General features: G+C 43.0%; 5 protein-coding genes across 5 annotated transcripts; 1 reads left to right on the forward strand and 4 right to left on the reverse strand.

Moving 5' to 3' along the window:
• Nucleotides 1-19,494: 19,494 nt before the first annotated feature.
• LOC136755032 (growth arrest and DNA damage-inducible protein GADD45 gamma) lies at nucleotides 19,495-21,088 on the reverse strand. Its single transcript, XM_066711387.1, has 4 exons — nucleotides 20,947-21,088; nucleotides 20,624-20,725; nucleotides 20,300-20,510; nucleotides 19,495-20,182 (listed from the first exon to the last, which is right to left on the reverse strand). Exons 1-4 carry the CDS (start codon nucleotides 20,997-20,999, stop codon nucleotides 20,069-20,071), a joined length of 480 nt encoding a protein of 159 aa, XP_066567484.1. The 5' UTR covers nucleotides 21,000-21,088; the 3' UTR covers nucleotides 19,495-20,068.
• A 2,898-nt stretch (nucleotides 21,089-23,986) lies between these two features.
• On the reverse strand, nucleotides 23,987-25,213 carry LOC136755033 (growth arrest and DNA damage-inducible protein GADD45 gamma). Its single transcript, XM_066711388.1, has 3 exons — nucleotides 25,035-25,213; nucleotides 24,714-24,921; nucleotides 23,987-24,599 (listed from the first exon to the last, which is right to left on the reverse strand). The coding sequence occupies exons 1-3, from the start codon at nucleotides 25,133-25,135 to the stop codon at nucleotides 24,486-24,488; spliced, it is 423 nt and encodes a 140-aa protein (XP_066567485.1). The 5' UTR covers nucleotides 25,136-25,213; the 3' UTR covers nucleotides 23,987-24,485.
• A 3,551-nt stretch (nucleotides 25,214-28,764) lies between these two features.
• On the forward strand, nucleotides 28,765-30,132 carry LOC136755036 (growth arrest and DNA damage-inducible protein GADD45 gamma). Its single transcript, XM_066711391.1, has 3 exons — nucleotides 28,765-29,080; nucleotides 29,175-29,382; nucleotides 29,640-30,132. The coding sequence occupies exons 1-3, from the start codon at nucleotides 28,932-28,934 to the stop codon at nucleotides 29,751-29,753; spliced, it is 471 nt and encodes a 156-aa protein (XP_066567488.1). The 5' UTR covers nucleotides 28,765-28,931; the 3' UTR covers nucleotides 29,754-30,132.
• A 662-nt stretch (nucleotides 30,133-30,794) lies between these two features.
• Nucleotides 30,795-38,457, reverse strand: creb3l3l (cAMP responsive element binding protein 3-like 3 like). Its single transcript, XM_066711390.1, has 10 exons — nucleotides 38,249-38,457; nucleotides 36,723-36,863; nucleotides 35,656-35,983; nucleotides 35,388-35,485; nucleotides 34,837-34,929; nucleotides 34,454-34,560; nucleotides 34,223-34,291; nucleotides 33,078-33,162; nucleotides 32,628-32,721; nucleotides 30,795-32,350 (listed from the first exon to the last, which is right to left on the reverse strand). The coding sequence occupies exons 2-10, from the start codon at nucleotides 36,861-36,863 to the stop codon at nucleotides 31,944-31,946; spliced, it is 1,422 nt and encodes a 473-aa protein (XP_066567487.1). The 5' UTR covers nucleotides 38,249-38,457; the 3' UTR covers nucleotides 30,795-31,943.
• A 2,124-nt stretch (nucleotides 38,458-40,581) lies between these two features.
• nim1ka (NIM1 serine/threonine protein kinase a) lies at nucleotides 40,582-52,544 on the reverse strand. The gene is made up of 5 exons (XM_066711392.1): nucleotides 52,102-52,544; nucleotides 45,683-46,211; nucleotides 44,319-44,670; nucleotides 42,814-43,082; nucleotides 40,582-41,485 (listed from the first exon to the last, which is right to left on the reverse strand). Exons 3-5 carry the CDS (start codon nucleotides 44,608-44,610, stop codon nucleotides 40,742-40,744), a joined length of 1,305 nt encoding a protein of 434 aa, XP_066567489.1. The 5' UTR covers nucleotides 44,611-44,670; nucleotides 45,683-46,211; nucleotides 52,102-52,544; the 3' UTR covers nucleotides 40,582-40,741.
• Nucleotides 52,545-60,948: the final 8,404 nt, after the last annotated feature.

Below are 60,948 nucleotides of genomic sequence, written 5' to 3' on the forward strand. Positions count from 1 at the left end.
AAGTAGAATCATTATAAATGCATGATCTAGAAACCTACAGAGATGCGAACACATTGAGAGGCAAGACATACACACTTCGAGGAGATATCATCAGGAGCATGCAGCATGGACACATTAGGTTTGGTTTTTGTTTAACCAATTTAAAATGCTATTTATATACGACAATCTATAAATCAACATTATAAAATAATCGTTACGCAACATTCCATTTTAACAGAACCTGATAATTCACGTTTAACATTAAGCGAGCTGTTTAAAATCAATTGTTTGTTTATGGTTAATTATGTAATCCATGATTGTTTGCATTCATAACACCAGGCTTGAGACAGATAACAATCTGCATGTCTCCTCGAGCGGTAGAGCTCTATTACTTGTGTTGTGTGTGATTTTTATCATGTTGTTAAAACACAAAAAACTGCTGGATCAGGATGGACTCCTTCAAACCTGCCTCTAACTGCTCTGCACAACATTTCCATTCACCAAAGAGCAGCCATTGCATAAGAATGTAATTGAGAATCAGCATGTAACCAAGCCAGATATTCTTATCTCATTAACATTAATACATCAAATATTATATCGATATATTAGATATTAGAGGGAGAGAGACTGAAACAATCAATTAATTGCACTTTTAACACTTTTCAGGTCAACAAGGGGCTATAATATTCTCTTATATGAATGCAGTCAAGCTAGTTCTTTTAGTTTTATTACTTTAAAAAAGATTTTTTAATTTCAACATATATAATAAATAGGATTTTTACTTTGTTAAGTATTTATTATTTTAAATTACATATAGTATTAACAACACCCTTTCAAATACATTGTGGAAGAGCCTAGAAGCATCTTATTGAGCTCTGGCCAATCATACATCAGGTGCTGAAATATGCGAAAGATTCTTCTCCTACACCGCTGTCAGCAACACTGGCCCCGATTTGCTCTGTGACCTACTGACCCTGTGGACATTAGACCGAACTGCACTTCCTGCTTTCTGGACAGCATTGATTTCTCCGATTAGAAAAGGCATCCAGTGTTTTCGGTTGTGTAACCCTGCCTAAAAATGTTTTGTTTCAGCGATTATGCAAGGCTCAGCAGATTAATATACTTTTCTTTGTGCCGATTCCTTGATTGCGTAACCTCAGCTTGCACCACTCTGCGTAGAAAATATAACCACATGTGAAGTACCGTGTGCCCCCCTTGAACAGGCCCTCGTAAATAAATTGGTGGATTTTAAGAACGATTGTTTGATAGTCGTTAAAGCATGTGTGCCTCCTCTAATCACCCTGTGTAACAAGCTTGCAGGTGATTTATATGCATTGACACTGTGATCTGTTTGTAGTCATACATTGTAATCCATGCGCTTTTTTAAAGAACCATGTCTAAATCTGCTACTTATATTCAATTAATTTCTTTAAAGCGGCGATCAGCTTGAACACTACCTCAACGCATTTTTTTTTTATGTCATTTGAATCTGTAAAGCAGCTTTAATTAGATGGCCTTGCTAATTAATTGTAAAAAATGGGAGAACAGAGCGGAGCCGTCAGTCTGCCTCAGGGTCTGCAGGGCTGCTGTTTGTTCTGCAGCTTTAGACGTGCGGTGAGGGCCGCCCGACAGCCAGCACGGCGGCAGGAGCCAAGGCAGCTGGCCGGGGTTCACCTGCTCACAGCGGCCTGGCAGGGGAGGCTGTGAGACACAAAGGACTCCACTGCAGAGTGAGGCTGATAGGATCAGTCTGTCTCTCTCTCTCCCCCCACTCAGTGACTGGACACGCCAGCTCTGACAACACACGGCCTGCCTCTCCATTGTGTTTGCCACAGTTACAAAACGACCACCAGCGGAGGAGGAGTCGGCCGGACAGCCACAGATTCAGCTGTGCACAGAGTAACCAAGGCTTTACGAGTCTCAAAGTTACTGAGCACTAAAGTTGCTTCTGATAGGTCAGAGCCAGGCAGCTCTTCAAACACAGAGGGGAGATCAAGAGCCAAAAACATTGATTGTTTGCAAATTTATCACCTCTGGGTCTCCAGCCTGCCTAATGAAAGGATTATCTGTTGCATAAGGATTGCAGCCTCCATGTGGTACAGGTCTAATAACAGCTTTGTTCGAGTGCCTCAGTATTTATTTTTGAGAAGTACTATATTCAGACACATTTTGAAGTTGCAATAATAGTCCTCAGTTCTGCCCGTCCCTTCACTTGCTGAAAGCACAAATACCTGCAGCGCTGACTTACTGGCAGTGGAGCGAGTCACTGATTTCAAAGCTCTGTTCACCTGTAGCAAGGATTACCCCCAAAATTAAACTGCCTTCTTAGTCACTAATGACAACATTTTTGCAGCTGCAGGCAAGTTAATTTACCCATTTTATTGTTATGAAATTGAATGCAAATGTATTATAATCTCTAGCAAGACACGTACAAATATGAGCAGAGTCAAAATATTGAATCCCATTTCTGTGGGTCTGCATCAATGCAGAGTATTTCAAATATTGTCAACAACACCTACCTTTCAGATCCATCCAATTAGGGACTATAAGCTCAAAGCCAATTAAAACAACTTTTATTGGGTTCTGGTCTGTAAAGAATGGATTTGCATACTTGTAGTTTGTTAAATCACAAAGTAACTGTTAGAAATTTAAACAAACGAAACAGCCAGGTCCATATGGGCCGCGCTTTAAGCCTTTTGTGCCGTGATGGATGCACACACATAAATTGTTGTGTCTGTGAGGTCAAAATCTATGCAAGGCCAGGCACTCTCCATCCTCCTTTCAATTGCAAAGCAGTCATTTGGGCAAAGTGTGCCCTCTACACCCCATTAAACCCCCCCACTCCCCTCGCCCCCTGCACACTTTTTTTTTTTTTTTAACTCTTGTGTTTGTGAAAGGGACCGGCTCAAATTTCCTTTGCAGGAGCAGCTGTTGCTGGGCCGAGCCAGGCTTTTCAGAGCGGCGCTGGGCCCCTTTTTGATGGGGCTCTCCTGCCTCCTTTGTCTCACCCCCCCACACCCCTTTGACGGGGCTTCAGGAGTGAGCTGCTCCTTTTGTCTGCACTGCGGGCGAGTTCCACCCTGATTTAGGCATTGTTCAAGCCTCAAGCCGTTAGCACGTGCCCGCATCCCCCTAATCTTTTCATTTCACCCCAGGATGAGGCAGCTGTTAGCGGCACAGTCATAGCACAGCTGTCGGCCACAGCGCCCAGCCCAGGAGACCCCCGCATTCAAGTCAAACAATGAAGCGGGGGGGAAAGGAGGTGTGGATTGAGGAGCCACAGAATTGTTTTAATGCAGACTATATTTCTGCAACAGTTGGCAGCACGTGCTACAATTTGTTGCTCTGACTGGAAATGAACATCTTGGTTTTGGTTGCGGCATAATTCTTGTAGTCAGGGGGCAGTGCGTCTATTTTCCTGGGTAATAATGACATTATACCCCTACTGAATTATAGGGTATTAGTTGAGCATGCAGAACACGGATTATTGCATCTAGCAAAGCATCCTGTATGGGTTATGCTATTCCTTTAGACATTTCAGATCACAATAAAACTCCTGAAGGTCGCCTGCCAGAATGTTAGCCAAATGTAAAGCAGGGGAATGTTATGATTAACTACATCTAAGATTATATTTTGTCTCCCAGCATATCCCAGATAAAGGAATGCAACATCAATGCAAATTTAGCATAACCTTTTCAGAAATGTAACATCTCTTCAGAAATTATGCAAAACAAGTGTAGCAAATAAAAGGTCACAGCTATGAAAATAAACACCATTATTATTATAATTTCTTAACAGACACCCTTATCCAGGGCAACTTAAAATTGTTACAATTAATCACTTTTTTTTTTTTTTTACTTACAATTGCCCATTTATACAGCTGGGTTCTTACAGGAGCATTCCAGGTGCAGTACCTCACTCAGGGGTACAAGAGCAGTGTCCCCCACCTGGGACTGAACCCACAACCCCCACCCCAGAGCCCTGACCACTACTCCACACTGTTTTCCTTAAGACACACCTGCTTAAGCAAGAAGTGACATGCCACAACGAGCACAATAATGTAATCAAAAAACGAATTTATGTTGTGGGCTCTGAGCCAGACAGCGATCGGCACTGAATCACTGTGTTATTGTTTGGAATTGATACGTCCTCTGGAGAGCAGGAGTCCCTTTGATTGCATTAGTCTCACCTGACTAGTAATTTCCAGAATTCTGGAGAAATACTATACTGAGCAGGGCCATATGGCGAACGGTACACCTGACTTGTGCCTCGCACCTGCTGTTCCACAAAGTTTATCTTCTCTAGTATTACAGGCCAGGGGGCAAAAGCATTTTAACCCATTTCCATACGGAGTGCAGCCACGTGCCTGGACTGTGGGCCAGGCAGGGGGCCAGGCAGCTGCATTTGCATATGAATTGGTCGAGAGGGGAAGCAGAAATGTGGGGAGTAATGGGTTTACATGACAGAACAGTGCAGGGAGACCTCCTGACCTCTCCAGGGTGACAGCAGGCCAGCCTTTAATGAGCAATAAGCCAAAACTGAGCAGAGACTGCAGGCTTTCAGTCTCCAAAACATCAACTGGATGCTTTAGACGACAACATGAACATCGGCCTGAGTCTAGTCAAGTGGAAGGATCGTAACAATAAAGAACAACTAACATAAGTTTAGCAGGAAGAAAAATAATATCAGGTCCCTTCCTACCTAGATAACTCTATGGCATCCTTAGGGAAATACATTTAGAAGTATTGCTGATTTATATATGCATTTTCCTGTTGCTTACTGATTTACCTGCTGAGGGGACTTTTTTTTTTTTTTTTTTTTTGCAAAATACCTTTGAAATCTTATTAAAAGGTGAATTGTATCCCATAAACAAAATGCATGTCTGCCCTCTCAGATAAGGTATTGTGGGCTGAATGGAGTTCTCAATAGCTGCCTCAGGCAACAGCATAGCCTCCGTCTAACCTAGACCCATCTGCCAGTTTCTGGGCCATTTTTGCTGCATGAATGGTGCCGGGGACTTGAAAAGACAGCTCAAGAAGAGGCCATGTGGCAGGCAGGCAGGCAGGCAGGCAGGCAGGCAGGCAGCCCCACGCGGGTGTGGGGAGGGGTCCAGGGGGTGCACAGATAATGAAATATTGTGACACTGCACTTAAAACCCCAGCTAATCAAAGCAGCTGCTGGCTGGAGAGAACTATACATCCTCTTATATCAATCAGTGCATTCCAGTCAGCCTACTCCTCCAGCACTAATTCGAGGGTGCCTCTCTAATTTTATGCGGAGATTAAGGCCCTCCCAGTTTGGACTATTGTGGTCCTACGGGCAACAGGCAGACCCTTTGTACAGCCATTAGCATGCAACAATGGCAAGCTGAAAGGGTGATCTGAAGCGAATGGAAGAATGAAAGTTGGCTTGTGCCAGGACCACAGCCTACAGACTGCACCCCCACCGTCCACCGCACCCCTCCTGGCTCATTGTGCGAAGACGGCAGATGGGGTGGTGTGGCCGAGTTGCCGGGTAGAATTGTGCATAGCGCAGGTTAGCTGCTGTTGGTGCAGTCTGTCTGAAGTTGTCGTTGAGGTACAAAGGAGACCCACAGGCAGCTGCATTGTATGGCCATTCTAATTTCATGACCTTCTCTGTTAGAAAAGAAAAAGACGACCACAACGAACAGAAACTATAAGCCGTGGCTTAACGTAAAGTGCCGGCGGCCTGCTTACACACACGCCACAATCTCATTCTGTCCACTTAATTGCCCATCCTGCGCCTGTAGCAGTGACTTCTATAGTGGCATCAGACACACTTTTGGTTTTAGAGCCTCCTACTGAATTTGCCCTTCATGTTTGGTTTCTTGGAATACAATGAGACGACTCCATCCCGAAAGTTCACCAAATACATAACAAGTTACCACGAAACAGGAACCGAGGGAGTAAATAAAAACAATATCCTTCTTCATAGAGAATTTTTTAGATTTTTAATTTCGCTTTAACTTCCTTTTTCGTACATACACTGAATTTGTGGTGCCATCTCGTTTGACGAATAAATAACTATTTCCGAAGCCTGTAGGATATAAACAGGCAACGATTGCCCAGCGAGGAGTGCAGTCTGGAAACTTCACTCGAAGGGGTTTCAGTTACTACACCAGCTGCAAGAAGGAAATATTTCATCTGAGGTACAAATGTCATATGACGCGAACACAACTAAATGAACGTGCACAATCTGGATAAACTGTAAATCTCAAAATAACAACACAAACAAAAATGCATATTTTTCCTTTTTTCATCAGTGTCAATATGCTGTTTGTCTAGGGGGTGATATGGACTAATTTCATGTACACTGTGATAAGATCTATGCTTGCACACCCTCCTTTGACTTCCCTTTTGCGGATTGGCTGCACAAGAGGACATTCTGCGGCAACAGCAACCCGCTGTGCCAATGTGCAGAGATCTTGCGGATTAGAAGACATCCCCCACTATATCACCAAACTCCGTCCTCCTGACTCAGAAACAATCACGTACAGTCTTAGTAGCACTATTATGTTCAGATTGAGGTACTTCTGATCACTGAATTTACTAACTGCCATTATATCTGCCAAAGTAAATGATACAGGCACACATGTGTAAGTAGGTACAGTGGTAAATGACACAATGTGTTTACTATGTGAATGATGCTAGGTGTATTATTAGGCCTATACAGAGTATTTTCTTTCAGTGGCTTTAGGAGAAAGTGTATTTTTAACTATTCCCTGTTATGCATTGGAGAGAGAGATCACTGTGTTACTGTACCGAAGAGCACTGCATGTAAATGTTATCAGCAATTACATCATATGTAGTTCAAGGCCTTTCAAGGCTGTTACTGTTGAATGACTTGGTGTTATGGTGTGCCTTGTTTTTGTCAGGGACTCGTTCAGGAGATTTAGAAAAGCAACAACGACGGCAAGGGTATCGCACGCTATGTACTCGGCCTCTGTATGTCGTAGAGCATGCGTTTGTTGCTCGTCATCATGTTCTTGCTGTAAACCGAGTCCACGTGTGAATGGTAAGACTGCTACCCACAGCCTTGATGGCGCTGTACAGGGTCAGCACTTGAAATATTTCAGATGGAACAAGTGGGAAATGTGCAAATTGATGGGACTTTTTAATGTTAGTTTAAAAAAAGGTTACCACCGCTTCTACTACAACAACTAAGGATAATCAAAACAATAATATCCCTAACTCTAGGATCAAATTAAATAGATTTACTGGAACATTCTAAATACCAATCACAGTTGCTACTGCGGCCACAGCCACTGCTGATGCCAGTCACAGCCCCGTCTCCTCCCTGATTGGACCCTCTCCTCCGGCAACAACAAGCTGTGCTACCATTCCCATCAATGGAGCTTAATCCACAACAAAAAGCTTATTTTGTTTTTCATCGAAAGCAGTCAGAAAAACATACACCGGTTTGTGCTGTACAGATGAAAACATATATATTACAGTATTCAAAACAGGGGGGACTCAAAGAAACAAAAGCTTAATTTTCTGTTGCTGAGGGCAGTGTTGGTGTTGTTGGTCATGTCTTCTGGTTACCGGATTGTGCTCAGGCCAGGTCAACTGTGTGCAAGCAGTATTTTCAGGAGGCAGGAGAAAACTCTTTAAACACGTTTAAAATGAAAACGTACCCTCAATTCATATCAAATTCTTTTGTTGGTAAAACTATGCTTTTTATTTCAGATATTGCTGCATGGCCACTTAACGACCCTTTGGAATCTGTGTTATCATGACACTGATTGCAGATTTATGATATTTGTACACTTTCCGGCTACAAGGTTATTGATGCACTCTTCATTTTTTCCAATGTAGCAGCCACACTCTCCCCCAATATTTTACAAAACAAGATCATTACAATAAAACATTCATCCAGTGCAGTTTCTTTGTTATGATACCATAAAGCTACTGTGCAAATGACCGCTTAATATCTTTGTAAAGAGGGCCTGTGAGGTGGATTCTTTGGGCTCCTTTAAAAAAAGGAAATCTGAGGTCAGTTAGCTAGAAAAACAAAACTACCAATAGGTTGAATGGCCTCCCTGCATATTATGCACTGATACACCTAATTAACAAACAACCCCCGAGTCTGGTATTGCTTATTGTGCCTGCAGAGAACAGTTTGGAGCAGAAACAGCCTTCTTCAGTTCAGTTATTTATATCTTAGTCCTTTTTGTCCTGTTAAACTGTCCACAACGTGCCCTTTGTCCCACATTCTGACGGTTTCAAAAGCACATGCTCTACTCTGCAAAGGAACATACAGTGTTTATATCATTAAAATGTCCTCATAAACAAGTCACATTAAAAGATGATTTGCAAGGCTAGAGAGCCTTTCTCCTCAGGCCCAGTCATACTGACACATCTTGTTTTCTGACCACACCATTAAACAAAGGCATGTGTCTGGCTCTGGAGCAAAGAGCAAGCAAATCAAATGCCTTTCACATATTAATAGTTCTTGAAATAATGATGTTGCAACTTTTACAATTTACAGAAAAAATAATATATACATGAACACATCAGCTGATGTTTTTTGTTTTGTTTTTCCAAAGTGCACTGCATGGAAGATTTTCTAAATTAATGTAATAAGAACATAAGAAAGTTTACAAACGAGAGGAGGATATTCAACCCATCATGCTCGTTTGGTGTCCATTAATAACTTGTTTTTGTCAGGGACTCATTCAGGAGATTCAGAAAAGCAACAGCAATGACAAAGGTATCGCACGCTATGTACTCGGCCTCTGTAGCGCTATCTGGCTCTATTTTCTGGTGTTATTCTGCACGGTGTTAAAAAAGGCAGATAGTTGCTTTGTCTTGGTTTCATTAATGCATCAGGGTGATTCCATGCCAGTGTGGACATTAATACCAAAATTGCAAAATCGTCTAATTGCCCTGTCCAGTGGGTTATTTTGGCGCTCTATTAAAGCTGTCTTTTCCATATGTAGCAGACTTTTACATGACTTGAAAATTACAGAATAAATCTAGGTGACTATTTCCACCATATGATTGGATCAGTTTTGGAAAGAATACTCTTAACAGTTCACACAATTTGATTAGATCAGCAAAGAAAATAGTTATTACCAGCAGCCGAACATTTATATTTTTCACACATTCGTAGTTTTTTTTTTTTTTTTTTTTCAATACTAGTAAAAATGCATTCACTTTAGCTTTCAGGTGTAGCAATGGTAGACCACACGGAGTCTTCGAACCACAAACCAAGCAAGACGGAAACTCGTCACCTTTGTCTGTATAACAGAAGAAACAAGCTTTGTGTAAAAGCAAACTAGTCACTGCTTAACCCACATCAGTCACAGCCCTACATGTATGTGTGTGTACATTTGTTTCTAGTAAATAAGATCAGCACACAGTCTAGACTCGAGCAGAGATACAGTACTTTATAATGGCCTTATTCCCTGTGCATGTGATTTGAGCAGAAATTGGAGTATAAGTGTAAGGGGATTATAGTGTATTATTCGTAATATATAGTCTTTATATTTGTTAAGGATCAATTCTGAGTTGGTAAACAGCCATCAAAAGCTTTAATTACACATCTTCTGCATAAGCAGCACCGCATTCAGACATCTGTTGAAATCATAAACATGTTTTTGTCCCAGTTTTACAGAGACTTGTTTTCAGTAGGACAGACTGCCACCTTATCTGTCCTCATGTCCCCCCCAAGTACTGCAAACAAGAAGTGATTCTTCTCCCCTCTGGCCACAATGCACACTGTACTTAATCACATGTCCAAGGAAAACTAAGCCCTGTTTGTGATAGTGTGAGCAGGGGCTGTTATGAATAGCACAGAACTCTTCAGGATCCTTCTGACTCATAATAGCCTGTAGTTTCAAAACACAAAAATAATATGTACCAAAAAACAAGGCGATGTTACGGACGTTCAGATAGCGTTCCCACATGTCACTCCTTCCTGCCTCAATCCAGTTTCACATTAACTTGCTAGGTGGGGTTCTGGGAAGGGGAGCTGTTTTGAACCTCGGACTGTTTACCCTGAGACTGCAATGCTCAGTGACAAGAACAATATTTTGAAAAAGAGAAAGCAAAACATTGTTGCTTTTTGCTTCAGTCCCCCACTCCACTTGGGGGGTGTCCCAGATGCCAAGCTGGAGGCTGTTCAATAAAATGTTGCACCAGACACAAAACCTACGCCGTTTAACAGCAGTCAACTTAATTGTGCACACTCAGTTTCATGTGCCAAAATATCAGTTTGAGGGTGTGTGTCTTTTGCCAAAATATAATCATCAGAAATAATCAAGTGTTTCAGTTAATTGTACTGTATCATACGGTTTGATGGCTCTGGATATTGTCTCTTTTTCGTATGCCAGTTCTTATTTAGACAACTTCCAAAGCAAAACATACAAAAACAAGCAGCTCTTCCAAGAAACAGGGGGAAATCTAAGAATATAAGAGCACACATTTCAAAACACGTTTCCACAGCAGACCTGCGCGTCTCCCTCCAGAGCAATGTCCGTGCACTGTGTTTACATGTCAACAGAGGCGCTATGCAGCTCCTGCTCACAGCTGAGAAACAGCAGATGTTTTATTCATCACGGTGCCTAAACACACAGGGGCAAGTGTTTACTAACACTATGATGGCCCGCTAAAGATACGAGGCTGCTGATCCCACTGAAACACTGCCTGGCATGAAGCTGCACCCCGGGGCGGAGGGCCGGCTCTCTCCCCGCTGGAGCTGCTCACATTAGCGCACAGTTGTCTTTGGGGGTGCGGCTGCTATATCACCTCCGCGGGCATCTCGATTTTGCCATTTTGTATTTAAGATGTTAAGCACCAGTACTAAAGCATTTCAGATACTGCATGTAAATAGTACACATTATCATGTTGGAATTGCGTTATTATTCATATTTATCTGATTAATTACCGTTGCAAAATCGGGTGCATGCAGTTAGGCCCGATGTTTTGTTTGCTTGTTTTTTCTGCACTTTCTGCAGGAGCAGCTACGATTCTCGCGTGATGTCGAGAGAAATCAATGCGAGAGTACTTACTTCATCGTGCAAATATTCAAGATGTTATTTAAGGTGTCGCCCCAAGATGAAGGACCTGTCCTGGAGCTGTATATCAATAGAGCGGTTTCAATTGCGTCACTTCCCCCACCGTACCGGAAGGGCGGCCATATTGGAGACGCCCACTTGAACTTACAGACACTAACGCAAATAACGTTTTTGGCAAATAACTGCGATAAACAATCTTAGTGGGTTACAAAAAGTCAACTTAATCAAGAGAAAGCATGCTGGTCTGGAGCCTATTGAAAGATACGACGAGAAGTTTAATTAGGCTAATAGATGGAAATGATGCAGTCGCATTCACAAAAAATATACATTTTTGCTGTTCTCGGATTTAGATAGATCAATTCAAGTATTTGCCCTACACGAAAGATTAATTGCAACGTTTTGCAATAACGTTCACTCACTGTCAAATTCGAAACCAATTGTCACACTTTGTTAATATCGCGATACTTGCTTTGAGTGGCAGAAACCAGAGACGATTTTGCCCTTTACTTTATAAGTCGCAGGTGTCTTTATTTTTTAATATACATTCATAACTTTCCAGTGGAAGTTTTTATTTCTCCCACCACCAAAACATTAGCCACCCATTTGTACAGAAGCAGTGTCTGGTTTTATATTGAAAGTGACAAAGCGTATGAAAGCGTTACAAGTGCAGGCCAAGTCCGTTTGTTACTTCAGTGGTTCACAGGAGTAAGACAGGAAATCAGGCAACTGCAAGGGAAACTCCATTGGTCTGATAAAATCACCAGTAATGCACAGTAAAGATGGTGTCAGAGAAGGTATAGCAAATCCTGTCAGTTCAGCGTTGCCTTGCAATTCCTGAACAGTAAACCACACTAGCACGTCCTTTAGTCGGCTCCCCTGACAATAGAAGCAGCATGGTGTATTATATGACATACCCAGATAAATATGATATAAATGTAAGTTATTATAAGGGCCTTGCACATCAACAGTGACATTCCAGCTCTGACGCCAAGCGAGAGGCGCATGATCCTCTGGGGTACACTGTGCCCTTCTCTAACTGGCTCCTTCTCCAAATAGAAAAAAAATGTCTTTGCCCCATCACAGCCCAGGAATTAACACCATCTAAATCTTGACTCACTGAGCTATCAAAACAAGAGCCAAGAGTTCAGCCCGGCAGCTGCTGCAAGACTTTGAAAGAAGATGCAATCCCTCTGTTTTTTCTTTTGCTTCCACATGTAAGTAAGGAAGTCATTATGGGTTATGCCCTGTTGGTTTCTTCAACCAACTGCTGGAATTATAGGTCACATGTCCTTTTGGCGTGGAATGATGTGGAGGAACCCGTGGCAGTCAGGTGCTTGTCTGTCTGCCTTCGCCACACTTGCTTTGATTACCTAGTTACCCGACAATGATAAAACAGCTTCCAACTAGCTCGGAGGTGCGTTTTTTCAATGGCCACTGTAAACCGTGCTCCACTGAAAGTGAACTTCCGTGACCTACGATAAAAGGAAATGCTTCAAGCATTTCAGCATTTGTTCCCTACAGGAATTAGGAACTATTCCAAGCATGTGTGAGGCATGTCTTTCAGTACTTCTTATCGGGATTCTCTTCACATTCCCTTCTCAATGCAAGTGAGGCTCTAAAACCAAAGTGCCAATAATCCAAAGCATGCACAGGGAAGGGAAGTTATGAGTCTGCTCTATTTTTGCTTAGTGGGACACTTACTGTACTGTAGTAATGTTTCCGAAATACTCCACGGTTATGTGATTAAGGTATCTTTAAACACCATACCACATCTATAACATCATCTTCTTATGCAGCATTCCTACCGTTATCGTCTGCCCGGGCTGCAAATTACAGGTATTCGTTAAGACTGAAATGAAAAGCAGTTCTAGGTTAAACCATAGCCCACAGTCTTACCACTGGCATTGCCTAGGGTGCACTCATGCCACAAGGGTTTGAAGTTACAAGGGACTTTCTCTGTCAACTTCATTTTCATTTCCCCATAGATTATCTGATCTCAAAACCAGTTTGTTACATTGTTGGAATTATGGAGATGTTTTCTTATTCTAATTTGGAAACACAAATTCCAAGCTTCAAGCAGGGGGTACAATAACGTACTCTAGTACATCTCAGTACTGCTGAACATCTCAAAACCCTTCACAATAATACCATAACTCCACAGTAATGCCTGCCCTATGGTAGAACAGTCAATATTCAACAGAACAGCACACTATTATGTAACAAATGTGAATTTGCAGCAGAGATTTGCAGTGTTTAACCCTGAGAACATACCAAAAGGAATATGTTTTTATGATGAAAGCGAAAGATGATGAGTCTTGTCATCAGCAAACTCATAATGAACAATCCCGCGCACATCCACCTGCATGTTCTTGCTAAAAATAACTCTGGAGGTTCCTGTAAAAACAACATGTTCCTAATGCTATGGATGTAAACAAGGAGGACAAAACAGGCCCCTGTTTATTTCTCTCTCCGTGAGCACAGACAGTAATACTGTGTCATTTTCTGCTTGCCTGCAAATGTGAGCAGCTAATCTGATTATTTGTGCCTTGTTCATTTTTTATTTGATGAGGTGTTTTAATAAGTTGTGCAGATAGTACATTTTCCAGAAATGCACACAAAGCTTCTTACCTGTTAGAGCACTTATGCACATTTAACAGTATTATCATCTAAAAGAACACGTACTTTGACTGAATTAATAACTGCAAATTGATTTATCAACATGGCTTTCTGGTAAATGATCTTTAACAGCTGTTGAGGTTGTTTATTGGCACCATACTTATTACTCAATCTGACAATAATCATATTGATCATATACAGTGAGGGAAAAAAGTATTTGATCCCCTGCTGATTCTGTACGTTTGCCCACTGACAAAGAAATGATCAGTCTATAATTTTAATGGTACGTGTATTTTAACAGTGAGAGACAGAATAACAACAAAAAAATCCAGAAAAAAACGCATTTCAAAAAAGGTATAAATTGATTTGCATGTTAATGAGGGAAATAAGTATTTGACCCCTTCGACTTAGTACTTGGTGGCAAAACCCTTGTTGGCGATCACAGAGGTCAGACGTTTCTTGTAGTTGGCCACCAGGTTTGCACACATCTCAGGAGGGATTTTGTCCCACTCCTCTTTGCAGATCCTCTCCAAGTCATTAAGGTTTCGAGGCTGACGTTTGGCAACTCGAACCTTCAGCTCCCTCCACAGATTTTCTATGGGATTAAGGTCTGGAGACTGGCTAGGCCACTCCAGGACCTTAATGTGCTTCTTCTTGAGCCACTCCTTTGTTGCCTTGGCTGTGTGTTTTGGGTCATTGTCATGCTGGAATACCCATCCACGACCCATTTTCAATGCCCTGGCTGAGGGAAGGAGGTTCTCACCCAAGATTTGACGGTACATGGCCCCGTCCATCGTCCCTTTGATGCGGTGCAGTTGTCCTGTCCCCTTAGCAGAAAAACACCCCCAAAGCATAATGTTTCCACCTCCATGTTTGACGGTGGGGATGGTGTTCTTGGGGTCATTCCTCCTCCTCCAAACACGGCGAGTTGAGTTGATGCCAAAGAGCTTGATTTTGGTCTCATCTGACCACAACACTTTCACCTAGTTCTCCTCTGAATCATTCAGATGTTCATTGGCAAACTTCAGACGGGCCTGTACATGTGCTTTCTTGAGCAGGGGGACCTTGCGGGCGCTGCAGGATTTCAGTCCTTCACGGCATAGTGTGTTACCAATAGTTTTCTTGGTGACTATGGTCCCAGCTGCCTTGAGATCATTAACAAGATCCTCCCGTGTAGTTCTGGGCTGATTCCTCACTGTTCTCATGATCATTGAAACTCCACGAGGTGAGATCTTGCATGGAGCCCCAGACCGAGGGAGACTGACAGTTATTTTGTGTTTCTTCCATTTGCGAATAATCGCACCAACTGTTGTCACCTTCTCACCAAGCTGCTTGGTGATGGTCTTGTAGCCCATTCCAGCCTTGTGTAGGTCTACAATCTTGTCCCTGACATCCTTGGACAGCTCTTTGGTCTTGGCCATGGTGGAGAGTTTGGAATGTGATTGATTGATTGCTTCTGTGGACAGGTGTCTTTTATACAGGTAACGAGCTGAGATTAGGAGAGTCCCTTTAAGAGAGTGCTCCTAATCTCAGCTCGTTACCTGTATAAAAGACACCTGGGAGCCAGAAATCTTGCTGATTGATAGGGGATCAAATACTTATTTCACTCATTAACGTGCAAATCAATTTATAACTTTTTTAAAATGCGTTTTTCTGGATTTTTTTGTTGTTATTCTGTCTCTCACCTACCATTAAAATTATAGACTGATCATTTCTTTGTCAGTGGGCAAACGTACAAAATCAGCAGGGGATCAAATACTTTTTTCCCTCACTGTATATATAAACAAGACACACATTACTAACTGCAAGACTAAATGCACCATGTAGCATTCTAAGACAATGTCAATGTATGAAGCTGTTTGTACAGAGAAGTATTTACATAGTCATCATATTAGAGCTGGTAGCAGTGAAGAATAACATGAATCGTGTTGACTTTGCCAAAGTCATTTGGTATTTTGAAACATGGAGTATTCTGATTCTAGATATTGTGCTCAGAATATGGAAAGAATATGAAAAAAACAGATAACTGGGAATGCTAGAGGACAGCTGATCACATCAGAGGAAAGTCGATAAACTGCTGCTGCTGTTAACACGAACACCCAAACCCCATCGGTTGTACTTGTACATACATAACCCTGTGAAAATCGATCATTCTTAATTAAGAGCAAGTTCTTTTAAATTTAAAGAACTGATTTAAGGAACAGAAGACACACAATCTCAGGTTTCAAAACCTTTGAAAAGCTGTCTGGATTTTACACAATGTGCAGTGCTGTACACAATGCAGTCCTGCACAGTCTCTTTAGGACCCCTTTTACAGTGAAATAGGGTTTACACATCAGTGGACATAGAAAGCTGTAGAACAACAGAAAGTCAAATTAAAGGGCTATATCCACTAGTATCCACACCGTGTTTCCTGTCTCCATTTTAAGACAATCCAAATTGTCCACACAAGTTATTCTTCAGAGAGTTAAGTCTGTTTCTAAATGGAGGTGGCTGCTGTGAATGAAGCACGGCTCCTATTTGAGCAGGGTGTGGTGTTCGTCACTTCCCCTGCTCCTTCCACAATCTCCTTCTCCAGCAAAGCCTCAATAGAGGATGCATTAGCAACGCCCCAGAGGAAAGCCCCCCTGTGGGACGGACACACAGTCCTCAAGGCAACACTTAATTTGGTGGCCTGCTGGCTAATAAAAGCAAGCCATTAACAGCAATAATGGGTGACAAAGAGGCTGTTTACAGCTGTGCAGGGTTATACTGGGGCTTACGATGCTTGCAAATAGGATGAGGTTTTACCTATATGATATGCTATTGAGTTCTTTACAATTTTTACTTCAAACACATTAGGAAAGCTTTTTTTCTTTTTCCAACTGAAATCAAATGTCTACACACAGGACAATAGCATCAACAAACAATTATTTAGCTCCTTTCATCGTAAACAAGAATTTCAGAATGCCTTAAAATCAAGCTTTAGATTAATCAAACGAATAGTAGCTTTCATATACATGTTATGTATGAAGTATGTCGTGAAGTGCATTGCCACGGTGCACAATACAAAGCAATCTACTTTGTTTGATAAGCGTTTGATATCTCTTTACAGAACAATGATTTGTCACCGATCCAAACCCACATCTGCAGTTTTCAGTATTTCAGTCTGACTCAACACTAAATAAATCGGGTTTGATTTGATACTGATACCGATGGCTATGAATAGGTCAAAATATAAATAATAGCGTCAAGTAAGCATTTACACATTAAGCATTCATACAACATTCAATATCCACCTGCTTTCTTATGTAAGGTATTTGGTTTTCTTACGAAACACTGCCTGCAAATCTGTATATACAGTATATCATGTTACAACATTACTTAAGCATGTTGAAGGTATCGATGATATAATTCAGTTTTTTATATCATTATCACTTTTTAAAGATAGATTATTTATATTGCTGAAGATTGTTTATTGTTCATGGGAAAAGTGGCCTTTATAGTTTTTATACCTTTTAAAGGCTTGCTTTTGACAACCTTCTTTGTGCTGTTTTGATTTCTCATTTCTAGTTTAAAGGAAAGGAATGGAAAGTCCCGCACATTTTCCTCTCAGCCTACCCTTGCTTTCTTATCAGCTAAACAGAAAAAAAAAGTTTCAAAGACCTCCAATTTCTGATGTAGGAAGTTAAACCTCAACAACAGCACACAAATTAAGTCGGAACAGATGGACCTTTTTTTTATGGTTGTTGTTTAACACAAGTGGAATTTTTTTAATGATGTTGTTTGTGTCTGTGGCAGGTAGCAAAATGGAAATATCACAATCCAAAGGCTTCAGAGCTAAGAGACGAGTACAGCAGGTGTTTTGTACTGCAAGTAATGGAGAGATGGTTTATTAGATACAGAACCTCTCACAAAACCACAGACTATGAAGCAACAGCTGTTTGATACTGCTTTCCTGCAAATTTTGCTACCCCTATAAAAAACCACTCATGCTACAAGCCAGGCTGTGAGTGTGCAGCTTGAACTGTCTGCACTCTTCTTATTATGCAAATTCTGTAAATGTAAATTTTCACATATGCATAAGTGTCTTCTCCAGGCGTAGTTCTGGTTGGAGCAGATTCAGCATCTAACTCTTACACTATGGATTGTTGTGATTTATACAACACATGATGTTTAAAGTATTGCAGTTTGTAATAAACATCTGAGGTGTTGGTTTCACAACATCTAGGTTAATCTCAGCAATATATTTTCTTTAAATGAGGTCAGGCTTCCAGTTGTTATACAGTTATAATTGTTTGTGTTAAAGTCTGTTGTGAGTAGTTTCAAATAAAAATAAACTGTTTCTCTGTAGTGCTCTGTTCACTCACAGGAAGAAAATGATTTGTTTGTTGCAAAATATTCTGCAACACAGAAGTTATTGTGCAAATAAGGCTGTGCGTTTAAATTTATAACCACTGATCCAGATTAATTGCCTTAATCTTTATGCTTGTGATTGGAAACTGCTTAGCTGTAAGCAATACAGAAAACTTCAGTGTGTTTTGTGTGCTTTCTTTATAGGAACCCCCATTGATTTAACCTATATTCCTAGGCCTATAGCCTCTACATGTGTTTCTTAGTAATAAACAGTATTTGCCGTTTTGCATGTTTTCTACATTACAAAAGTGTAGCCATTTTTATTTTTTTTGCAGGTGAGGCTGTGAATGTACCCCTGATCACTGCTGCTGCAGACCAGCTTGTTTCTGCTCACTGACTGGCCATCTGCAATCAGCTGCTGTACATCCATGTAACTCGAGCAGAGGGTGCGCAATTACAATAGTGCTCAGATCATATTCCTGTCTAAGGTGTAAAACGTAGCCAATGGTGTTTGATCTCAACAGTGTAGGAATGAAAGAAAAAGCATCTTAGACTCGAATTATTCAAATCAGGATTGTGAACAACTTGTGAAGGGCCCAGAACGTTTGTTCATTAAAAGCATAAATGTCAAATGTTGACCCTGATTTCGGTGATCTACACTTTTAAAATCCCTGCTTAAAGTCCTAATTTCTGTGGTCAGAGTGTACAGGTGTCTTCTTGTACATAGGCACAGTTTTATCTGTCATCTTGCACCACTAGGCAAGACAAATTATGAGATTTACTTTGGTGTTCTGCACTCAGATTACTTAACTTCCCTTAGAAGTGTAAATAGTATTCGTTATAAATATACAAATATCAGCATGTAATTCAGGGGGAAAATACAGATTTTAAAAAGGGGTTTAACTGGAAATTTTGATCTGCACAGTAAACTTATGAAAAACATGAATCAACTTACAATAGAATGATTCACCTCTCTCAGAACATCAGCAGGTTTCCATTATTACCCTATCCCACTCACTACAAAACTTGTACTCTTCACAGGTTTGCAAGATCTAAAGCTTAGGATGAGTAACAACTAGTAAAAATGTGATGCTCTCCTGGGCAAGTTTTAAACAAATGTAGACTTTTTTTGGTTTGTTTCCCCCCCCTCACCCTTTCTGCCAGATTTCCCCCAACGGTTCCCCTCAGCACAAAAGCCACCCACTACAATAGGGGAACTCATTCTGCATGCATCTCATCAGTTGTGCAAGCTGTTGCAATAAGCAGCTGGTGCATAGGCAGTGAAAGGTCAGCGCCGACTGAAAGAGTGCGTTAGCCTGTCTGCTGATCGCTCACTATTGTGCGGAAACCTGCCATGAGCCAAGCGGTGTGCAGGGTTTCTTTGTGTCAGATTTTCAGCATCAGCTGTTGTGCTCCTGCACCGTGGTGTAGACCGCACAGGGCATGTGCCAAGCTGCTGCTATATTTAATGTAATACAAGGCATTTATGAAACAAGTCAGATCTCAACACATGACACCAAAAGTAAGTTTGAAATATTTATTGCAAAGATGACATTAAAACAGCTGTCATTTCAGACCAGACATACATTTCTGCTCCCCCCTTCCAATTCAGAACAAGGGTGTCCTCAAGTCTTCAAAGCATTATACAGATTCTGAAATACCTGCAGTTTTTTTAAATCCATCCCATATTTTTTTTTTTGATAGTTTCCAGAGTTCATTTCAGCAAAGTCCAGTCTTTCAAACTTTTCCTATTTCTTCCAACCAATACTCTACACAAGTCAGGTTTTCTTTGTATCCTTCATCAAGTCTCCACACAAACCCCAAACTTCCAGCGCTCGTCCCCTGCTCTCTGCCAGTCACACCAGGCCCCACAGTGACAGAGAAGCTGGGGGCAGATTGGCATGAACAATCCCTCTGCAGACCCAGTCGTACTCGATTCCTCATCACCTTAAGGACTTTCAATACGCCTGCCCGACTTCCATCCGATCCCTCAGCAGGATAATCCACAGATTTCAGGAACAGGACGGGTCGCCCATGTATTCCAGGATATCAACGCACAAAGGTTAAGCATCTTCAACACTTGTCCAAGTCCCAAGTTCATCGCTCAGGCAGCGTGATGGCGGGCACCCACTCGTACACATTGCGGCTCTCCTCGCAGAACAAGCTCAGCTTCTCCAGAGATGGATCTTTCCACGCATCTGCACTTGGGTTCTGTTGGAAGTAGATAAAGAGTTGGGATTTAGTGCATGGGTTAAAGAGAACAGAACATGCAGCTGGGTGTCAACATAGAGCCAACCCTCACATCAGGAGAATAGTGGCAATACATACCGTGACAAGAATGCAGTGAGTGTCTTTGGGTTCGCCAGCCTCATCGCTGCCAACCAGCTCTGCCAGGCGCTGTGTGTCGTTGACCCGGACAATGTTGATGTCGTTGTCGAAGCAGAAGGCCTGGATGAGGGTGAAGTGGATCTGCAGGGCAATGTCACACTCATACTCCTCATCAGTCGCCAGCACGCAGAAAGCCACGCTGTCTGGATCACTGCAAAATAGAAATGAACAAGAAGATGAGCATTTTGCAGATATCGGACAGATGCATGAACACTCTGCAGTTTGCATTGAGGAGCACGTGTAGCAGACCGTAGTGATACTTACACATTCATGACTTTTGCGGATTCATAGACTCCCACCGTCAGGTTGTCTTGTTTTTTAGCAGAAAGCAGAAGTTCCTCGAGGGCTTTGCCAGCACACTGCATCCTGCAAGAATGAAAAAGACAACTGGTAAGACTCCGCATTTAACAGTGCATAATCTGCATCACATTTGCGCAAGTTAAATCCATTATGCTTTTAATAAAACACGCTCGGTTCAATTACCTGGCAAAACGCTCAGATTTAACTACATCTAAAAGAGCTGAACTATAGTAAGGTGAAATCCACATTAAAAACAACAAAGTAACCGTATCATCAATCGTATTTACCTGTCACTGGCTTCAACGGTGATTTCTTGGCCGTGAATTTCCTCCAGAGTCATAATGATGGTGATATCCAGTTTTTCAGCGAGAGTGTTTCTCTTCACGACTCAGTGCGATCCCTTTGACTTGTGAAGTGTCCGGGTCACGGCGCGCCGCTTTTATAGCCTGCCGGCTCGGCTTCTCGGCAGAGGGCGGGGAGTTCCTGGGCCGCGGCTCCTGATTGGCCGACAGGATGGAACGCTCGGCAGTGTTCTAGAGTCTTGAGCGCGGCTCGTGGCGGGACCCCACGTGGGGGCGGGGCTGCGGTGCGCGAGCTCTGCGCCCTTTGTTGTGCAGGCGGTTACTGGGCAGACTGGGGCCGCCTCCCAGCCTCCCAGCCTCCCAGAGATTAGAGCACTTCAAATACAAAATACGGCTCCATAAATTACTGTAATCATGCAGGGCAAGTTTGACATCTGCAGGTGGCGGTTTTAAACTGGTTTTCTACAAAGCAATAGACAAAACAAAGAAGATTATTTTGTTACTGATCACTCCCCTATCTTATCTATCTTTCTTTCTATAAATCTATGTATCTATCTGTCTGTGTTTTATCTAGTCTAGGTTGCATATAGACCCATTTAGATGCCGCAGTTTAAAGGCAGGGGGTCTGGCTGTCATCTGCAGATTGAGAGGCACACGCCGCTGTTTTGCATGTGTAAAGGCAGCACAATGGGCAGGCGGGCGTGTGGCAGTTGGGGGTTTGGGGGTATTTCGCTGAGGCTCACAATAGCGGCAGTGCTCCACCTGTCTCTGTGGGCTGGGGGAGGGCTGATGTATGATCTGTCTTTGCAGTCTGCTCCATCTCGCTGCCCTGCATTGGGGCAGATGGGTGTGCTCTGCAGCAGCACGGGTCTGAAGCTGTGCATGTTGATGCGTCCTGGACGCTGAATAATTCAACACATAAAGATTTGTATCACTATGTCACAGCAGAATGGCCTCGCTGTCATTAAGTTCTGCTTTAGCCTCCAAAAAAGAAAACAAGCAGAGCAGCAGCATGAACTCAGTGATTCATATGACACTCAATGCATTTTGCACATCAAATACAAAGATATCATAACCTAGGCTTGTGTGTATCTTGAACAGCAAACATTATATTTGGACAAATTAATGAAATACGTCCTTAGGTATTGGATGTGCTCTTATTCTTCTGCTATAAAATGAGATACTTGTTAATATTATGCACAAGGTTGTGTTGGCATTGTCTTAATTAGCATGCACTGTAAATAAACCAGAGTCTCTATGGTGATTTCAGCTGGTAATGGGTGCACTTAGAAAATGTAACATTGGTTCGGAAATGAAAACTGTAACCAAGCTGCCCCCTGCTGGTGATGGAGTTACACAACATTTATTTTGAACTCTTCCAGGCAGTGCAACAATATATCATCTTCAGGATGTAAATCAATTATACATTAAAATATATTTTAATATGAATATAAAGCAAATAAACTACATATATATAGAGAGAGATTGGTATAGATAAATATAGGTATAGACCGACAGACAGACAGACAGACAGGTAGATAGAGAAAGATCACAAAATTGTATACAAGTTTGAAAATTGTATAGTGCAACACAAATAGTTCAATTCGTGATTTTAGCTTTCATTCTACTGTAACAATAAGAGTCCATCTGAAGCCCCCAAACATTTGTCGAATTACAGGGCATTCCTCCAGCACTGTGGTACACCGGCTGCTGCTCTAATGAAAAGTGGGTGCTCAGCACCCAGAGTGCACCTTCACCCTACAGCAGAGGTCCTAACTGTGCCAATGACATCCTGGTTTCATTCCAGATCATCTACAAATCCCAGGAAAATGACATTTCACCCCTCTGCTTCACTCGAGCTTCTCATACTCTTGGGCATTTGCCAGAACAGAGAGCCACAGTGTCTGGACCGCAGGTGAGTTCAGATTCAAACTGACACCTGGATTGAGTTCAATCAGCAGAAATGAGACTCACACATTCCCATTTTAGCAGACTCCCACTGCCAGACAATCTTTGCTTTGTGCCGACAACGGGGGCCCTTACAGCGCTTTGCCAGAACAGGGCTTCATGATACAGACTGAAAAGTGAAATGGTTACATTCTGGGTCCATTTTGATTTAATGTTTTAGTAAGAAATAATTGTGCTTTCCTTATGTAAAGGTTAGCTTTCCTAATGCAGCTGCAGAGGTACTTCTCATTCTGGGGTGTCAGGGATGTGTATTTGAGTGGTAAAATATGTATTTAAAGTCTGTATGACCAGGAACACTGCAACTGATTGACTGTGGCACAAGAATCATAATCCTTTAGCTTCATTGTAAAGTATTTATCTGGTTTATAATGTATCATGCAGTTTGTTGCACCATTGCATTGCTTATTTTACTTGCAGTAAACAGAGTATAATGTTCCCTTATATATAATTGTATTATTTATGAATCAGCACTGATTGTAATGGGCATTTCATTTTAAGTATTTTCATGTATTTTAATTTTTATTCATCCACTATACTTTCCAGTTCATCTTGCATTGAAGTAAATGTGATCCTTCTTTTGCTAGAAGAACTACACAAAGGCAGGTGTAGCAAACAAAAAATGTCTAAAGAAACCATTAACCACAAGAAAATACTTGAGTTGGAAGAATAAATGGTCATGGATTTTAAGTGTCTGCCATCTAGTGGCAATCGTTCTTATAGCCATGGTGTAACTTCTATTACAAAACTAGAAACTGTATATTAATAGTCGGCTGTACCAGTAAGCACAACTGAAAAACAAACTGTTAAAATTAATATAATTTTATATGGACTTTAAAATGACCTGAATTTAGTTCCAATAATTTATGAAAGGCAGCTTTATGTTCTTCTGTATTCGTTTGTGGATGGATAACTGAACCGAGTGCTTATAGTGCGTTTCCAGTGCCAGAGAAAGTAATAACCCATCAGTACCAGGCATGTGTGTGTGTGTGTGTGTGTGTGTGTGTAAACGGTACACAAGTCACGGTGGATATTGTCCATAGCATAAATACCACAAATGTATAATTCAAATATTTATTTAGCAAAGACACACGTTGAAAACATTTAGAAATGACAAGTCATGAAACAATGATTTTCAGTCTTTGAGTGCATCAATGAAATGTGGTCTTCAAAGCCGATGAAACGATCCACTCTCAAGACTCCTACTTCCGTTAAGAATCCCAGGTTAGAATAAAGATCTTGAATCTTGAAAGTTCACATCAAGTATACGATACAAAACGTTATCCTGGATCAGATTTCAAACGCAAGTCTTCCCTGGTGGGAGGTTGTGCAGCCCTGCGCAGCTCTTCCGTGCAGAACACAAACCCCCGCCGCTTCACAGTGTCCCGTCCCGGGCAGCAGCGTCCACTGGCAACGCGGGCATCGGGCACCTCCGGTCTGCCGTCTCCCCGGCTCCGCTGAGGATCATCCCGGGTGTCAGGTCTGACGCGTCACCCGTGCCTTCCAGGGTGACAATTCTCCCAAGTGCAACCATCTCCAGCCAGAGATGTGGGCGCAGCTCAGCCTTCAGGCAGGGTCACGGCGGGCACCCACTGGCTGAAGGTGCGGGTCTCCTCACAGAAGCCCTGCAGCTTCTCCAGAGCCGGGTCCTCCCACGAACTGTCTGCGGGGTACTGCAGCAAAACACGGCGGGGAGTATGAGCATCGGATGCACAATTAAGATGCATTGGACATGGTTTAGAAATGCACATCTGTGCAAGAAGATCATGCCCTGCTGGGACACGTACCGTGATGAGGACGCAGTGCGCGTCTGCGGGCTCGCCGGCCTCCTCGCTGCCCAGCAGCTCTGCCAGGCGCCGGGTGTCGTTGACCCGCACGATGCTGATGTCGTTGTCGAAGCAGAAGGCCTGGATGAGGGTGAAGTGGATCTGCAGGGCGATGTCACACTCGTACTGCTCGGTCGCCAGCACGCAGAAAGACACGCTGTCTGGGTCGCTGGGAGGGAGAAACAGCATCGATTAAAATCCAGTTGGTTTCGGGACAGTTGAAGGCTAAATAAGCCGAGAACCAGCCGCTCACAGCAGTGACTCCGAGCCGCGCACACTTACTCATTCATCAGCTTGGCAGCCTCGTAGACCCCGACGGTCAGCCGCTGCTCGGAGAGTGCGGACAGCAGCGCCTCCTCCAGGGCTCTGCCGGCGCTCTGCATGGTGGCGGTGCGGTGCGGCGGTGCTGCGGTGCGGTGCGGTGCGGTGCGGTGCGGTGCGGTGCGGTGCGGTGCGGTGCGGTGCGGCGGTGCGGTGCGGGTTGAAGCGGATCAGAGCGGCGCAGCGCAGGGCAGCGGGGTACTGGCGGTGGGCTGCGATCCCTGTATTTATAGGGGCTCGGGGGCCGCGCCGGGCAGGCAGCGCGCTGATTGGCTGAGAGCAGATCAAAACAATGGCGCATGGCACGCGCCCACACGCCCAACGGCGGCTAAACAAACAGCGCGGGGCATGCGCACTCTGCACCTGACACACCCTGCACCTGGCACACCCTGCACATGGCACACTCTGCACCTGGCACACCCTGCACCTGGCACACCCTGCACCTGGCACAGCACCGGGGTCCATGCACAGCGCCTACAACCAGCAACAAGAATCATAACAGAAGAGAAAACAGAAACCAAACAGCACAACGCGCACGCTATGCAGCCTGTATCCAGAAACAGTCCTTGTATGTGTGATTGCATCTGAAAAGTTCAGACAGAGGTTCATTTGAACAACATGGGAATCGCAATGAGATCCTAACGCCATGTGCCAGTGTGAGATGCTCTGTGTGGGGGGTGCAGGGGGCTGTGCTTCAGTGGGGGGGGGTGCAGGGGGCTGTGCTTCAGTGGGGGGGGTGCAGGGGGCTGTGCTTCAGTGGGGGGGGTGCAGGGGGCTGTGCTTCAGTGGGGGGGGTGCAGGGGGCTGTGCTTCAGTGGGGGGGGTGCAGGGGGCTGTGCTTCAGTGGGGGGGGTGCAGGGGGCTGTGCTTCAGTGGGGGGGGTGCAGGGTGCTGTGCTTCAGTGGGGGGGGTGCAGGGTGCTGTGCTTCAGTGGGGGGGGTGCAGGGGGCTGTGCTTCAGTGGGGGGGGTGCAGGGGGCTGTGCTTCAGTGGGGGGGGTGCAGGGGGCTGTGCTTCAGTGGGGGGGGTGCAGGGGGCTGTGCTTCAGTGGGGGGGGTGCAGGGTGCTGTGCTTCAGTGGGGGGGACGGCACGCGTTGCTGCTCTGCGCGTGTAAAGAGGCGCGAGACAAAGGCGCAGCTCCGGCGCGTGGCATCTGGGGGGGGGGGGGGTCTCTCTCTTTTTTTCATCTTCCTTCTCTACATCAAAACGCGGCTCCATCTGCCAATACTGCCCTTGTTCTAGATGAGGGAGGGAGGGTCATCTTACTTTCCTGTGGGCGACCTCACACAGATACCTCCACAATCGCCACTTTGCATTGCTGTAATTAAAAAAAGTTGGGGGAATCAAATTATTTATTTATCTATGTGATTTCAACTGCAGGATTTATATGCAACCATTATTGAAGAATATGTGTGTTTTTTTATTAGGAATGACTTTGATGCGAGTAAATAACTTTCCCTGCGGCATTTAAAAAAAAACACTGTAGCGGACATTTGGCACAAGTCGAAATGTGGCACATACATGTTGTGCATTAAAACACGGGATAGCATAGACGCGCCAAACTTAACCCAAAGCGCGATATTTGAGTTCAATGCAGAATTGTTGAAACCTAGTGAATGAAGGCCATTATGAGCAGACATAATGAAGAAGTTGCCCAGCGCGGCAGATTGGCGAGGCGCACGCTGCTCATATGCATGTGTAAAGCCAGTCTGATAATGGGCGACTGCGGCCTGCGGGGCTGCACAAAAGACACGGGTTTTTTTTCATTGCAGCTCTGGACCACCTGTCACTATGGCTATTTTGCTGAAACTGGGGGAGGGTCTTTGCACCACTTTAGGAGCCTATCTTTGGTCCGATACAGATTTGTCACCGTCACAGTTGCACGCGTCTCTGTGTCTACTGTTTTTGAGGTTTATTTCTTGTGTTTGTTGGCCTGAATTGATTCCACAGTGCCAGTGCACGTCCTGTAATGAAATCATGCCAAGAGTTGTAATGTCCTGACTGTTGACGAATGCAATCTGGGCAGCTGGAGGGCCACAGCTAGTGGTCTTGGGGAGGAAACGTAATGCCAGCTTCATACTTCTATTTCCACGAATGGTCATTTATAAGCTATTTGGTTTAATTGAACAGAAACACGCAGAGATATTCATTTCTATGTGGACTACGGCATCATCAGCAAGTACTGAGGCAGTGTTGTTTCTGTTGGTCACAGAATAATAATCTGCAGTTATCACCAAACATGCAGGAGGCAGAGTGAAGTTTAGGGGAGTTTCTTCTGGTGGCGGGGCGCCTGAGCATGAACCACGAAATATAGGGAAAATGTACACATTTGATTACAAGCAAAGTCTTTTTTTTAATATTGTGCACGAATATATAGGTATACCAAAGCATTATCACAGCCTAATAAAACCAAAGGCTACACTACACACCGTGATCTTGCACACACATCAGTGCATGACTCCTGTGCGGCCTGCGCTTGGCTGCTGCTGATTTTAATCTGCTCTTAATTGCCATTGCAACAGGCACGCGCTGCTGTGCATTTGGAAGGCTCGTGCAACAATGGCATTCTTTCTTTCTTTCTGTCTTTTTTTTTGGGGCGTGTGGCATCTGGAAGTCTGACCCATTGTTTTCCTCTCCCTATCTCTCCTCATAGCACCACTCTTCCATCTGTTCACTGGTGCCATCAAAGTTGGGGGAGGGTGTGTGTATATATATCCATCTACTTTTCTAAATGTTTCCAATTAAGTATTTCTTATATTAAAAACTGACTCTTGTATATAGACCATACAACATAAATTAACTGTCTAGGTGTAAAAGTGCAAGTGAATTATCGAAAAGCATGATTTTGCCAACATGTAACCATTTTCCAAATATATATATATATATATATATATATGTTTAATTTGAGATTAAAAAACTTATTTTAAAATGAGTGTTATTGTCTTAAAATATATGATTAAAAACGAATGGGACTGACTTAGTAAAACAAACAAACAAACGAACAAACACATTTGACAAAAACCTGCCACTTTCGGGTGCAACAGACACTTTTAGGACTTCAATAGCAGGGTGATGTTTCGTGTGGCAAAATGCAGCAGATTGTGCTCGGCACACGCTGGTAATTTGCATTTGTAAAGAGGGGTTTAATAAAGGCAGGAATTTCGGCCAGAGGGTCGGACAATGGGGTCGTTTTACTGCACCTGCAGTAGGGGTGTGCATGCTGGGGCCCGGAGCAGCAATCCATAGCGACTGGATGAGGACGTCTGCTAATAAATCAATAAATAATAATATCTGTAATAGGCTATATGTGAGGCAGCCTAAACACAATGACATCACAATCAATGGTTTAGAGCATTGGTGGTCAAAATATAACGCATTAACTTTAACATCAACCTTCAACCGTTTTAATACGCAGCCTACGACACTGACCAAGCTGCACTCAAAACACATCAGATAAAGGACACATAGACCTACTTAAAACGTTTTTCCCCAGAAACTTTTATTGGGAATGTCTGGCACAGCATCGAGCATCCTATCTGTCTTAATAGGATAGTAAATGTTTAATTCATTTTAGAACTCATATGACTCATGCTCTTACATTGGGGATATTTACATTGCGCATGAGCGGGCAGAGAGCGCGCGAGCGTGACCCCTGACCCGCCTCTGCAGGCCCGCCACGAGCCGCGGCGCAGTGCGCTCATTAGCATCACAATGCCCCCGGCAGCCAATCAGAGGGCCGGACCCGTGCACGGGGGGGATTGAAATTGTATAAAAACGGAGCTTGCGGACTTCAGAGATCATTCTGCTTTTGGATTTGCTGGAACTGCCTTCATCTGACCATCCGCGGTTTGTGCCATCATGACTCTGGAAGAAGCGCCGCAGCTGGAGGAGGCCGGCAGCGCCGGGACGCAGGGAGCCGGCGCAGCGCTGGAGGAGCTCCTGCTTTCTGCTAAAAAACAAGACAACCTGACGGTGGGAGTCTATGAATCCGCAAAAGTCATGAATGTGTAAGTATCGCTACGGTCTCCATGCAAACTGCAGAGTTGCTGCGTCTGTCCGATATCCGCGAAATGCTCATCTCGTTCCTCTTCTCCCTCCCAGCGACCCAGACAGCGTGTCTTTCTGCGTGCTGGCGACCGAGCAGTACGAGTGTGACATCGCCCTGCAGATCCACTTCACCCTCATCCAGGCCTTCTGCTTCGACAACGACATCAGCATCGTGCGGGTCAACGACACCCGGCGCCTGGCAGAGCTGCTGGGCAGCGAGGAGGCCGGCGAGCCCGCAGACGCGCACTGCGTCCTCATCACGGTACGTGTCCCAGCAGGGCGAGAGAAACGCTGCTCTAGTTTATAATCGTTGGGAGCCTTCATTTAGAACTGGTCTATAAGCCTTTATAATGTATGATCTATAATCGGTTGGCAGCTCCAAAAGAGTAACTTGTATACACTTGCTGGAGTGAAGATCTTGATAGTCTTGTTAATGCAGCTTTAATCTGAAGTGGTAATGATCAGATGTGAAATGGCTGTTCACCGCTGAACTGACGTCTCTCCGGCCGTTTCCCGCAGAGCCCCGCCGAGAGCCCGAGCGGCGAGCCGGCCCTGGAGCAGCTGCGCTCCTTCTGCGCGGAGAGCCGGCGCCGCGGTGACTGGCTGCCCGCCGTGGCGCTGCCTGCTCGCTGAAGCGGACCTGGCTTGTCTCTGGAAATGGTTAACCTTCATCTGAACATCACCCAGGAATACGTGGGTGACAAGGCCACACATCCCCGGATGAGCCCGAGCAGGAGCCGCGGCGACGCCAGTGCGAGAGCGCTGCCCGCGCCCGGGTTGATGCCCACCTGCGGCAGAGATGCCCTGCTGACCTTCGGGCAGCCGACCATGGCGAGACTGGAGAGGCCTGTGTGCGGGGATTTGCAGGAAAATGCTTGAAAAAAATACAGGACGGACTTGTAGCGTTGATTCAATGACCAAGCAAAGCCGCAGCGCCCGGACCTCCTCCCGTGAGTGGATCTGGTTCACACAATTGTGCTTTTTAAACCTATCCAATAAAAAAGAAAACGGACGTTTGTGTCACTCGTTAATGCTCCTTTAATTACATGGCTAAATGTTAGTATAATGGAAACCAAGATGGTAACTATTGTTAAGCCACTAAAGACGGTTCATATGCTTTACATTCTTAATCCATAAAATGTGGCATTTTGGTAAATGACATAATCCAATCAAACCTATTTACAGGAACCCAGTACTGTCTTCTTGATTCATACAGGTGCCATTTCCAGGTGTTTACATGCATTCTCAATCTACACACTTTTGAGAAATAAACCATGAAAACGCAGTCTGCATAGATTTGCAGTGTAAGGAGTCCATGGCCCTCACTGATTTGCATTTGCAAAGGGAGCACAATGGCCGGCTCCCCCTGTCACAGCCCTCCCTACACCGTTGCCCCTTTCAGTCAAATGTTTCCACAGCCCAACTGCTCCATCTGCCAGCTGCAGCGAGTGGGGGAGGGAACCACAGCAGTGTCCGCTGTTCTTCATCCAATGAAAGGCCCAAGGGCCAGACTAAGATGCCATAATTTCAGAGACTTTGTTCTGGTACTTTTGCTCCACATGGTCATCTACTAAACAAACTCTAGTACAAGCACAGACGAGTAATTTGTATTATAATAAAACTTTAAAATATAAAAGCATACCTGTTAGTGGAAATCAAGTTCAGAAAACAGGGTAGCATAAAAAGATATAAACCTCTTTAATTAAAATGAAACTGAGCAGTACTTCATAACATGATGAAAAAATAAAATTAATAAATCACAGGCTGCAAGGTGCTCCAAGAAATGAGAGAAACAGTGCATATGTAAGGAACATATCACATTTTATCAATAGACTTTATAATTGGCTGTGCAAAATGACACATTTCAGGGGAAATGCAGCTGATCGAATGGATATTATAGATTATAATATTGCCATCTAAATGCTTTGTACACAGCAGGAGAGGAGCACAAAATACATTCAGTCCTAATACCCACATTATACAGTGCTTTATACTATATACAAAAGAGCTACCTTTATAGCTAGAGGACATAGTTAAAAACTTCAGATATTTTCCATTAACAGTCCCTATGAAATGGTGTCTTCTCAGAATACCCCAATAAAAATAATGAGCTGTTATTACATACAACACAGAAAATCCATATTTACAGCAGTAATAAGAACCTTAGAAAACTGGTTTTGTTTGACATGCCTAATCCGAAAGCATAGGCGCTCTTCTGGCAAGGGAACATGAAGCTGGCAGCGTCTGTTTAAGACACGTTTTGTGCAAGCAATTTAAAAACAATGTCCTGGATATTAAAATGTATTTTAATAAATAAGACTTTTTTTTTTTTTTTTTTTTTGCATCTTTCAAATTTATTCTGCAAATAAGCACTTGATACTCTTCAGTGCAAATACCAGGGCATGAACTGAATCACGCCTTTTACAGCTACTTTAACAGAATAGTTCTCATAGACAGAGCCCTGTGGACCCAGGACAATGATTTCAATTATTGTAAACCTCAATACTTTACAAGCTTTACTGGTATTTTATCACATAGTTACACTCTTGAGATTATAGACACATCCACAATTCAGGAACGGTACAGGAGACGATTACGTTCCTGGCCATTCAGATAAAACTAGCCTCCCCTTCTCTGGTGATGGGAAACTCTTGGGGTTTTGATTGAGACAGGTTTGTAAATATCGCGAGTAAAGCTGCTCACAGCCCACAGTTTGTCCGAGCAGTTGGGGAGCAATACTGCATGTGGCGCGGCCGTCACCGTCACCAGATCGGGAGGATCGTCCCTTTTGATCTCGAATTTCATCCGAAAGAACTTCCGGGTTTACATTTCATCGGAGCGGTGCTGCTGTATTATGACTGAAGTGGTCTTCTGGTCAATCCACTTGTCGTTATCCACTGCCGGGCCGGGGGCCTTGTAGTCCAGTGCCCCTGCGGTGCCGGCGGCGCCCCGGTGACTCTCCTGGCCGCTGGCGGGGGTGATGCTGGGCTTCTCCGGTGACGGGAAGTCAGAGGAGGAGTTACTGTTGACGGCAGATTCCGACTCGGCTTGATCCACTTTCTGAAAGTCCGGAGTGTGGTTCTGACCCCCGGACAGCATGGACTGGCTGTTCTCCACCTTGGATAGCATGAAGACACGCTCCGTTTCGAGTTCTGCGACGCCGGGCGGCTCCTGCTTCTCCACCGCGATCGAGTCGATGGAGGGAAGCGAGCGCAGAGTTCTTGAGAGCACTGGAGAAAAAAAACAAGGCCTTAATAGATCTGCGAATGGCATTTGGAGCAACATCAATTTGTCACTGTAAATGCAGTGACTTCATTTTTTTAAAGAGACATTATATTATTTAATCATGTTATACAAATTGGGACATCTTACTAGAATTTAGGATTAGGATTTTAACCAGTTGGGCTAAACGCTGAGCAGTTAAGAGAACAAATACTTAAGGAGCTCCTTTAAAATCAGTTTTGAGAATCTGAGGCAGAATGATTGCATCCGGGTCGGGAGCCTCACCTCCTGAAGTGACATAAACTTCCTTCTGATTGACACTGCGGCCGAACGGATTGACACTGGGGAAGATAATCAGGCAGAAGGACAGCACGAAGACCTGTGGAATTGGAAACAGACCCAGGACTGTGAAAACTGCTTCAGGAAAAGGTTTCCATGGAATTAAAACTGAACAAACAAGGCCAATTGATGTCACAGTACAATTAACTAAAAATGGTACAGTATTTTTTTCTATTAGTTTTAATAATACCACACACTAACAACAGTTGCCTCATCGTAGTTTGCTTTTCACACACTTTAACACTCTCTCACATTCACACCTCATTCTACAGTCAAAACCTGAGCGCTGAAGTCAATGCACAGCCCTGCACACAAAATGCTCCGCTTTTGCATTTCACTGCAATCTGTACATGCAATGGTCATAAAGCATTTTGACCCCTTTCTTCTCGCACTCACCATGATGCAGGTGCTCGTGGTGGTGGTCTTCATCGTGGTGTGCTTCATCAGGGACTGCAGTTTCCTCAGCTGCTCGATCAGAGATCTGGTGGAAGACAGACCAGCATTGATGCCCTCCGATTAATACAAGGCAATAACTAATGCACAGTCACTGGAAGCAAAACACACAGCAGCCTGCTACATCAGGGCATTCTTCAACTAGACAATAATTGCTGTTGATAATGTTCTGTAGTATACAATGCCAATGTTGTTATTAACTGGGGGTCCTGAGGGGTAAAGTAACTGGCTAAACCATGAATCAGATGTCATATGTTAAAGACTGTCCGATGAACACAGTCGAGGGGAGTGGATCTGTGCCAGATCGTCCCGTCATAACTGGAGTATATCCAATTTCACTGCTTATTATTGTCTATACTGAATACATTTAAAAATTAAAAGTAACTTCACTGCTAAGCAGAAGGCTGAAGGCTGTACCTCCTTCATGCTTATCTTTATGGTGTGTGTTTTGTGCCATCAGGGAGCAGAGGGGTACAGAGAGAGCGCGATGGGGAGATAATGCCATCTGTGTCGGTGATAAGTGGTGACTATTTGCTTGTGCGTGTTTAAGTGGTGCCTCCACTGAATTCCTATCACAACGACTGACCTAAAAATGGCTTGGTAAAACATGGGTAACATGCATAACAAGGTGTAAGGAAACAAACATTTAAAATATTATGTTATATAAAGAGGTATTTGAAAATAAGTTGTTCATGTAAGCTGGAAGGGTTCAGGTACGAGCAGAGAGCGGATACGACTGATCATTGATCTGATTAGATTGTCTACAGCCCTCTTTTGACTGCGGCGGTTTGTTACAACAATAGAAGTGGTTGGCTGTGGCTTTACTGGCCGCTGGAGTCATTGACATGATCAAGGAACTGCTTTAGAGTGATCAGCTCTAGCATGATCACTGCATTCAGTCAAGTCTTTAATCCAGAAAGTGAAAGGTAAACCAGGCCAATCTAACCCTTGCTCTTGGATGCGATTATTTTAAAACATGACTAACAAAAAGACTACCCATTTTTCCCTACAAAGGATTTTTCATATACTAATTCTGGTCTGATTAGTTCACAGACACAGCGTTTTGATACGAGGGAAGACGTTCTTACATGTTCTGCTTCTGCAGATGCTGCACTTTCTTCTGCAGCTCTTGGTTATGGGCCGTGCACACTGCCACTCTGCAGGGAAGAGGGAAATGTCAGGTACAACTGCAGTCCTGTCCTTACAAATGTGTCTCGTAAGCTCTTGCAGAAAAGTACTGCATTTGTGCTCTTGGACTTTAAACAGACACATGCATGCATATGTATATACACAGACGCACAGACAAACAGACGCCTCACCTGCTCTCTAATCCATCCACATATATTTTCTTCTTCTTGCGGCTCTCCTGTGCTGATTGCTTGTTGCGGATCTTTCGCCTCACTCTCTTCAGAGTTCTTTCTTCTGACTGGAAAAACAACATGCATCCTTTCAGTTTCAAGTATTTTGGTTATTTTAAGTTGACAATTCACAGTTCACCATCACCTGTCATCTTTACATATGAAATATACAGTGTCTTATTTAAGACGAAACCTAGGGACATTGATAAAATGAAAATAATATGATTTCCCCCCGTATCAGCCCGTTTATGTGCACTGTAGTGCCCACTGCAGCTGTAGTGAAATTCAAAAGCAAACTACGGCTCGTGCATTACTTCAAATAGAAAGTCATGAAAGAAGATTACTTTTGTAAGAGGCAACTGGGTTGGTATTGAAACACCCTCCTTGGCAAGAATCCGCTTCTCTTCCTCCGTGAGAACGATTTCCTTGAACTGGAACTGGAAAAAAAGGCATACAAATAAAAACTAAAAACATTTATCTCAATAAATCTTCCTCACATCTTGGCAGTTGGTCATTTTATTCAAAGTCACTTCCCCCACAGATAGTTCTTGGCTGAAAGTAAAAGGCAGACCCCAGTCTTTGCTGAAATAATCCATACTTCATAGACAATTACAAAAACACACCAGCAGGGGCTCAAATTCATTTTTTAAAATACATGACATGACTGAACCACAGGAGGGCACCATGAGACTGATCATTGTATTACCACCAAGTCTGCTCTCTAGCTATAGCTTGATAATTTGTGTTCCTATTAATTGATATATTACATAGAACATAAACGTGACAAAGTATGATCTCAGTTATCTAGATTTATAATATTGTATTTTTAAAACGCAACTCTGAGAAGAAACTAAATGCTTTCAATGAGAATCGAGGGAAGCAGATTTAAACTCACCTGGCCTGCTTTATTGGGATGTGGAGCATCTTCTATTGCAAGAGTCACTGGGTTCTCACTGGTGTCCTCTTCGACCATACACTCAGAGTCCCAGTCATCTGACAGGAGAAGATTGAAAGAGTTAAATACACAAACATACATTATCTTTGTTTCTGTTCAATTACAATGAACCTAATAGTGGCCTAATAGTGTCACAACTACAGCCCCCCCCCCAAAAAAGATCTTCCAAAGTACGCATTAGGCACAAGTCATCTAATTTCCTACACACCTAGATCAATAAAGACGTCAGTGTCGGGGTTCTCCGTCCGCACGCTCAGCAGGGTGTCCGAGGCGTCCAGGCCATGCTGCAGGGAGTAGGTGTGGTCCGTCTGGACCACCACTCCTATCTGAAACTCAGGAGGACTGATGGGTTCACAGAACTTGGGACTGGGGGAAGGAGTGCCGTCGCTGCTGGTGGAGCTGCTGCAGTTGATGTTGTCCTCCGATATCCCACTGTCGCTGCCCAGCGGAGACAGAGACTGGCAGGGGACAGTGTCCTCTTCCAAAGGGCCCAGTATCGACTTCAGGAACTCCTCGGTCTCAATGTCATTCAGCATCTGCGAAGAAAACACAGCTAAGTTAAAAAAAAACTCCCTCAAAAGCACAGGAACTGTTTAGCTCTAGAATGTACCACAGACTATAAAATAACAAGTGCAAAATAAACAGTACCCTCCCTTGTGGTCCACTGATTGAGACCGAGATCATTTTAACCTTTCAGTTAACACACAAATTCATCTTATCACAGCAGAGCCATAATCTGCATGTAACTCAGTGGTTCTCAATCCTGCTCCTGGGGATGCAGTGTTCTGCTGGTTTTTGACCCACCCTCAAATAACTGAAACCTTAATTAAACTAATAATTTGCTTTATTAGATTTTTAAACGTTACATTAATAAAAGATGGAGAATTATTATTATTATTATTATTATTATTATTATTATTATTATTCCGAATATACTTTTGTGTAATATACTGGTGTCTCCAATGGTTTAAAATTCTTAATAAGCTCTGATTCGGAAAATTATTAGTTCAATTAAAGAATTGAAATACCAAAAACCAGCAGGACATTGGGTTCCCAGGACCAGAACTAGGAACCACTGCTGTAACTGAACAGATCAGGACAGAAAAACACTCCTAAATCATCAAACGAGTAGCTGCAATGGCTATGAAGTGACCTAAACATAAGAAATTATAAAGAAGAAAACAATACCTAAATCAGAGCATGCATGTATAAAGAAAAGGACAAATACATCACATCCACACACATAAACAGGATAGGGTAGTGATTTAGGCTCACATCTTGGTCAGCGAGGCCCCACTCAGCCATGAGGTCAGCCCCATCGGTGAAGGCCTGGTCGACACCATCGCTTCCATCCTGGAAGAGAAGCCCCAGCAGCTCTGCGCTGTCCATCTCACCCAGGTCGTCACTAAAGGACATCTGTGAAGGAACGGGTCAGTTATTGTGGGTGCACACGCACAGTATACACACCATCTTCCCCCACCCGCCTGCAGACAACTAGCAGCTCTTCCAAAAGCACCCACAGAGGATCATAGCTCTGTCTAGTTACATTTCCAACACATAACCACACACACGAGAAAGACAAAAACTAACAACAAATCAGCATGACAGTACGATGAACTGGTTTCACAGCTTCACAAGGCATGACGCTATACTGCCAAACAGCGGCTGCACCCAGACAGGAAGACATGATTGCGGTTCCCATGCTGCAGTCACGCATGAATACAGTGTAAAGAGGTGTGAAAGTGCATCGCTGTGCAGAGCTGACCCAGGCTCTCAGCAACAGCGCTTACGTCATGTTTTTCATCAAACAACTGCATACGTGTACTGTGTGAAGGGTGTGTGATCATAAACGTCTTGCTCTCAGCAGGTATCATAACTGCATACCAATCAGCAAGAAGAAATACAGAACCAATATCAATCACAGTGACTGAAGACCCTAATGCAACAAACTGCATGTGCTGAAGGATTTAAGAGTAATAGCAGAAGTATGTTAAAGCCTGTTAAAGTAAAGGTTTTGAACTGCCCCCCTAATGCAGGACCATTCACAGGGTAAAGTAAACACGAATACAGAGCCAACACTCAAGATTAAACATCTGCTACAATGAATAGTGTTGTGAAATAAGCATAGTCAGCACAATACTGAAGAGCTCATGAGTTGCGTATATTTGATCAGAGACAGTCTACTTTACACATTTACAGTCTGCAGCAGGTATTGACCCAACTGCTTTCAATGCACCCATGAGATGAAAATCCAGAGATCCCACAGAAACCCTCAACTTAAAGACCCGTATGAAATGGGGTCAGACTCACATTTCTGTAAAAATGAGGAATTCCCCCCAGACACACTCCCGATCAAAGGAGCCGCATGACGTCACGACGAGTCGGACAGATCACAAGACGCGTTACTGTGTCGCGCTGAACACAAAGTGACACTTCACCGATGAGTGACCCATTTTAAGCCAACCGTGTTCACTGACATTTATTTTACGTATTTCTCCTAATCGTATAAATGCAACCTTGATTTAATTAAAAGAGTCCACCATTTTATTGTCGTAGAATAATTGCAGATTACATTTCCGCACAAAAAACAACAATCAAAACCCACAACGTTCATGGTCATGTGAAATAAAGTGTTAGGACACATGTCGAGTGCAGATTATTCTGGTTGTTGTTATTATTACAAAGCCATCACTTATTTATTTTAATAGACAGATGCACGCCCCATTAAAAGTAGATATAGCTAGATTACAATTACAGAGTAACTAGTATCAATCACGTAGCTGCTGTTATTATCGTCTTACCTTTTCAGTTGCCAGGCTCTGCAGTCACACGTAAACCTAATAACATGAAGCTCGTTGTCTCAAGTTCCTCTTCTGCTTTCCGGATGAAATCACCTTCCAACGAGACAGAAATTGCGTCATTGCGTCAAGACCAGTCTGTGCGTCTTCTTCGCGAGGGATTCTGGGATATGAAGTCCCCCCCGTTAAAAAGCCAGGAAGTCAGGCCGCAGGTACACATACACATACACATACGCATGCTCACAGCCAGAACCTGTTCCGATTTTATTAACAACTTGCTACGATGTTATCCAATTATTTAGCTTTTTTGTTATGTGATCAAAATAAGCTGGAACAGACCAGGCTAGAACAAATTTAACAGCAGACAAGAAAGAGATAGCAAAGCCCCATCCTCCAAAAAATCATTATCTGCTAAACTCTACTCAAGCCACAATTTATATCCCCTGGGCACAGTACATATTCACCTTACAGAAATAGAAACATCTCCTTAACCCTCCAAATATCTAATTGGGAATGTAGGAACACGATACACACTCACCTAAAGGATTATTAGGAACACCTGTTCAATTTCTCATTAATGCAATTATCTAACCAACCAATCACATGGCAGTTGCTTCAATGCATTTAGGGGTGTGGTCCTGGTCAAGACAATCTCCTGAACTCCAAACTGAATGTCTGAATGGGAAAGAAAGGTGATTTAAGCAATTTTGAGCGTGGCATGGTTGTTGGTGCCAGACGGGCCGGTCTGAGTATTTCACAATCTGCTCAGTTACTGGGATTTTCACACACAACCATTTCTAGGGTTGACAAAGAATGGTGTGAAAAGGGAAACACATCCAGTATGCGGCAGTCCTGTGGGCGAAAATGCCTTGTTGATGCTAGAGGTCAGAGGAGAATGGGCCGACTGATTCAAGCTGATAGAAGAGCAACTTTGACTGAAATAACCACTCATTACAACCGAGGTATGCAGCAAAGCATTTGTGAAGCCACAACACGTACAACCTTGAGGCGGATGGGCTACAACAGCAGAAGACCCCACCGGGTACCACTCATCTCCACTACAAATAGGAAAAAGAGGCTACAATTTGCACAAGCTCACCAAAATTGGACAGTTGAAGACTGGAAAAATGTTGCCTGGTCTGATGAGTCTCCATTTCTGTTGAGACATTCAGATGGTAGAGTCAGAATTTGGTGTAAACAGAATGAGAACATGGATCCATCATGCCTTGTTACCACTGTGCAGGCTGCTGGTGGTGGTGTAATGGTGTGGGGGATGTTTTCTTGGCACACTTTAGGCCCCTTAGTGCCAATTGGGCATCGTTTAAATGCCACGGCCTACCTGAGCATTGTTTCTGACCATGTCCATCCCTTTATGACCACCATGTACCCATCCTCTGATGGCTACTTCCAGCAGGATAATGCACCATGTCACAAAGGTCCAATCATTTCAAATTGGTTTCTTGAACATGACAATGAGTTCACTGTACTAAACTGGCCCCCACAGTCACCAGATCTCAACCCAATAGAGCATCTTTGGGATGTGGTGGAACGGGAGCTTCGTGCCCTGGATGTGCATCCCACAAATCTCCATCAACTGCAAGATGCTATCCTATCAATATGGGCCAACATTTCTAAATAATGCTTTCAGCACCTTGTTGAATCAATGCCACGTAGAATTAAGGCAGTTCTGAAGGCGAAAGGGGGTCAAACACAGTATTAGTATGGTGTTCCTATTAATCCTTTAGGTGAGTGTATATAAATATGTAGCACAGATTGCTATTTTAAAAACAAGCGTGCTTGTAGCTCACCTAAACATGTGATATTTATGTCAGTGCTGGAGATTTTAATTACAATATAACGATACACCTTCACTACCTGAAGTGTGTCTTTAATTTTTGCCTTATTGAAATGGGGGTGCCGCTCTCTGTCGAGCCAATTATTTTCTTGATTCAAATCTTAGATCGTCTTACTGGTACAATTGCAAATCAAAATATGAAAATAAACTTTAGTTTGGTCTGCACTTTGAGCAGAGTTGCCAAACGATATTTAGGACAGCATCTTCGTGTTGCCTGGGACATGTGATGTGAAATAGAAAGCTGAGTTAGTAGGTTTCACTTCCAATCGGCTATTATATCTGGACAATCCACTGCTGAAGGGGGAAGTCATATGAGTTTGGGATATGTACATATAGTATAGGACAATAATGGAAACATTTAATAAGGTGTGGATTGGTATCATGTTGTGTTTTAACAAGCCGTGTTTTTACGAGACTGATAATCTGAATTACAGGACAAACAGAAATGGTATCGTTCACTCAAGGAAAAAATGTCAGCAAGGAACTTCAAAGACAGCATTTATTAACAGTTTTATGTTACAAAACAGAACAATTATATACACAATAACAGGGAGGTTCTGAAAAATAAACCACTGTAAAACACATTGCTTCCTATTTGTCAGGGAAAATCCATAACTGAAGTCCAAGGATAGTCTTTCGGTTTACAAAATGGAGCAGAGTTTGGACGTGTGCCGGATCTCTCTGGACGGCCTCTGCCTCTCCTTCTTGGGCTCTTGGACCAGGTGGGTCACCACGGGCATACTGTCCACCGCCCTCCTCTTCTGCACGCGGTGGAGCAGGATCCGGTAGACCCCGGTGATGGAGCTGCGGCAGTCCTTGCCCTGGTTGTTGCGGATGTGCTCCTCTGTGATGCCCAGGCTCTCCAGTGCCCCCTTCACCTCCACCTCGTCCTCGTCCAGCTCCGCGGACTCGGCCAGGTACTGGGGGTCCAGTTTGAAGGGCTCCATGGGTGAGGGGAACTCCACGGGGTGCAGCCACTCGCACTTCATAATTTGCTCCAAGGAGTAGCGGTCGGTGGGCCCCGGCTGCAGGATGCCCTTGAGGAGCTTCTGGCAGGGCTCGGGCACAAAGGGTGGGATGGTGTAGCTGCCCTCCAGGATGCACTTCTTCAGCTTGGCCACAGTATCGGCACGGAAGGGCATGGTGCCGGTCACCATGAAGAAGAGCAGGATGCCCAGGGCCCACACGTCCACGTACACGCCAACGTAGCTCTCGTCTCGGAAGAGCTCGGGCGCCGCGTATGGGGGGGAGCCGCAGAAAGTGTTCAGGGTCTCCTCCTTCTTGCTGATTGTGCTGAAGCCAAAGTCCCCCACTTTCACACAGGTGTTGCACGTGTAAAACACATTCTCCGCCTTCAGGTCCCGGTGAATGATGCTGCTGTCATGCTAAGGACAGGACAACGAAACAGAAGGAGAAAGAGTTAGGAAGCACTTTGTCACAAGAGGACAGGAACATCTGGCATCGGCCGCGGACATCGCTGAGGGTGCAAAGTATGACACAGTACTGCAATGCGATTTCAAATGTTTCACACATTATTTTATCTGGAAACTCTAGTGGTTAAGCCGTTGATGGTTTCTGTGGGATCTGTGGATTCACAACATCATAATAGAAGTATTTAGGACTGGATTTTGATAATTGTCATCTTTAACATCTGTTTACATTTGTGACACCTAGTGGAAAGACGTGTAGGTGCAGGCTTCAACACAGCCTTAATACAATCTGGCCTCTGGTATAATTAGTTTTATTCAGCAGACTGGATCTCCAAGACTTTTAATTACAAAGAATTAGCCAAACACGCTTTTATTGCATTTTTTTTTAAACACAGCTCAAGCACATGCACTAGTGCCACGAATTCCTTCATGAATATGTACTCTTTTAGCCTTTTAATTAAGATTTGATTTTCCTAATCCCCTCATATCTGTGTGACTACTACCCTCCTGCTCCAGCTCATCCAGAACTCTGCAGCTCGCCTGGTGTCTCTCTGCCCCGATTCGCACACGCTACTCCACTGCTCCGCTCCCTCCACTGGCTCCTGATACCGAAACACATTCAGTTCAAGACATTGACCCTCACCTACCGCTGTCTCAACCACACTGCACCAAGCTACCTTCAGACCCTCGTCTCTCCATTCATCCACTCCAGACCACTGCGGTCTTCCGGTGCCAGAAGACTAACTCTGCCTCCTCTCCACTCCCCTTCCTCCAGAGCCGCTCCTTCTCATCCCTGGCCCCTAAATGGTGGAACAACCTTCCCACCGAAGTCAAAACAGCAGAGTCCTTGAACTCCTTCCGGCGCTTACTCAAGACACATCTTTTCAGACAGTATTTGTAATATTAGTCCTTTTACTCTCCTGTAAGACAGCACTTCACAACATTTTACCTTGCTTCTTGCATTACTAATACTTGTATTATTGATTTCCCCTTTTCTCCCTTTCCCGTAGCCCTTGACTGTGACCTAACATCTTGACAGCACTTAGTTTTTTCTTTCCAGGATGTATGACCTCACTTACTGCACTTACCTGTGTAAATTGTAAGTTGTAAAATGTATTATATTTTGAATTGATTTGTATAATGTAAATTTGAATTAGTAATGTTGATGTACTGTATTCCTGCACTTTGTATTGCGCTTATGTTGTAAGTCGTCCTGGATAAGGGCATCTGCCAATAAATAAAAATAATAATAATAATAATGTTTTTGAAATGAAGGTGCTCACCATGTGTTTGACTGCAGAGAGGATCTGTGAAAAGACGATCCTGCAGTCAATGTCAGACAGCTTGCCCTCTGTGTTGATCTTGGCGAAGAGCTCCCCTCCCCCGGCGTACTCCATGACCAGGTGCAGCCGGGACAGCGTCTCCACCACCTCGTAAAGTCGGATCACATTGGGGTGGTGCAGCCTCTCCATGCTGGAGATCTCCCTGGACAGCAGCCGCTGGGTCTTCTGGTCCAGCTTGGTCTTGTCCAGGATTTTAATGGCCACTTTCTCTGGAAGACACACAAAACAGGAATCACAGGTGGAACTGAACCCCAGATGATCCCCCATTTGTCTTATCTGTCTGCATGCCTCAGTTCACATGGATTCAGAGCTGTTCAGGCAAAACCCTCCACACAGCTCGAGCTGCCTCTAGACCAGGGCTGCCCACTGCTTATCAACCGGGTCAAAGAGTCCTATACTTGTCTGGATTACTTTTTGACTCCGGCCACTTGTGCTGTTCAGGTTTTCCCTCATCCAAAACAAACAGCAGAAGTTAACCTATGTTTACCTCTTTCATCGACTATTAAAAATGTCCTAACTGAATAACTTAAACAGGAAGGAAATTATATAAGTGGTTTCCCTCAAGCGAATGTTGTGAATCTCCCGGCAATCCTATTAAAATAATCCCCATGATAGTGTGTAGCTTGTTATATTCTGAAAGCCCCATGATTTCCAGGGAGTCTAATTTTAGTGTGATGGCTGTCTGACGTCTGAGAAGAGAAGCACTTAGAGTTAGCGTAAAAAATATAATCAAAGGCGATTTGTGTGCATCGGTCAGCTAGACATAACCTGTTGTGAAGCTGTTGTTCCAGCAATAATATAACCTGGACCCGAAGTTAGTGTGTTGTTTGTAGTGCCTTTTAGTGCAAAGGTAATTCATATGTTTTTACTTAAAAATAAAATAAATATTGTTTTAACAATGTGCATATACGAACAGCATGGACCTGTTTGAATGATTTAACAGACCTACGACAGTCGAGAAACAGCAGATAATCAGATTATGCAATTTAATCAACATCCGTGATGATGGACACACTACATCCCTGCCGTCTGACCTCTGACCAGTGTGTTTGCAGTCTGACGTACCGGCATGTCCTTATAGCTGTGGGGTTTTATTTATTTCTAGAGTTGTATTTGACACATGATGTCTGGAGGTTACTGATCCATACCAGATTAATAATTGAATATTAAAATGTCTGTTTTGCTTTTTTGTGTGTCTTTTTTGGTCAGTAAGGCCCAGCATTGTAGTCTTTCATCTGGGAAATACTTAAATATGCTTAGTTACTTGTCCCACCAGTGTATCCTGCCCTGATGCTCACCAGCCAAGCATGAAAGCTGATGTGTGATCAATATGCCAAACTGCCATTACCTCGTTATTACCACGGTGTAGGAATGTTACACTGAGGCTGTCCAACCCCTTCTTTGTAAGCACAGACAGTTTAAAAACCACTGGGGGAGTCACGTACCTTTAGTGAGGGAGTGGACACCCAGTTTGACGTGGGAGAAGTTGCCGCTGCCGATTTCGCCGCGGACCCGGTAGAAGCCGATCCTCTTGCCCAGGGTGAGCTCCTTCACCACCTTCTCGTCGTGGGACATGTCCAGGGTGAGCTTCTCAAAGGGGGTGAGCCGGCGCTGCTGCCCCCCCTCCTCCTCGGTGAAGCACTCGGTGCGCAGGTAGTCCTCGGCGCTGTCCTGCCGGCTCCACCTCGCATACCGCTGTCTTCCCAGCGTCCCCCCATTCGCGTACACCGCCGTCATCCTCCGGCAAACCTTAGGTCATGGCCGGCCTCCCCAGGGAGTGTGCCGGGGCTGGGGCACCTGTTCAAACACACACACACACACACTGCACGGTCTGCCTGTGTTCATTCCCGTCTCCGACTGGAAAACCACAGTCTGAAAGTGCTGTGCCAAGGAAGCCAGATACACAGAAATAAGAAAGTCTCAAAGAAAGAGCTTTACGAACCAAGGGTTCCCCGTGAAAAATAGAATAATTTACATAATTTGTAGAGACCAGCACAAAAGTCTCTCTCTCACTGATCCACCACTATAACATTAAGCATCAGACTGAACCCAGACTGAGTCCACAAGGTTAGCAGTCCTTTCCCATCATACCCTGGACTTGATGCAGATTTTAAAGCACAGTCACTGGTACTGTGTACTTCGCATCAGTTTTACTTTGAAATAGGGAAAAAAAGGAGAATGTACAATAAGTTAAGGGAATAAAATGTATACATCTAATAACGGTCATTTCAAAGCCTGAATTTAAGAATTTAAAGTAGTATTGTAAATTCCTTTTCTGGGATAGTAAAGTTGAAAGTGAATAACGAATGTGGTTCATTGATAAAACATTTCGCATGGGACAAGCATTCTGAATTAACAAGAGCATAAATAATTCAATACTAAGACTGTTATGTCCTTTCATGTGTTCAGTTTGAAGATTCAAGTCACAACTAACAAAACAAAACAAAACAAAAGAAACAAAACAAAAGAAGCCGGAGCAAAGAGACAGGTTTTCTTTTTGTTTCACAGAAGCAGAACTAAAGAACTTCAGAAACGAGGCACCGCATCTTTGGTTTCTCCGTGCCCTTGCAGCGTCATCTCTGTCTGCAGAGATTGTACTGTTCGGCAGAGAGCAACTGTATTCAATAGCTTAGTGTTTAATTACTTTCGTGTTCCAATAATGATTGTGGATATTTTATACTGAGGTTATATTGAATAAAAACTGTCCTTCCTGCTGATGAATGTGACTCTTCATATTGCTCATCAATTGGACAGTTCCTTTGTCTTGAGTGTCTGATAACTGCTGAGGTTGCAGGAGTGTAAAGCTTACCTTCATATACCTCAGCCATCTAGAAACGTGCTGCACCAGATCTCGTCTTTGTCTTTAGAAACCTCCTGGACTTTCCGCATTTCCAAATGTCCATCTTTCCTCAACACAGACTGGCAGACTGGAACAGTGTGGCTAAAGCATCCCGTACAGAGACATTGAGCCAAAAGCAGCAGGACTTAAATATAAAAGAACTGTGTCATACAAATGCTCATTTAATATAAAGGCTTCCTTCTTGTCTGCAGGACCATTCTGATAGACGTGCACTAGTATTAAAATGTCCCTGCCGTCCTCCCAAGAGCACGTTGCGATTTCTTTGAACTTCTTGGCTTTCTGAGTAAAATAAAAAAGAGTGGACAAATCTGAACTCAGACACAGCAGGAGTTAAGGCATACTGAAGTCTCCAATGCCATTGTCCATCTGCACCACCACCTTCAGTCTTGTCAGGGTTCCTTGTCCAGTGTGGGTCCAGGTTTCTCCCCAGTCCTCGTGTCACTGTTTCCACAGCGATCGCTCTCTGGTCTTCTGCTTCCTGTTGTCAGACACAAGCACGGGATTAAAGTGAGTCGCTACGCAGTGTAATCCGTTCTTTATTTAGTCCTCCCTAAAGCCTCAAACTTTCCAAAATGGTAGTGACTCGTCATTCAAGAATTAAATATCATAGAATAACACACATTAATGTGGTTTGCTTTGGCCAACATCTACAAACATCTCACTGCAATATTCTGCACAAAGAGTAAAAATCAGTGATTGTAAGAGTCAGAGATAAGACCCATCCATTCATTAAATGGTTATTAAATCAATTAAACATACTTTTCAAGTATTGGCATGATTGTGTGGCGGGGGTGAAGTATCTTGATTAGCTTTTGATTGACCTTGACAAAGCTTAGGGAGTTAATTGCAAGAAGTTCATTTCTCTTTGATGACTTCTGCATCGTGCCGCTAACCACTTTGCTCACGAACCGAATGTAACATGGGAAACACTCGAGCTGGTCAAGGTCATGGAGTTTTAAAATAAGGGAAAATGTAGTTTCTATTTTACAGAAGCTAAAGTGAACGGTTGCCTGACATCTATAGAAACATGTACACGACAGAACTGTGTAAAGAAAAAAATAAGAATGAGAACTGATCAGATATTAATTGGAACTGACACAAATACAAATTCCTGTGCCAGTATTTAAACCCTGTTGAGGTCTAGTCTTGTCGCAGCTCCTACGCTGATCGAGCCCCAGTCTGGATTTGATGGGGGCCCTACCGGTCACTGGAAGTGGCCTTGGTAAGACAGTAGGTGTCACTCTTACCTCGGTACCAGAAGCCGACCTATTCTGACAGCAGGGGAGAGTGTGCAGTGGGAGATGGCTGCTTTGGATGAAATATCTGATATATATATATATATATATATATATATCAAACACTCTTGCTAGACTTGTTCTGGCTGCCCTTGAAAATGCAGTTTGAAATACAATTCGAATCCAATCATTGCTAGGAAGTTCATTTACAGAATAAGGTGGTCAGTCACAGAATCTCCATACTGAGTGTTGACACTGCCATCTGCTCACTATTTCACTGCTTTAACTACTTTAAAGTGGTGCTCTATTCCTAATCATAGCTGTAGCGCTGTATTGACTAATGTTAATTTACTGAGAAAAGTACCAAAGACACATCTTTGAACACTGCTCTCATGAGTCATCCAAAAAAAGAAAAGAATACAAATCACGATTTCTCTTCCTGCTGAAAGGCTAAATATATCCCATGCAGTCTTCTCATCTGTGCTCTCTGAGGCGAAAAGTGCTTGCTATGCTATGCTATGTTTCACATAGAAAATCTATATTCCTGACCTCAGAGATAACGGTTTAACCAAAAACACAATATATGTTCTCTCCTCACATTAACCTGTCGGATCCCTCGTTTCCTGTACGCTGAGAAATTTCGACTTCCCTCTACAGGAAGATTTCAGTGATAGTGAATGGTGAGATACAACATCTTTCTTTTCATTGTGTCTAAAACGCAGATCAGTGAAGTTGAAATAAATAAATATATACATGCACACATACATTAATGCACAGCTCATATCTCTGTGCTTTTAATAAGAGATTGTGTATGATATAATACTCCCCAGCGTGAATACAACCTTGAGGCAAAGATGGTAATCCAAAGAAGTGCTAAAGAAAATTATAAATTAGCCTTGAGAGACACGAAAGCCCCAGAGACGTCCGTTTGCACGCTAGAAGACTTATGTTCAAAATTCATAAGCAAATTGGCATACAAGGTATAACATGCACTTGTGATCTTGGATATATATTTGGACCTGTAGGTTTTACTCAGTTAGCTGTCATGTTCTCCATAGCTCTGTGTGGATGCATCTTAATCTGGCTATGTCATGTTATTAAGTGCAAGCTTTCAAGCACAGTCACATATGATTGTTTTACCCCACGACAATTACGTGCCCTATAATTGTAATTGCAAGCTCTACATCTAGTGAAGTAGTATAAAAGGTGTAAATACAACTAGGAGTAACGTTATGCATGTACAGTGACTTTGAATGCAGTACATCATAATTGAGCACGGCTGGACTCGATCTGCCATGTTCTGCTCCGTAATAAAGTCAAGTCTTGGTGTAAATCCATTGAGCTGGTCATATTAATGAGAATGACACCACATACATACATAAGAGAGATATGAGGAAACACAGAATCAAAAGCCCCTATCTTAGTATTTACGTTCTTTTCGAATGCCTAATAAAGCAATGCACCATTTTCAATCGAATCATAAAAAAAGCTAATAAATAAATGAAGTGAGAAAGGAATATATTTGCATGAAGTGTCCATAACCACTTGGGTCCTCCGATTATGCAGTCGATCCAGACACCTGGCAGCGCTTGTAAAACAGGCATTTACATATGAGCGACAAGACCTTCATAAGCCGTGTTGCTAAAACTGTCCTAATGAGTCTGCGACCGGCTTCTGAAGGGAGATCGGCGCTTTTGTCTCCTAATGCGGTCCAGTATGCACTGAACCAGCGCCTGGTCTGGACATGTAAGGCATGCGGATCTTCATTAAATCCTCTTTTTGTGAGACCTCTATTAGAGATGCAGGACACAACGACGGCTCCTGCTCATCAGAAACATCCACAATATGTTCTCGTATGTCAGGAAGGAAGGACGTTTTTTAAAAGACACTTGAGAGCTCACTGCACAAATCTTGTCTTTTGCAATCCCTTTTCTCGTGCAATAACACGCATTGGAGTTATTAAAGACTAACACAAAGATTTATAAACTTTAATGTACGTACATCTCTTATGCATGCATTCACCTTAAAAGTCTTTGACAGGTACATGCAATTTCTATAGCAGGATTATAGTAATTATAATATCTCAGTTGAAGGTATTGAAAATAAGGATGCCAGCTCCAGCTGCTGACCATTAGTGGATGATAAACACAGTGGCACATTAATTATCGTCATATCCTTAGACTGAAGGTTATTACTTTAACACCATGACTAGGGACAGACATTTCGAAACTTTCTAATGATCAGTCTATTTCATAATGTAATATAAAACCATGCATTCCCAACCTGCCAAAATCATGATTAATTAAAATGATTTAATCTCTAATCCCTACTGAGATTAATCTAAATATATTTTTCTGGTGTACTCTGTCATACGTAACTCACCCTCTTCAAGCAGTCAGCAATAACCGTCCTATTCCACTGCCCTGTCTCTTATTTAATCACGCATTTGCCCACAACTGTGTAGCACTGAACGACTCCTGCTTTCTCGAAGGCTCTTGTATGGATTACTTTCAGTCCCCAAGTCAACAAACATCTTCTCATTCAAGTGGCAAGCACACCTCTTTGACACAATAACACAAAGCCCCTTTCAGCCAACAGGACTGAGGTAGTTTCCATCAGCTGCATCTGAAGTCCAGGGACTTTCCTAATTAGATCACAACTGACCTGCGATCCCGATTCGTGGCACTGAACCGACAGGTGCTGGTGGCACTATCAATGCCCAACTGGTAGACATGCAGCCAAACACACTGCTGTCGGCAGCGGTTCACTGCTTTCAGGCAAAGAGATTCGAGCTGCTGACTCACGGGCCAGTGTGTGTTAAAACAAACGGATGACATTAAATCAACGTTATCTCTCAGGCAATCGCTACCCCTTGGTGACGCAGTATTTTGGTGCTGAGGTTATTATCATTTCTCCATCTTTATGCTCTCAGAGAGACAACGGGATTTGCAGAACCAACTGGGTAACAAGAAATAAGACTAGGATTGAAGTAAGACTTTAACCCACCCACTACTCAAATACTACAAACCTATACTGAGTGGCGGCTTTATTTAGCATTAGACGCTTTGTTATTCTACTCATTAATATTACTGCTATAGTACAGGTACAGGTTTGTAGTGCGTGTTATTAGCAGGGGAGCCACAGTTTTGACTTCATCCGGCCCCAGGTTTCTTGTGCATCCTGAATCCCCAGGGCAGATGTTAAAGCTCCTAACAGGGGGTTCCAGCAGAGGAGAAAGAATCAGGGAAACACCTGCCTGCGTCGCCCTGTTTACACCCCAGGACAAAATGCCATATCAAACGTGTCCCTCGTAGTGGATGCCCTACTGAGTCTGGTTACAAGATGGGTAGGGAGCTCAATCTATAACTGTATTCAAGTGATGCAATCCCCAAGGGCTTCCACAGGGACAATAATATTCCCACCGCAGCTGGCATCAAAGCAAACACCAGTCAGTACAGTGACCTGGAGACTGGGGCTGTGCATGGCATGCTAGATTGTTAGAAAGACTCTCAGCCTGCTTGGGTGATTCGGTGGCTGTGTTCCCAGGCTCATGAGAGGGTGCTGTATGTCGTAGAGCTGTGGAAAGGGGCTCGGTGTCGTGTGTTTGATCTGAACGAACTGGCCGATTATCCCAAACTCACAAAAAAAGTTAAATTATGGCTGCTGAGGGTATTAGTGTTAGTCTGTCCCTTTGCCTTTTCTTTGTTGATGGAAGTATATGATAGTTATTAGTTAATTAGTTATTCCTTTTTGTTTTGTTTTGGAAAACCTTTGTGTCATAAATGTCTCCGAGGTTACCAAGTACCAGTTCATCAATTCTTCCTGCAAATACAGTCTCCTAAACCCAGTGGAGCTCCTTCACATATTATATAATCATAGCCAATTAGGCACCAATTTTTAATGAACCTTCAGTGTCCAAGGTTGTGACACTACTCGTTCGTGCCAATTCCGCTGTCGCTGTACGTTCAAGCGACAGCAAGCTGGAGGAAATCAAAGGGATGCCCCTCGTGAATACCTGGTTTAATCTGCCCTTGAAATACTTCACACGTCTCTGGCTGTTTTGGAAATGAACACCTTTCTATTGATCTTGAAGCCGAAAAAAAGCCTGGTTTTGGAAAAGACTGCTGTTGTATCCTGAATATATTCACACAAACACCCTTACCGTTTCTCTCTCGCTCTCTGTATATGCAACTAACTGTCTCTTGAGCAATATTGTTTAAAATAAAAAATGTAAAGTAAACACTGCAGCTGCTTGTCACAAGACTTTGCTCTAGATCTGTACTGCGTATTCACAAGCAAGTATGTAGAGAAAGGAAACAATGTTACCAGCACCATGGCAGGAACATATCAATATCAGTGTGTATAAGCGATTTAAAAAGTGATCAGCGTGAATAAATAATAAAGGAAGACATTAATAATGAATAAATGATGTCAGTGGCAAACAAGATCACAGAATGAATACACTGATTGTCAAGGCTTTCTGTTCCAGAAATAAATTTGCATTTGTTTTTCTGAAAGTAACTGTAAGCAGGTACACATCAAAAGCAAGAAAACAGATGTGTGGAAAAAGATGAATAAAATGAATAGATCTTTTTTTATGTAAACATAGATTCTTAGATTTTACAGGATTGTTTCAAAGATCAAAGAACTGGAGCACATTTTGCATGAGATCAAAATGCTTTGAAGGTTGTCGTTTTAATTTCCCCGGCCAATTAAGCACCTACGGAGTCAAGCTTCTTCCTATAGTGTATTCCTAATTTTCTCAATTTCAAGAGTCATTACAGGACTGTCTCTTTCAACACCTCAATACTCTGTATATCAAAAAAGAGTCACTATATCCCACACTTTCTGTTAGCTAAGAAGGGTAGAAATGACCCTCTCATGAGAATACAGTGACAATCTAGAACTCTTCAGTCTGAAGAGATTTAAAGATGTCTTGCTGTGTCCTTTTGAACGGGATTGTTTATAATGTGGATAGGGATAACTGAAAAAATAACAGATCAGCAGATACAAAAGGACATGCATTCTATTTTATAACATTTAATTTGAGGAGGAGCACAATATGAAGCAACATAACTTAAGTGACAGAAGACATTATTACAGTAGCAGAAATGTGAATATTGCTTGACTCACCAGCTATTCGAGCAGCTACACCGCTGTTTACATTACTGTCTGCTTCCCACACGGCTCTGAAACAGAATGAACACAAAGCTCTCAGAGAAGACAAGAATCCTTGGTCTCTCACTGTCTTTACAGCCCTCTTTATTTCCCCAACAAGGCAGCAGGAAAGCAGGCAAAGGAGAAAAGCTGCTGCTCAGTCTGCCAGCAAAGACGATTCATAAACTCAAAGGAGAGAAAAAGAAGGAGAAGCAGAAGAGGAAACAATTCTTCTTCAAAAGCAAAACAAAACCCGGGGGAAGATCTGCGTGGCTGTTTAATTAGGGATTGCGTTCTCCGGCTCCCTGCCGTGAGATGCCCTGGGAATGAATATGCAATGAGGCCGTGTGTCTTTGAGCCGGCGCGGCGGCAGGTTTTGAGTGGCAGGGCTCTCCTGCAGAGTGAGACAGGGCTTCATACGGCACGGCGGACTCTCTCGCTGCCGAGGCGCACAGGAGTGCTGCTACACAAACCTCCCCTGTGCTTGTTAATTGAGCCGCACAGTCTGGAAAGAAAGAATGGGACTCGTGGGGGAAGAGAAAAAAGAAAAGAAGAAAAAGGCAAAGATTCAGCATAATAGGGGGCTGGGAGTCTGACGGACAAGTGTGCAGTCTACTGAGTAATGGGTGAGGAAATGCACTTGTAAAAGATGGCTCTATCCCCCTTTTTCCAGCCATTCAGAAGATGCTGTGTGTTCACTCCTAATTCTACAACCTTGGCCTTGTTTTTATAACTGCACAGCCAGCATCATGATGCCTATTTTTAAAAAATTTCAGGTGTTGTTATTTCAGTTTCTCCAGAGCAGCATCAGGAAGCTTTCTGTTTCTATGAAGAGATAAAAACCTCACAGAGAACTCATACCTTAATATACTAATAATATTTGACTGCAACATCTGTATGTTCACTTGGTGATTTAAATGCATTTCAAATTCAAAACACAAGCTCATATAGTGCAGATACATACAGACACAAATTCACACTTTCTCTGTGTGACGGGAGACCCTCACATAGGTTACATGGACATTGAATGTTCCCTGTAATTATATTTACAATTAAATGCACTTAACATTTATATTTAATGGGATCTCACTCATCATTTCATCTATTCATTGTTGCTAACTGTTATCAGTACTATTTCGCCATTCACATCAAAACAGGTCATTAATTGCTGCCATAATTATGATTGACAGTTTTAGTTTAAATTAACAAGGTAATTGTGACTTAATTTGATTTAATCAGCTGTGCCCAGTTTAAAAGGAGAGAGAAGTTAGCTAGTCAGGAGTGGCCGTAAGAAGGCTGAGTTAGTTGGACGTGCTTCGCCTTCAGCAGCGTGCCCTAAATCTCTTTGTGTTTGTTTATGTATTTGAAGTCTTTTGCTAATTTTTATGGCCAGGTATGGCCAGCCCGCGACACTCTGAGTAACATTTTAAATCCTTTGTGTCCCGAAGACTATATAATACACAGGTTAAAAGACATGAGAATAAGCCTGTGACTTTTTATATTCCCTAACACAGAGTTGTTATACTTACAAAGTGAAACCAGACTCTTCCTTATACCTACACAGCTTGGTGCCTGATGTTACTCAATACTGGACTGGATACTGGAGTATTAAACCATTTATTTGCTCAGTTGAAATCCCATCAGTGACCACTAACCACTTAGCAGTTCAGCCTATATTTATATTCTGGGCAAAGGAGCAGTTGCTATGATTCACCAAAACACACCTCTCTATAATAACTTGATAGCAAAACTCAGACCAATAAATCCTCCCAGAGTGAACATTAAATCTCTAAAGCTTTCTAGAAAAGTACTGCCTGTGGTACAATCTGAGCTATGTCTCTTTATATTTTGATAACCCATCCATTGGAAGTCGTTCTGGTTGTCTGGTTGACAATACATCTAAAAATGTAATAAATATTTTAGCTATCTGATGAATACCACAAACAGCAAGATATTTATACAGAAGCAATGAGAAAATGTAAGCCCCCGAACATGAGACGGTTTATAAGCACACCGACTGCACAATATGAATATCATATCATTTTTGCTAAGGCTTTTTCTTGCCTTTTTCACTACTTTAGGAAAAAAACAGGAAACATACCGTGGAGGCAATCAATACTGGAATAGTTTGTTGCCACATCAAATATCAACGTCAACAGAATAAAAAACAAGGGACAACAATAGAAACAAACTGGGGTATTTAATATATGAATGCAGAGGGTGTAACGTAGGTTTCTGAGAATGATTTGTGAGCGAAAGTCAACACACACCTCTCCTGGTTCTTGATGCCTTGCAATCAGGGCCTGGAGTGAAGAAGAACTTGGACGCACTTGTCAAACATCAATTAAAAACTCATCTCCACTACGCTGGACTGCAGGTATTCACCCCCTGGCCCTCGATTCTGTAGAGACTATCGATGACGCCGCCAGCAGCCTGAAATGTCTGGAACGGCCAGATTCGAAAAGGGAAAATATGCAGGGAGGGAATCAGCGGGAGTTAGTGATCCTTTATTAAACAAGGTATACATCACACAGAGAAAAGAAAGAGCCGTCCCTTCATCTGACACAGAGTATAACTTTTACCTCCAGAGGCAGGCGGCTTTTTTCCACAGCTGACACATACTCTTCCCCGGCAACCCAAACTATCCCAGGTGCCAAGCAACGGGAGTGATTACAAGAGATGCCCCCTTTCCCCAAATAAACAATGCAATCAGGTTTTACGACCCTCTGGATTTATGGAGGCCAAGTGCACTGAACACTCGGCTATGGTTACCGGATAACAGCATGCAATAAGCCGTCCGAGGAGATCTCTTCAGCCGCGCCGTTTCCCAGTCTCAGACCAGAGTACTTCATAAATGTTCATAACAGGAGGATCACAAGGGGAAGCATCATTGTCAGTAGCCCCACGTGAGCCCACCAAAGATTTGGGACAAAATATAGCAGTTCTTCCAATTGCTAAACCTGATTGATCACCGTAGACCTAAGTCTGACTTGGTTCCTGCAGCTACAAGTCTATAGGTCTTTTGGAAGAATGAGGTTCATGTTTCACTCAGGCGTCTACATCAACAAATTATTTATTTTCATTTTGAAATTCCAGCTGCTTCAATATAAATGATCACAACATTCAACAAATAAATTAAGTATTATAGTACGGTTGTTTCATATCAAGCTGTATGGCGAATCACAGTTTATGGAGAGTTTATGGAGAGGACATACTAAGATTCAAATCCCACACCATCCATGAAAAAAACACTGTTATACATTACTCTGTTTGGTGACTCAAATCAGATGAAAAACTTTGAAGTACTAGCCCTTCCATTTGCACTGACGAGCGGAATAGACCTTTCAAAAGAAAAATACAGTTTTTAAAGGGACACAAACAATAAAGCACACAGGGTAGCACACAGAATTGTAAATGCGCAGAGAACAAACACAAACCTTAATTTGTTTAGCTAAAACCCTAATTCACAATTTAATTTCTGTTGGCTTTACGTCATGCTATTTATTCTCTCACTTCAAAGCAGCTTTTATCCCAGTGTAGAAATGAGCAGGTGATGTCATGAACAGCAGGACTTTGATATAGTCTCACTGGAACATGTAACAGCTGACATCTCTTGGGTTTGACTCACCTGCCTATTTCGTTCACTTATTCTTAAATCATAACAATAAAACCCTACAATTTCCACAATACCAAATCTGACAGCATCATTAAGCCCCAACAAAGCACATTCTCAGCTCTTGCTCCTGTGCAGTAGGACACACAATGCAATGATCTCAACCTCACAGGAAGATGTCCTTTACTCACAATATTGTGCCACGCTGTACACGGTTATGTCTGATGTTTCTTTTAACAGTTTAATAATCGAAAAAAGACAGGACCCGCAATTAAAAGATAAACCAGAACCAGCCTACCTGGGTTCATGACTCTAATACGGTTCCCTTGACAGTTAGTGCTCAGATAAGAACGTTTTGTGGAAATTGGTTTGAACTGTTTCATAAGTACGTTTTTAATAAGAACTGATGTTCAATGTATATAAAAGACAAATCTCATTTCCCAAAAGCCTTTGTTGATGAGAATACTACATTTTAACGATGGGTTCTACTCTAGTTTATTTGTTGCATTTCTGTTTTTCATCTCATTCATAGGGCAACTGTATCGAATAAACGACTTGGTCATAAAATATACGGCCAGCTCTGTGGAAGTGTTTAGTGTCATTAAGCGCAGTGAGTGTATGCTGGATAATGGTAGTGTTTGTTCAGCACATGCCCGGCTCTCTGCTGCACATGTGGTGTAAATGGTATTATAATATACATGGACGGCACAACAAGATTGGATTGCCCCCAGCCTTCAGCGTAAGCTTAACACTGACTTCTAAGAGGGACCATAATAATCTCATTACCCGCAGTTAGGAGGGTTAATTCCTGGAGAATGGAAGACAAGACATTGCACAAGAACTGCTCTGAATTTCAAGGCAGTACATGTCAAAACAGCTCCAGTAGGAGTCATTCAGTCTTGCCTTTTGACTTCAATACAGTGCAAGAATGGACACTTTTCCCAGCAGTCCACTTAAAAGCCTCCAATTGTTCCATTTTCTTTTAGGTTAGTTATCCACCATTACATCTCCGTTGTTTAGTTATGTCTTCCACGTTTTGCGGGTTGTGTATGTGGCTGACACAGGACGCCAATCAAGCAGGGCTGGAAGTTGTAAAGTGACATAACCCTTCTGCAATAATCTTTTCTCATTGATACAGTTTTATAACATCTCAATTAACCTTCACTTACAATAACGACGTCCCAGGCAGCATTAAGTCTTCAAGGAGCCAGTCACCATGGTAACCAACTGGAAATGTAACCTGCTAATCCTCTTAGGCCACGTCTGCCTCTACAATATATTGTCTACCAGAGACACACACACAACTATGGCTTTAATATTCCCCGCTTCCTCATTTAAACTCGACCTCTAATTAATCCTATTCTCAGAGGGTTAATTTCAACAGTTCTTCTGGTCCTTTCCAGACCTCTCAGCATGAGAAGAAGTTAGTCACAGAGTGATTCAAGTCTTCAAGATCATGAAAGGCATCGACCACATCAAACCAGAGGAGCTTTTCCAGATCAGCAGGGACACACGCACCCGGGGACACAAATGGAAATTGGGCTTCAAGGCATTCAAGACAGAAAACAGGAGACACTTCTTCACACAGAGAGGCGTCACAATCTGAACAAACTCCCCAGCGATGTGGCTGAAGAGACAATTAGGGAACATTCAGAAACAGACTGGATAGGATCCTTGGATCACTTAGTTATTAATGGACAACAAACGAGCAAGATGGGGCAAATGGCCTCCTTACGATTGAAAACTTTCTTATGTTCTTATGTTCTTAATTTTAAAGGCCGATTTACATAACTGAAACACATGAAGTATTATTTGAAAGGTGTAGAAAATATATAATCCCTTTGAAATAAATGATCAGAAATGAAACTGAAGAAAGAGCTTTACAACCCACTTCCGGTTATTCCATTGGTTTTATTGCAGTATAATGTCAATAGAAACTGCACTGGTTAATAGCAATCTGTCAGTGACTGGATCCGTCATTCACAAAAGTATCGAAGGGGACACAAGTGTTGTAGCCTCATGTTCAACCCATACACTGCACACCAGCTGATTATTTTACCACCTCTGCTCTGTCAGTATGTGCTTGCCAGTTCGTGTGTGTCTGTTTGCTGGCTTTTGTCTTGTGCATGTTATTTCTTAATAAATGTAATCGGTTATAAATCACTCATTTTGGATGATAGTAGGTAAAAGTATGTGCATTCTACAGCGGCCCCAGATGGGTTTTGCTTGTTTCTCTGAGAGCCTTGGAATTGGTATTAAAATGCCAGTTGGATGTTGTGCATAAAGAATGTGATTGTAATTGGCTGTACAAGCAGTCAGGAGCAAACTCCCGAACTGTAACTTTATACATATTCAATTAACTGGGCAATTGTGAAAATACCTTAACATCTACAGAGACTGCGTACTACCACAGGAAGTACAGTACAGTGGAATAGACTTGTTACAATATAGATCTGTTATAACCACTCTAGTGACGTTACAGCACAGCAAAATACAGTAGGGTACAGCCAAAAAGTGCCTTAGAGGGCACGTGTGTCATAGGGGACTATCAAAGTGTGATGAGTGTCAAATAAATGTGGCATATGTAGCGTGTGCAGTCTATATGTATCCGTTCTATTCCTATCAGTCTGTGTGTGTGGGTTATTTTACAGTTGCTCTCCGTGACCAGGGCTAGAGACACCTGCTGCATTGTAACCTACTGTACTGAGAGAAAATACGATTATTTAAACAATAAACAAAGATGCATGATATATATAGTGATAGACAGTCCTTCATGGATGTTTCACGTTATTTTCCTAAAATATGCACTTACACAAGGGAGAATTGAACCCCCGTGCCCTGCTGAATGTCTCAGCACATCGTCAGTATCAATGTTTATGATTGTTACCTACAAATATGTCTTGTGAATTAGACAATACTGTACTGGACTGTACACACTCACTATAATAAACTGTAATATAATATACTGCAATGTACAGTGCCAAAGTATATTTTTATTATTATAATTTTATAAGTATTATAAGTATTTGTTTTATGTTTGTATATAATGATGTTGCTGCCCTTTTAATATTGTCAGTGTTTGGAAAACTATGCAGGTGTCTGCTAACTAATAATAACACTGTATGTGCTCAATGTTTCTAAACCATTAAACTCAACTGTCTTTTTATCATGTGGGTGACCTTATGAGCAACAACCTCCAGGTCCAAAATATTGAGCAGATTGTAAATACTGCCATGTTAAGTTACAAGGCTCTGCAAAAAGGACACAACTTAACCACCCTACTCATGTCTTATGAGTTACAACACAGAGATGGGTAAAGGAAAGCCTCATTAACTCAGATTCAGAGATATTCAGTCGAAACTTGGTAGAAAATGCACTGGCACTGTCAAAGAAGCACAGCTGTAAACCTTACTAAGCAAGAGTGGTACATATTGAAAGCATATGGCGTTACTTTAGTCTTTATCTGCATTTTGCTTTTTGTTAATGCATTCGCTTAAAGCATTTAACAAATATACAATACCAATAACATACATCAATGTGAAGAGCAACACGGTACTGTTTCAGCTGTTGGCAGTGTGCACCTGTGCGTGTGTGTTGAGCACCAGCCTCTTCACTGAGACAGGGCAGGGAAGTGGCTACACAGTCGGCTATTTCAGTCATTTCTAACATTTCTAATGCATTGCCATTCTGGAGGTGAACTGCTTAAAACTGCATGTTGATTGTGGTTGGATTGCTTGTAGGCTTCAACCCTGAAGCCTGGGAAGTAAGACTACAGATTTTACTGCGTGAATAAAACTCATTCCTACCTTTCACGGCATCATATTCCTGCCCCGGCAATAAACACGGATGCCGCCCATTAGGAGGAGCGCAGTGCTATATATCCTCTCTTCACTTTCGGGTTTCCATTCATCTGTCACGTCCTGCAGCGTTTCATACCATTTGATAACATAGATCTGATCCTGCGGGTTGGACCATAACATACTGGCAGACAGACACTGATTGAAGCACAACCAAACCGGCCAATCACACACAGGGCTGGGGGTGGGACTTCAGTTCTGATTAGGGCAGTTATTATACCAGCAACATACACTCACCTAAAGGATTATTAGGAACACCTGTTCAATTTCTCATTAATACAATTATCTAACCAACCAATCACATGGCAGTTGCTTCAATGCATTTAGGGGTGTGGTCCTGGTCAAGACAATCTCCTGAACTCCAAACTGAATGTCTGAATGGGAAAGAAAGGTGATTTAAGCAATTTTGAGCGTGGTATGGTTGTTGGTGCCAGACGGGCCGGTCTGAGTATTTCACAATTTGCTCAGTTACTGGGATTTTCAGGCACAACCATTTCTAGGGTTTACAAAGAATGGTGTGAAAAGGGAAAAACATCCAGTATGCGGCAGTCCTGTGGGCGAAAATGCCTTGTTGATGCTAGAGGTCAGAGGAGAATGGGCCGACTGATTCAAGCTGATAGAAGAGCAACTTTGACTGAAATAACCACTCGTTACAACCGAGGTATGCAGCAAAGCATTTGTGAAGCCACAACACGTACAACCTTGAGGCGGATGGGCTACAACAGCAGAAGACCCCACCGGGTACCACTCATCTCCACTACAAATAGGAAAAAGAGGCTACAATTTGCACAAGCTCACCAAAATTGGACAGTTGAAGACTGGAAAAATGTTGCCTGGTCTGATGAGTCTCCATTTCTGTTGAGACATTCAGATGGTAGAGTCAGAATTTGGCGTAAACAGAATGAGAACATGGATCCATCATGCCTTGTTACCACTGTGCAGGCTGGTGGTGGTGGTGTAATGGTGTGGGGGATGTTTTCTTGGCACACTTTAGGCCCCTTAGTGCCAATTGGGCATCGTTTAAATGCCACGGCCTACCTGAGCATTGTTTCTGACCATGTCCATCCCTTTATGACCACCATGTACCCATCCTCTGATGGCTACTTCCAGCAGGATAATGCACCATGTCACAAAGGTCAAATCATTTCAAATTGGTTTCTTGAACATGACAATGAGTTCACTGTACTAAATTGGCCCCCACAGTCACCAGATCTCAACCCAATAGAGCATCTTTGGGATGTGGTGGAACGGGAGCTTCATGCCCTGGATGTGCATCCCACAAATCTCCATCAACTGCAAGATGCTATCCTATCAATATGGGCCAACATTTCTAAAGAATGCTTTCAGCACCTT

Source organism: Amia ocellicauda, chromosome 8, assembly GCF_036373705.1.
Source record: "Amia ocellicauda isolate fAmiCal2 chromosome 8, fAmiCal2.hap1, whole genome shotgun sequence".
Lineage (NCBI taxonomy): Eukaryota > Metazoa > Chordata > Actinopteri > Amiiformes > Amiidae > Amia > Amia ocellicauda.

Bases quoted from the DNA above. Each gene is read 5' to 3' on its own strand.
- LOC136755033 (XM_066711388.1), bottom strand. From the start codon at position 25,135: ATGCAGAGCGCCGGCAGAGCCCTGGAGGAGGCGCTGCTGTCCGCACTC. The intron at 24,922-25,034 runs GTAAGTGTGCGC...TCTCCCTCCCAG, and splicing joins GCTGCCAAGCTGATGAATGA to CGACCCAGACAGCGTGTCTT. The intron at 24,600-24,713 runs GTACGTGTCCCA...GTTTTGCTGCAG, and splicing joins CGCACTGCGTCCTCATCACG to TACCCCGCAGACAGTTCGTG.
- LOC136755036 (XM_066711391.1), top strand. From the start codon at position 28,932: ATGACTCTGGAAGAAGCGCCGCAGCTGGAGGAGGCCGGCAGCGCCGGG. The intron at 29,081-29,174 runs GTAAGTATCGCT...TCTCCCTCCCAG, and splicing joins TCCGCAAAAGTCATGAATGT to CGACCCAGACAGCGTGTCTT. The intron at 29,383-29,639 runs GTACGTGTCCCA...CGTTTCCCGCAG, and splicing joins CGCACTGCGTCCTCATCACG to AGCCCCGCCGAGAGCCCGAG.
- creb3l3l (XM_066711390.1), bottom strand. From the start codon at position 36,863: ATGTCCTTTAGTGACGACCTGGGTGAGATGGACAGCGCAGAGCTGCTG. The intron at 35,984-36,722 runs GTGAGCCTAAAT...TTTTCTTCGCAG, and splicing joins GGGGCCTCGCTGACCAAGAT to ATGCTGAATGACATTGAGAC. The intron at 33,163-34,222 runs GTAAGAACGTCT...GTCTTCCACCAG, and splicing joins CATCTGCAGAAGCAGAACAT to ATCTCTGATCGAGCAGCTGA.
- LOC136755032 (XM_066711387.1), bottom strand. From the start codon at position 20,999: ATGACTCTGGAGGAAATTCACGGCCAAGAAATCACCGTTGAAGCCAGT. The intron at 20,511-20,623 runs GTAAGTATCACT...TCTATTTTGCAG, and splicing joins TCCGCAAAAGTCATGAATGT to TGATCCAGACAGCGTGGCTT. The intron at 20,183-20,299 runs GTATGTATTGCC...TACTTCCAACAG, and splicing joins CTCACTGCATTCTTGTCACG to AACCCAAGTGCAGATGCGTG.
- nim1ka (XM_066711392.1), bottom strand. From the start codon at position 44,610: ATGACGGCGGTGTACGCGAATGGGGGGACGCTGGGAAGACAGCGGTAT. The intron at 43,083-44,318 runs GTACGTGACTCC...TGTGTCTTCCAG, and splicing joins TGTCCACTCCCTCACTAAAG to AGAAAGTGGCCATTAAAATC. The intron at 41,486-42,813 runs GTGAGCACCTTC...TCCTGTCCTTAG, and splicing joins TCTCTGCAGTCAAACACATG to CATGACAGCAGCATCATTCA.